Below are 68,086 nucleotides of genomic sequence, written 5' to 3'. Positions count from 1 at the left end.
GACCCCCACCGGGGGACAGTCAGTATGGACCACATTTTCACTCTTCCAAACAGCAAACACACTTTCCCTTTACACAAAGGAGAACAAGGAAGGAATGCTAATCACCTGCCCATCAAACTACCACGTTCAGTGGGCTGTCAGGACCTAAAACGGGTAGACACATTAGTCAAATTTTTGTTTGCATTGTCAGATGAACAGGGTATAGTATTTTTTTTTTTTTTTTTTGAGAATACAGTCTTTTTTACTGTTAAATGCCATCAAATGTATAGTTTTTGGAAGTGAAAATGATGAGTTACTCTATAACAGTGTCTGCATGACACATTGATTATATTTAAATAATGTTTCTTCTCATTTTTGTAACAAAAACTCACTGTCCGTAACAAAGTAACAAAGAAATGAGGGTTTTGTATTACATGTTATGTTATACAAATACGTGTTTCACATTGTGTTGTGCATGTGTTTGACCATGTACACTGACTATGTGTAAGTATTGGACATTTTTTATGGACAGGCCACTTACAGTGAACCCTGATTCATTTTGTGGCTTTCTAATGTGCCACCTGTGTTATTATTATCTATTAAAAAAAGTTAAAAAGCAGATTTTAGTATAATAACATTTTATCACTTAATTATACATACATTTATGTGTTGTAAAATATACTGTACTTACAAAAAATATGGCTTTTTTTTTAAGGGCCACTTATTCTGTTTATTCAGTTCACTGTTAGTTTAAAACAAACTTCACTTCCTCTCATCAAACATGTAGCTCCATTCCAAGCTCGGTGCAGTCTGAGAGCTCATGCGGGACTTTTAAAGATCCCCCGCAGGGGAGAAAGAGAGTGAGTGCCACACTTTCACTTGGCAAAACAGCGAACATACCTTCCCTTCATTGTCACACAAAAGATTACAAGCAGGAAATGCTAATCGTCCGCCCGTCAAACTATCACAAGTCTGAGGTGAGCTGCTCTGTTAACTGTCATCCCTGCAGAGCCGCTGGGCTTCTGACGGTTTCATCTGCCCTCAGAAAGAGACATCCACGGAGGCTCAAACAGTGGCTCAGGCTCCCAGAACAAAAACAGTCCAGGCTCCAGGGATGTGGGCTCATTATTAGTATGCATGCCGTTGTGTTCTTCCATTGACTTTTGCACTAAGGACAAGGCCACAGAAGCACTCTTTTATTAAGCAACGGGGAGCTTATCTTATACATCTGTGAACCGCTCCACTGCGTATGCAGGCAGATGAATGTTATCTCATTACTGGTGTCTGTCTGTGCATCAAACATGTAGAATGTGATATGGTCTGTGTTGAGATGGAAATTTAAATTATGGCATTGTGTATATTCAAAATATAAAATAAAGTTGAGTCTTAAAGGGACAGTTCACCCAAGAATGAAAATTCTGGCATCATTTACTCATCTTCATGTTGTATGCATGAGGTTTATTCTTGTGTGGAACGCATAAAAGAAGATATTTTGAAGGATGTTCCAACTGTTTTTGTGTGTACAATGAAAGTCAGTGGGGTTCAAAACAACACTGAGCCCCACTGACTTTCATTGATTGGACTAAAAAAAAAATATCTTCTTTTATGTTCCACAGAAGAAAGTCAGTCATGCGGTTTTGGAAAGAGATAATGTTCACTTTTATGTAAATGTGTTGCTATTTTTCTTTTTCTTTTTCTTTTAGTTCTTTTTTTATACTTTAATCTATAGTAATCTTGCTATGTGCTTTTGTCATTTTATTTATTTATTTCAATATTCCTGAATAGTTTTGTAGTCATTTTCTATTTGGCAACATTTCTGTTTTTATGTTCTGTTTTGCTTTTTCCAGCCTCATTTCATGTAACAGAAAGTCTTATGAACAGTTTTAGTTACTAATAACAACACTGATTCGAGCATCAGGAAACAAGATATGAGACTAAGGTGATCTAGTATAATGTATTTTCTGAACTCTAATTTAGATTCTCGGCTGTATCTTGTTTTCTTGCTTAACATCGAACATTAATGAATACTTCAGTTTTAGTTTGAAACTTGATATTCCCATCACAGCTGGCTGTTAATACAGTGCCTCGTGCTAATATTAGGCAGGCATGCTCACTCTGTCTCACTCATTGTGTTCTCGCCTCCATCCAAAAGCTTGAAAGTTTTTTTGCTTCTCTATTCCTTAATCAAATCCCCCATTACACCCACCACACACCCAGCCTCAGGCTGTAGAAACGCACAGAGCGGGAGGCAGCACGTCCCTATTCAGACACACACCGCCATCCACAAAAGCGCCAACAACCCACAACCCATCCGTCACACTGACACCCACCCACCTCCTCCCCAGCTCCCCAGTCCTCGGCCACCCTCGCCCCAAAACAAGAGAGGGTTTTGGGGTAGCACACACTCCAAACACCTTCACATAGAACCCGAACCACCCGGCCTGCGGCTCCCTTTTGTCCTGCTCCGGCCGGGCCCCCTGCACAATGTGACTGGGCAGGAACAGAGAAAAAAGGGAGTGTCTGGGCTGAGGCACTGGACCCGCCCTCACCAGCCCTCTTCTCTCCGGTCACCAGCAGCATCTCTTGTGTGGGGCTCTCAGAGGGGTTGGTAAGGCCTGCCCCCCATTGCGCTGATACCACAACAATAAACTGGTGTCCATTCACAGTCAGAGTGGCTGTCCTTTGCTGCATCCAAAATGTCCACAAAAGTGATGCATTGATGTTGAAGAGTCTTAGTTTGGGCTTCTTTTGACAGTGTCTAAGACTTAGATGAAAAGTACTTTTCTTACCACGGTGTGAAAGTTATTGTGCTGCTGTCCCACTTGAGTCAGTGCTTTTTTAGCACTCTATCAAATTCATGATTACTATTGAAATTTGAGACATAGATAAGGTAAGATGGCTATTCAACAAGATTCAGCTTCATTATTCTCCTGTTTTTGAGGTTTCAGCACACAATAAGTGAAACCTTGCGAGCATTAATTAAGACTACTCTTAAACATGGGCATGTTATTTCAACCCTCGAAATGATTTTTTATTGCAACATAGTGAATCCAGGCTGATTTTGTCATGTTTAAACCAAAATAAATACACTTCCATTCACAAGTTTGGGGTTGGTGAACTGTTTTTGAAAGAAATCACTTATGTTCAGCATATACTGTACAGTATTTGCAGAAAAAATACACTAAAACCACTACTGTTGTGAAGTTTTTTTTTACAATTTCAAATAACTGTTTTCTATATCAATACACTTTAAACATGTATTTTTTCATTGTTGAAAATGGTAGTGCTGCATAATATTTTTGGCAACCATGATGCATTTTTTTAAGGATTCTTTGATGAATGGAAAGTTCAAAAGAACATCATTTGATTTTAAATATATATATTTTTTTTTCTGTAACAATATCAAATTTTTAACCAATTCAAAGCAACCTTGCTGAAAAAAAAATCCTTAACAACTATTAATGGATAACAAGTTTAATAGTATATTGCAGGAAATATGCTTTTATATTTTATATAAAATAATAGCAGTATGCACTATGTTGGCTTCACTGACATACACACAATCACCCCACACTCTGGAACCTCTGCGGTACTTGTACTTTTTTTAGTCGCTCCTATTTCGTAACACAGAGCTCCCTGTTGCTAAAGTACCATTCAAAGGCAGCAGTGTGGAATGCAGGGATTCCGCCAGCCCCATGCCCTTTCCTGAGCGGGCATGTGCCACTCAGACAGCAGGGGCCACAACCTCAAATTACGTTGCATCCCAATACAAGAACCCTGCTGTGCAGGGAGGAGTGCAGATAGAATAGTAGCACACACTCGCATTAGCGGGACTGTTTGTAATTCAATGTTTGTGTGAGGGTAAAAACAGAGAAGCCGTATGATTGGCTGCTAGGGAAATCTAGCTTGGCCTCTTTCATGACCACTCTGATAAAGCTTTCTTCAGGATTTGCTATGGTTGTCTTGTCCTGCTGCAGCTGTCCTTTAGGAGACAGCCAGCACTGTGAAAAGAACTGGCCTTGAGGGACCAGAGGTAAAGCAGGGTTGATGTGCTTATATTATTCAGCATTGTAGAGCATGACGCCTCTCATTAACTAATATTATTTAGTGGAGCGAGCGCAAAAGATGAAGTGATTTCAGTTGTGATGAATGCATAAAGAAGAATAGAGGGAGTGAAAGGAGGAGAGGGAGTAATCATTTTTCCATTTCTCTCTTTCTCTCTTTTTGTTGTCAACTTTTTATGAATAAAAATGATTGAGTGAGAAAGTGTGGACCAAGTCGTTTAACTTAAGTACATTTCAGAAATGCTTTCTAACTCTGCTCAGAAAAGCAGTACATAGATACTTACTTTTATCCAAATGCTTTACTACATTAATTTTTTTTCTTCCATATTTTATATATGCATTGCCATTACATCCTCGATTAAACATATAAAGGGTATAAAAAAAATATAAAAAATCTTTATTTAGCAAATTTTGAGTCCCTGGTATGTAAACAACAATATAACATACTGTAACATAAAATCAGTTAACAAGTGCTCAAATTTACAGTTGCTAAGTGAACCAGTGCTTGGATTCATTATTATATTGCTATATTTTTGTTTTGTTTTGTATTGTATATTTTTGTTTTGAATATTGCATTGACAAATCAGTATCTAAGACAGGAACTATCCATTTTTTAATAAATGATTTGATGGGGATATCTTTTAGTTGTATTGTTCAGACTGCTTGTGTGCGTTTTGTAGCTAAAATGAATAACATTTGTAGTGCATGTTGAGAAACGACATTTGTATGCGGTGTCTCTGTGCATGTGTGTGTGTGATGGAGGTCATAGTCCAGGGCAAGCATTGAACTGGAATGGCCTGCAGGGATACATGTTGCTAGGCAAAGTGCACTGGCTCAGTTGGAGTTGAACGCACAATGCAGCAAGGCCCATTGGTCCTGATGATAATAAATGAGGTGCCAGTGCATCTGTGGTGTTCCAGAGCTCAGAGAGCTTAACGCCGTCCACGCCGTCTGCCATTATGAATTTTATTCATTAGAAGTCAGGCTTTTATTACTTCAGGGAGTTACAAACAATGGGATGACATTTGGAATGGCTAGATATTTCTTCATTTAGTGAGCTCATTGTAAATGTGTTTTATTTCAGATAGCTGTTTTTGTCAGGAGTAACAAGTGTGACAGGCTTGTGAGTATAGTAATGCATCTAAGTCTCAGAACAGCCCATAGTAAGCATGGATTGGAGTATAAAAAGTGTGTATGTTAACCCAAACTCACAATCTAGATCAATTTACATTTCTTGAACCGTTTCATTATTGGGTTGTACCAGAAAAGGCCTAGACTTTAAAAGTGTGAACTGACTCTGGAACAGCTGACATAGTTGGATTTCTGAGGGCCAATCTTGTAGCCTCTAGCATGGTTGATTTTAACGGTATCTGCGGCATGTCGCCCTCGGGGGAAAAAGTCAGCCCTCCTGAGTGCTGTAAACCATGGACTAATCTCTGCGGCCTACTGTCAAGGGTCACACTGGCCGCACGCTAGGGTCAGCCTGTGACCTCCTTCCCTCCGGCCGAGCCTAAGGTGTCTTTCACTCCAAACAGCGGTGTAATTATCTCCTTATTGCAGGGCGCCGAGATCTGATGAGAGAGAGTTTCAAGAGGGCTTGTCAAAGATGAGAGGCTTTAGACGCGTAATTCTCAATTCTCATTAGTTGTGGCCCCTCTCTCTCCAGCCCATGGGCACACAAAGAGCCTCCGCTCCCCCAGCTGAGAAGGGCTTCATCAGGGACAAAAGGGAGTCCCTTGGTCCCTGACTGGAGGACAGGCCAGGCCAGGAGGTGGAACAGCAGGGCCTATTGCAGCTTAATCCCAGGACTACGGTATAGGGACATGACTTGTGGACTGAAATCCTCCTCTCAGGGACTAAGAGCAGTGGCTACTCTCAGCAGTGTTTGGAATCCTCTTATTGGAGTCACAGTGGACTTTAGGGATAATTTACTCCCCAATAGCCACTACTGACTGAGCACTTGCTGGGCGACTACATCAAGACCACAGGATGCATTGAGTGTGGGAAGAAAAACGTGTTAGGCCTCGCTGGGACACTTCCTTTCAACCTCTGGGACACAAAATAACGGCCAGAGTTTTTGGCTGGCAGGTCAAGAGTCTAAACCTTAAAATGGCTGAGGGAAGGAGTAAAGTTTGATGTTTTATCACAAAAGGGAGAAGCCTATTGCTTGTCATTCAGCACATGGTTGTATTTATATTAACAGACTTCACTCGCTTGTGTTCTTCATCATGAGCGTGAGCTCTGTTGTAAACCAAAACAGTGACAATCAACATCCTGTTCAGGAATTTTTATTTGAAGTAGCTGAGAGATTCTAAGGAAAGTAAAACGGGTTTGTTTGCAATCTAGATAAAATCCCTGATAAATTCTCTACGGCTATGTGTATACTCAAAATAAACACTTGTTCTGTCATGTTCTGTCACTGTACAGCACATAAACAATGTTCATAATGTGATATTGTTCTCAGTGAAGGGACATAATTTTGCTAACATTTCAAAAAACATTTCTTTAACATTTAAATAAGTCAGTTTTAAAGGGTCAGTTCACCCCAAAATGAAAATGATGTCATTAATTACTCACTCTCATGTCGTCCCAAGTCCCTAAGACCTTCATTCATCTTCAGAACACAAATTAAGATATTTTTGATGAAATCGGAGAGCTATCTTTCCCTCCTTAGACAGCAACACAACTGAAATATCACAGGTCCAGAAACTTACTAAATGCATCAGTAAAACAGTTCATGTGACATCAGTGGCTCAACTTCAGTTTTGTGATGCTACTAGAATTCTTTTTTTTTTTTTTGCTCTAGAAAACAGAAATAACATAATTTACTAAAGCATTCTTCTCCTCCAAGTTACATGCCATACTTAAAGAGTACCCAAGAACATATTGGACATAATCAGCATTGTTTACGCTCAGGGGAAAGTATGCGCATGCATTGTAATACTCTCTAAAATGGCGGAAGATGTAACTCAAGGGAGAAGTATGGTTGAATAAATTGTTATTTTTGTTATATTCTCATAGCATTCAGCAAAACTGAAATTGAGCCACTAATATCATGAACACAGTGAACACAGATCTTTGTGAAATATTGTTTTCATAACTTAAATGAAGTAAAAAAAACAAACAAACAAATTTTTAAGTTCCGATGCATGATGCCATCCCGCAAGAACTGCTAAAAACCACAGTCCTTCATCATCCCTTGCCCGGCTATGGTTCCTCAACTGAACGTTTTCTCATGCTAATCAGGTTTTTTGTAGTTGAAGGGATTTGCTCTGTGGAAGCTTTGTCCCCAGTCCAACAAAGACCCCCCCAAAGTCAAGCCCACTGCCATGCTGACACAAAGATTCGTGGTTTTGGGGAGCACGTCCCCAGCTCTATTCATACTGAGTGCACCCCTCAAAACTCCCTAAAAAAAAAATCACTAATGAACTTTCACAAACTAACATATCTCCTTTCTTTCAGAGACATCAGATATGTTGCTGAATTTCAGTTGCTTACCTCAAAGCATGTGCATCCTCCCAAATGAACTATGAAAAAAACATATTTAGAGAAAGGAAAGATATATAAAATATAGATCACAAAGTTTTTCTTCCCATACAGGCAGTGTAAAGGAGCTACCAAACACAATAACAGGCGCATTAACAGGATTTTTGTGTCAGAGATTATATTACTTATCTAAACAGAAGACATTCAGAAGGCTTTTTGCCTGCTTCTGTCTTTGTGTAGTAATTGGGTTATTGGTGTATGAGCATTATAAAGATGAAGAGACAAAGTGCGAAGGAGGAGTTAGGTAGGGGGACAACTACACAAAGAGACCTTTCCCTTTACCATTTCTAATTGGACACCCATGGACTTTTGCTATTCACCTTCCACATTTTCATCCCAAAGCCAGAATCGAAAAGAAGGTATTTATATGCTGAGGTCTCGGGCTACTAACTATTTAGTATTTGCAAACATTTTTGACTTTTTTCCATTTTATTTGAATTTTTTTTTTAGTTTCTTAATATAGCTGTCTACCGTGTCTTAAATATTTTATACAATTAAGAAACTGATACAGAAGTTCCAGCCTTATTTTCATTGAAAGGGATCAAACACTTCTGACTCTATTCAAAGTTTCTGAATAATGTAGAGAAATTATTAAATTACTCTTTTCTTTTGAAAATGCCCCTGTAACCCTTATACACACCATCACCCTTCAAGCCCACCACTGCCTTCAAGCGTCCTCTGAGCAGCTTGTGAAAGATGTGAAAAAGATGATCTAATTATTTCATTTACTAATTAGCACCCATGGAATCTCACCCCAGCGTTGGCCTTCCCTGCCCGACCCCTTCAAAGTCAGTCTGTGTTAAAGGCCATTTTTATTTCTTTACCCAAAAGAAGACAAAGGTAATTTGATTGCCAGACCCTTTCCATATGCTTGCAGACCTGTGCGGTCAACCAAAGCCCCCAGAGACCCAGTCGGGTTGTTTCACTCAACCCTTGCAAAGTGTCAGCCCCCCCAGTCCCAAACAAAAAAAGTAAAAGCAAACACATCGAATCTAGTTAAAGAGAGAATGAGGCAAACAAACACAAAGAGGCGAATCAACTGACCCGCAAGAAATGCTCTCAAACACAACCGGCCTTCAAACGTCAGGGAAAGGCTGTATCTGTTCTGCACAAGAGGGCTGGTGAACGGAGATAAGAAATTGAATAAAAGAAAAAACAAAGATTTTAGACTAAAGCTTGACTTTTGTCTTAACACCTCCTTAATAGTCAGGCGTTGAATTAAGACGGGCAGATGGTGAGGAGATTACAACCATTTGAATTCATATATAAAGAACTGCTTCTTAAAGACGTTAATGAATTAGAAATGTGATTCGCATTGAAGGCTGATAGGGAAAGCCTCCCTTTACAGCCAAACGGACTGAGGCCTGTTTCTACCAGGGCAATCTGTATTTCAAACTGAAATGCTGCCCAGTGCCGCTCAGTTAGAGTGCAGTTTTAAATGAACCTCTAGAAGAAGTGCACGTGTGCTAATGTGACACCAGCACATAAATGAACCTGCATTGTCCTAGCAGATCATTGCCTCGTAGACTCATTAAACCTCCCCACCATCTCTGACTACAAGGAAGCACAGCATCCTCTTTACCAAAGAGCCACAGGGCCTGGGGTACCGGTTTAAACCGAACAAGGACGCCATTACTCTTCACAATACTCTCAATGGGCCAGCGGGGAGAAGGGCAGTCTGGCTGAAACTGGGGAATGTTTAATTAAACTTTGGAAAGGCTTGGAAGTGCATCTGCACCAAATGACCCTCCAGCTGAAAAGAGGGATTAGGCCGGTGGAGAGAGAGCAAGTTCATTAAAGGAGCGCAGGCACAGGGATAGCACTTATAAGAGAAGGCCGCCGGTGTAATTGCATTTCACAACTATTGGCATTCACTTACACACACATTAATTATGACTGGAGAGAAAAATAATTATTTTTAGTAAAAACTTTTAGGAAGGGACCAATTTAACCGACATTGAAAAAGTTTCAAAGAAGTATGTAAACTATGTCAAATGTGATAGAATTTCATCACAATATAAGTTATATCCCAAAGACAAAATTTGATTTTATTCACAACCAAATCTTAACACCTAGTTTAGGGACGTCAAGATGTTTTACAGTCATGCCCACAAATATTGGCACCCTTGGCAAATATGATCAAATAAGGCTGTGAAAATTAATCTGCATTGTTAATCCTTTTGATGTTTTATTTGAAAAATTCACAAAAATGTATCCTTTCATTGGATAATAAGAATTTAAAACCAAGGGGAAATATCATTATGAAATAAATGTTTTTCTCTAATACACATTGGCCACAATTAAGGACACCCTTTTATTGAATTATTTTTTAAACCTCCATTTGCCAGTTTAACAGCTCAAAACTGTCTCCTATAATGCCTGATGAGGTTAGAGAACACCTGACAAGAGATCAGAGACCATTCCTTCATCCAGAATCACTCCAGACCCTTCAGATTCCCAGCTTCTCCTCTTCAGTTCACTTCTCTCATTTTCTGGGTTCAGGTCAGAGGACTGGAATGGCTATAGCAGAAGCTTGGTTTTGAGCTCAGTGACCCATTTCGGTGTTGTTTTTGAGGTTTGTGATTGGATTATTGTACGGTTGAATGATCCAAACATGGCCCATTATAAGATTTCTAACAGAGTCAGTCACTTTTTGATTTTTTATCTGTTGGTATTTAATAGATTCCATGATGCCATGTGTCTAAACAAGATGTCCAGGACCTCCAGCAGAAATATAGGCCCACAACATCAAAAATACAGCTGTATATTTCATTGTACACATGGGGTACTTTTTATGCCTGTTTTCACCAGAAGCCAGTCCCATTTGAGATTCCAGTCGTGTCTGATAACTGAATATGCTTTAGTTTGTTTTTGGATGAGCTAGGAGAATTTTTCTTGAAACCCTCCCAAACAACATGTGTTGATGTAGGTTCTGTTTGACAATTTTTTTTAAAAGTTTTTCTGAACCAGAAACTCAACTATTTTCTGCAATTCTCCAGCTGTGATCCTTGGAGAGTCTTTAGCCACTCAAACTGACCTCCTCACCATGCGTTAGGACGATACAGACACACGACCTCTTTCAGGCAGTTTTCTAACATTTTCTGTTGATTGGAAATTCTTAATTATTGTCCTGCTGGTGGAAATGGGAATTGTCACTGCTCTAGCTCTTTTCTTAAAGCCACTTCACTCATTTGTGAAGCTCAATCATCTTTTGCTGCACATCAGAAATATATTCTTTGGTTTTTCTGATTGTGATGGATGATTAAGGGCATTTGAGCTTTGTTTTCCCTCCACTTTATATTTCTGTGAAACAGGAAGCAATGGCTGGATAATTTCATGTTTATAATCATGCTGGAGTGCTCAAAATTGTGAATATGAATGGGAATATACTTCAGAGATATTTTACTCATAAGAATTTCTAGGGGTGCAAATAATTGTGTCCAACGAGTATTTGAGAAAAACATTAATTTCATAATGATATTTCCCCTCGGTTTTAAATTCTTATTATCCATTGAAAGGATACATTCTTGTGAATTTTTAAAAATAAAACATCAAAAGGATTAACAATCCAGATGAATTTGCACAGCCTTATTTGATCATATTTGCCAAGGGTGCCAATATTTGTGGGCATGACTGTAAATAATAATAATAATAATAATAATTAATATGCTAAACAATACTATATTTATTTGATTTAAAAAAAGAATGGTAGAGACAGTAATATTGTGAATTTGTTAAACTATTACAGTTTAAAATAATGTTTTCTGTTTGAATACATAATTATTATTATTAATAATTAATCTAATATGATTTGGTGTTCAAAATAAACTTTTCTTATGATTATTATCAGTGTTGAAAACATTGCAGCTTATAATATTTTTGTGGAAACCTTGATACATTTTTTGAGGATTCTTAAATGGATAAAATGTTCAATTTATTGAGGTATGTATGCACATTCATACATGCATAGTATGATTTTGCTTTTTTATGTTCCATGTTAAAGCGAAAAGTCCTGCAACCATTCCAAGTAACAAATAGTATTTAGCATAATACCTGAAAATAGGTTAAAAGGCAAAAACACATGGTTACTATCATGCCCAGAAGACTGGGGGAATCCCCGCACATTTTGCTCAGCATATGTTGCAATACTCAATGCAGAAGGAGGACAAACATCTGTGCACATCTATAGGGATTCTATCATCATTGTAGAAATTAGCAGGGAGTAAAGCATTTGTTGAAGAGCTGTATTGGTGTATTAATAATTAACCATTTCCCCCTTTGCTTCCTCCCCCATAGACCCTCTCTCTGCTGACATTTCCAGGGACTGTTCTCTGTAGGAGGACGGACTTCTTCATTTAGAAGACAGGACAATGCACTACACTGCTTTTGTCCCTTTGAAATCCTGCTGGGCCTCAATATGGCCGGTCAGGGATCAATAGGGTAGCACAATAGCCATTACTCTGCAGATTCAATGGGCCTTTAAAGAAGGCGCAAAGCAGACAGCATCCAGACCGCATGGTGTCTGGCCACACTGGGCACAAATGGAGTGACGTAAAGAGTAGGAAGAGAAAAAAAATTCAATGGAAGAGGAAGAGGGGTTGTGGCACTTGAGATTGTTTTGAACTGAACTTGGACAGAATATCAAATATCATACATTTTACTAGTCAGGTTTATAAAGTCAGGTATATTTCTTTATAGAAAGCTTCATTTTACTTGAATGTAGCATAAAAATCATGACATGTGATACCAACATTAGACTCTGCTTATCTACTCTGTAATCTCTTTCGATGCAGGTTCTTTACCTCTCCGTGTGGGACAGATGGTCCTCCATTCCCCACATACTCTCACAGATTGAGCTGGTCTTTGGTTTACATTTGACAGGATGTGATTTCTTAGCTCAATCAAAGACGGCAAGAGGCCTAGCCCAAGTCCATTGTCCGAGCGATTAGAGCATGAATGGAGTCTAAAAATGGAGAACCAGTGCAGGGAGACAGCATGAAGAAGGAGGACGAGAAGGAGGAGGAGGTGAAGGAATGCATTTTACGGTGAACGAGAATAAGTGGCCCCTGGTCAGCAGTCCCCTGCAAGGATCTGGACTTTGTACGCATAGTACTCTGCCCTGTGCTGCGACGTGGCAACATGCTTTCTGCCACCCCACAACTCAACTATGAGAATGGATGCGCAGCAGGAAGCACTTTTTCTCGCAGTCCAACGCCATCTGCCACTGCTGAGTGTGGAGGGGCCCGGCAATATAAGTGCACTAGACAGATGTGATAAATGACTGCACACTCACATGCAAGACTATGAGGAAAAGCACATTTTACTTGCATTGTTAATATTAGTTTGCATTCTATACTGAATGTGATGCAGGAAAAGGGTTGTGTCTCATATAATAATGGCAAGAGGCATCTTTCTATTAAGCTGTCTAAACAGGTCTAAACAATGGAGTCCAATTGATGAACACATTCATAGTGAATCAAAAACATACAGCAGGACCAAAGCAGTCTGATTTATTAAAAAATTACCCTTATTGGTTTGACTCAAAAAACCTACAGCCGGAGCAATATAGTCCGGTTCAAGAACAAATTACCTTTATGAATAATGTTTTATAGTTGATCTAAAACTAACAGAGGACTGACCCTTATGAGTTGGTTCTTATTACTGATTTAAAAACCTACAGAGGGACCAATGTGGTCCGATTCACAAACAAATGACTCTTGTGAGTATGTTCCTAAAACTCAATTGGAAATGTATAGCGATTCCACTGTAATCTGATTCAAGAACCCTTTTTAGTGACTTAAACACAAATATTGCACCTTGTGAAGTCTGATTTACAGATGAATGGCTACTCTGTGCTCTTTCTTTTAATAAATAGTACAAAGTAAGAAGTTGCCAGTTTAAATTAATTTGATATTTCAAGTGTTGTGTAAGTATGTCATGATGGTCCATTATTACATATATAAAATAATAGGTTACTCTTTATTTTAAGGTGTTCTTGTTACAGTGTAATTATACAGTTAAGTATTGAGTAAAATAAATTGTCTACATCAGATAATTACTATACTACTATATGGTTAAGGTTAGGATTAGGGTTACTTGCATGTAATCATGCATAATTTATTTGTTATTATAATGGTAAGTATATGTAACGTGTAACAAGGACACCTTAAAATAAAGTGTTTTACCAAATATTATTCAGATATAATGAATATTCCATTATATCATTAAATGTTTTGATGGTTAAGAAAATAGCATTTCGATACAGAGAACAAGTGCAGACATCTACCTCAACTGTGCTGCTATGTTTGTTTGAGATCAATATCTATATAAACAGTGATAAATGGTGTTGCTAAATGAAGCTTTAAATTCTCGTTCTGGGGCAAAATACAGTTGTTTGTCAGTTAGTGAACTGTCGCCACCGCAGGACGGTTGCATGAAGGGTTTGTATGACTCCAAATGATACTGGCCTCGATGAAAACAACAAGTTACTGCAATGTCTACAACTACAACTCTAACCTTTGTGCAGTCTGTCATTCTACTGACAGGACATCATTCAGGACGAAAGCAAAACACAACGTGTAGTTGAAAAGTGGGAAAATGTTGTTCAGGACAAGTTGGGTCATGTTTATGTGACTTTCGTAGTCCTATAGTTTTGTAACGTAAGCAAAAATGAATATCATAGATGCTGATGATTTCACACCGTTCATTCACCAACATTTGCATGTTTATTCATCATCTTTTCATCATCATTTCATCATGCTTGTCTTTCCCTCCATGTTTCTTTCTTCGGTTCTGTGAGTGTGAGGTGAGGTTGGTACAGCTGTGCCTGGCAGGCCCAGTATTCCCCTTGAATCAAGCGGGCTTTCAAGACACACACACAGAAGACTGCCTCGGGATCTGTCACTCTGAATTTCACTCTCACAGAGGAACTCTCTGACAATTCACACTCAACCTGATTCTGAGGGAGTTTTGAAGAGAGAATCCGAAACTATTCACATTTGCATAACCATTAAACAGATTGGGGTCAGTAAGATTTCTGTTGAAAAGCACAACTGTTTTAAACATTGATAAATATAAGAAATGTTTCTTGAGCACCAAATCAGCATATTTGAATGATTTCTAAAGGATCATATTACACTGAAAATTCATGGGATAAAACATTAAAATTGAAGACGCATCATTTAAATAGGTAATAGTAATGTATTTATTTTTTTTTTATTGATATTTTTATTAATTTTTTTTAGTCAAATCATCTTGTGGTGGTGAGCATAAGAGACCCCAAATCTTTGAATGCACGATCAACAGATTTGTTTAATATGCAAAAACTTCCAGTGTGAGTGATCCACCACATTGTATATGTTTCACCCACGGCATAGTTAGTCACCTCACTTGGGTCTGCGCCATTACCAACCCTCATGTGAGTGTGACTGACAACATGTTAAGGGGCAGTTACTCGACGGTTTACTATTTGTCTCAAGTATCAACAGAGCCAGAGGCAAATGTCTCAACATGCATTCCATAGAATCACCGTTGCTTGTCATATCTGTGGTGTTTGCATGTAAAGGCTTTTGCAGTGTGCTGACATGAATTTGTATCTGACTAACACTGAACTATCCATTATTTTGTTCGCCACTGAACTTGTGATTTATCACCACTGTATTGATCTACCAACAGTAACAGTCTGACCAACTTCATCATGAAACTGAAGACTGGAGTAATGAATGCAAATTTAGTTTTGTCAGCAGCACAGGACTAAATGACAATGTAAAATATATTCAAACAGTGTTTGTTATTATATGTTTAACAATATTACTGTTTTTACTGTATTTTTGGTCAAATAAATGCAGCTTTGGTGAGCATGAGAAATTTATTTCAAAAACACTTAAAAACTGTACAAACCCATAACCTTTGAACAGCAGTGTAAATACAATGATTTGAATACACTTCTTCTATTGTGATCATGTTTTTAATATCTATAAAGTATACAAAAGAATCTGAGTGATACAGCTTTCCTGATATCAGCATCAAGATCATTCATTCTTATTAGTAAAAGCATTAGGTAGAACAGAGGCAAAGTTAGTGACAAGAAAGTGAAGCTTCAGAGAAACGCAGTGATAATTTAGCCTGTGAGAACAGTGGATGGACAATGGAATGGACAAGTGAAATCAAGCTCAGTCACCTGTTTTCTCTGTCTCAGTGCACTACCGTCCTAACCTGCAGTGAGGTTCCTCTTGGTCACTCTTCAGCTAACAGCAGGTTGCTTATTGAACTCAATGAATAATGCTTTGTGCAAATATGAATATGAATACCTAAAAATGTAAATTGTCAGAAAATATAGAGTACAGTATATAGATGTTTCTCTCTACCCTGGGCATTAAATAACGTATTCTAGAATGCAATAAGACAAACTGATCCTATAAAGGATGAGTATCATCTTTCAGAATGAAATGTCCCAAGTCATCTTGATGGCCCTAGTTAATGTATTTTTTTCTGTTTGTAGTTCAAGCACCAATACCAGGATGGTATATTATAGGTCAGCATACACCAAGGACATATAAAGGATCTCCAGAATAGGCTCACACCAAAACTTCTAAGCTTCTGTATTTAAAAACAGAACGTTATACATTTTTTTAAAAAATTATAATTAGTACGTATTATCCTGGAAACTCAGTTCACTATCAATTAGTGTACCAAGGTACTTAAAGTGATCAACATTCTCATCAGGACCATCTATCATTTCATTCTTTACAGAAAGCCTGGCATGCTTAATTACTAATTTCTTGGTGTTACGGGTCACTCGGGAAGCTGAGGAGTAACAGATAATGATGTTTATTCTAACAGACACAAGCAGAGGAGCAGGTAGTGAGGGATGAGTGAATGGATGGATCCGTGCAGGCTGGGTGAAGACGTCTTGGAGTGAAGGTGAACCACACACACGCACTCTGGGGATGTGGGTCTTCGGAGAATCACTGGAGAGAGTAGAAGGGGAGTTAGTCCTTATAGTAAGCATACAGGAATGACCTTGTCACGAACGTGACCGGACAATGACTGAGTGCATGTGTGTGGCTTTTATGGTGCTGCGGTGATTGGGTGGTGATGCAGATCAGGTTTAAGTGATTTAGAATTCCGATGAGGGTGTGCGTTGTGATTGCGTGGAGGTGGAACCTGGCGTGTTTGTAACAGTACCCTCCTCCCCACGGCCCACCCCTGAGGGCTGAGGACCCCAAAGACGTGGTGGACGTCCTCTTCCCCTGGTAGCGGGTCGTCCGGATGATTGGAGTGGAAGGTATCGAGTAAGGTAGGATCCAGGATATCGTTGCGTGGGACCCAGGAACGTTCCTCTGGACCGTATCCTTCCCAGTCCACTAGGTATTCCAGTTGTCCACCACGCCGTGGGGAGTCCAAGATGTCATGGACTGTGTAGGCTGCGCCGGCATCTAGGAGGAGTGGAGGGGGGGGGGGGGGGTCTTCAGCTTCACCAGGTTCTGTGGAGGGAGAGACAGAAGGATGGTGAGGTTTTAGAAGGGACACATGGAATGTGGGGTGAATCCGGTACTCAGGGGGAAGCTGGAGTTTGTATGTGACCGGATTGATCTGCTGGATGATGGTGAATGGGCCAATGAATCTGGGACTGAGCTTGCGGCAGGGTAGACGCAGGCGGATGTCCCGGGTGGACAGCCAGACCTTCTGACCGGGTTGGTAATTTGGGGCCTCTGATCGGCGAAGGTCGGCTGTCGTTCTCCGTCTGCGCAGTGCCCGTTGTAGTTGATGATGTGCCGCGTCCCAGACCCTCTCCCTCTCCCAGAACCAGTAATCAATGGTGGGGACATCCGAGGGTTCATCTGACCAGGGGAATAGAGGTGGTTGGTAGCCGAGTACGCACTGGAAAGGAGTGAGTACGGTGGTGGGTTGACGGATGGAGTTTTGTGCATACTCGGCCCACCCCGGGAATAGGTTCCAGGAGTTCTGGTGGCCGTGACAGAAGGTACGGAGGAAGCGTCCAATCTCCTGAACCTTCCTTTCCGTCTGCCCGTTTGACTGAGGATGGTACCCAGAACATAGGCATATGGCCACACCTAGGAGGGAGTGGAAGGCCTTCCATACCCGGGAGATGAACTGGGGGCCTCGATCTAATATGATGTCTTCTGGGATGCCGAAGTACCTGAAGACATGGTTAAACAGTAATTCAGCCATTTCCATGGCTGTGGGTAGGCCCTTTAGAGAAAGAAGATGAAGGATTTAGAAAATCTATACACTATGACAAGAATACGGGTATTGTTATCTGAAGGCGGGAGATCTGTGATGAAATCCACCCCTAGGTGTGACCACGGGCGATTGGGAACGGGCAGAGGATGGAGCTTGCCTGATGGAAGATGGTGAGGGCTTTTGGACATGGCGCAGCTGGTACATTCATTCACGTACCTCCTGACATCCAAGGCCATGTTGAGCCACCAGAAGCGTTCCTTCAGCAAAGAGAGGGTTTCATTGACCCCCGGTTGACCAGTGCCAAGTGATGTATGAGTGGAGTGAATGAGTGGAGTGCGCCCTGTCCTGGGGATGTATTGGTGTTCCGGTGGGCAACCCAGCTGGGTGTTGGTAATTGGCTTGGTAGGAGGAAGAGTTTCAGAGGAACAAGTAATAGGAGAGACAATGATACTTTCAGGAAGAATTGTTTCCGGAGTCTCAGGCTTTTCTTCGAGATCGTAGCATCTGGATAGCGCATCTGCCTCTCTGCGTTCCCCTCATGTATCCAGATGAGGTTGTAGGCGCTGCGGAGGTCCAACTTGGTGAACACAGTGGCACCACGGAGATGTTCCAAGGCAGCTAGGACGAGGGGAAGTGGATATCTGAATTTAACTGTGATATTATTGCGAGCCCGGTAATCTATACATGGCCTTAAACCTCCGTCCTTCGTCTCCACGAAGAAAATGCTCGAAGCAGCAGAGGATGTCGATGGACAAATATAACCCTGGGCAAGCGCCTCCTTGATGTAATCCTCCATGGCCTTCTCCTCAGGAATGGATAGGGGATATATCCTTCCCTTTAGCACTGGTTCACCCGGCAGCAGATCTATTGCACAGTCCCACGGCTGGTGTGGAGGCAGCTTGGAGGCCCGTTTGGGGCAGAAGACGTCACTGAAAGGGGCGTAGCAGTGAGGGATTGCGATGGACTGGTTTTCCACTGGGCTCTATGGATGTGGAATAGACTGGAAGAGGTTCAGGAGAAGGTGTGACTGGAACTGGACAACCATTTCCTCGTGGTGGAGTAGTCCGGTTTGGAGGGATATGGGGCCCAAACTATGGCACATGCACCTCCTGCTTCGAAGCTTGCTGGTGATAGTGTGGACTGGGTAGGCTGACAGTGTTGCCGTGGTAGGGAGCTTGAGCTGACAGCAAAGGGCGCCGGAGATGAAGTTGCCGGCTGACCCAGAATCGAGGAGGGCGGAAACTGGAAGGGATGTGTTTGCGGCAGTAAGTGTCACAACAGTGGTGAGTGGTTTCATTTGGTATCTTGTAGGGAGAATGGCACTCACGATGGGATGAGGAGGACAGACGGGGCATACAGCTATGGCATGCCCCAGGGCTGCACAGTAGAGGCACAGATTCTGGGCCAGCCATCTTTGTCGTTCCGCCATAGTAAGGCAGTAGGAATCGAGGATCATGGGTTCGTTGGCTGGTTCTTGGGAGCTGACGGTTTCTGGTCGGCAGAGTGGTGTGGAGGAATGCGTCTGGCCCTGGTGCTCTTCTAAGCATGACTGCATATGAGTGGCGAAGCGGATGGACAGCTGGATGAATCGTTCTAGCCCGATGGTATCCTCATATGCAGCGAGATGCAACCGCACTCGAGGTTCCAATCCCTGACGGTAGGTAGTCAGTAAAGCCTGTTCGTTCCATCCACTGGAGGCCGTTAGAGTCCTAAACTGAAGGGCATATTCATTGACAGACATTTTTCCCTGTTTTAGATTAAACAGCTTCTCACCAATGGAAGAGTCCCAAGCTGGTCTGCCGAAAACTTCACGGAAATGGTCAATGAAGCTAGAATAAGACTGGATAACTGGGTTACTCAGACTGGAAGACTGGATAACTGAGTCCATATAGAATCTGCCCACAGTAGTGCTTTACCTTGCAGCTGGGAAATAAGAAAGGCTACCTTCGATCGCTCAGTGGGGTATAAGTCCAGGACCAGCGAACATTGTAGGAGGAAAACGCTGCATACCTCCGCCGAACCAGGGCGCCGGCCTGGCCATGGGACTGGCGTGAACGGCAGGTGAGGAAGTGTTGACAGGGTCGGTGGAAGTGCTCGCTGGTGTTGGGGATGCAGGTGTAGCCATGAGTGTTCGTCGGAGTGCATCAACCAGATCTTGAAAGGGGTCCGTGAGGCTCATGCTTGTGCCTGGTGGTGCTGGTCCGGTCAGGTGGAACCTGGCGCGTTTGTAACACTTGTTTTTTCTTATGTTTAAAATATGTGCACTATTGCTGCACCAGCTCAGTAATTCATCAACCTATTTCATATATTCACTGTCTTTATTTAAAAGACCCACTAATGCCATGTCATCCGCATATTTAAAATGTTTCAAATTGGGATTCTGAATCATAAAATCATTTATGTTCAAAGAAAATAATATAGGTGATAAAACAGTTCCCTGTGTGGCCCCAGTACTAACAGCACACTTGCAGCTCACCATTGTACCATTAACTCTATGTGTGAAACAATAGAAAATAACCCAAATAACAAGGTGCCCATTTACATTCATAGATATCAATCGTTCTAACAGAATATTGACCCTCAATGTATTAAATGCTGATGTAAAGTCCAAAAATAAGATTCTGGCATATGGATTTTGCACATAATGAGGTAACATAATTCAAACTCAGTGTCATCAGTACCTCTATTTAATTTATATATGCATTATTAAAGTATTTTAACTTTAAGCACTTCTGGATTATGGACCAGCACAATTCAATAATTCATAACAATAGCTACTCTACATCCTCCAGTGAGAAAGTCCACCCCCTGTTGTCCTTTCACACTAAAATCCACCAACATATTTGTTTAGAACTGTTTTCAATTTGCCTGACCTGAGAATATTTCTCTCCTGATTTAGACAAGATGGCGTTTCTACTAGAAAGCAATATTACTTGTATTTAGGGAGAAGCAATAGTTAAGTTAAACATCTCAGTGGTGATTTTGTTAATTACAAACATAACAAATTCCCTCAACAAGGCATTAATAGATGGACTGGAGATGTGTGGATTACTTGTGAATAATTGTGATATTTTTATCAGCTGTTTGGACTCTGATTCTGGACGGCACCCATTCACTGCAAAGGATCCATTGGTGAGCAATTGATGTGTAGCAAAATTTCTCCAAATCTGTTCAGATGAAAAAGCAAACTCATCTAGATGTTAGATGGCCTGAGGGTGAGAACTATTCCTTCAAAACAGCCTCAACCAAAAACACATTCAGCGCATGTAAAATGGTATTTGATGTCGGCAACAAACACGCTAATCGTTTTAAATACAACTATTTGCATAACAGTAGACTTATTTCTCGGATTCAAGACGGGTGGGGCCTTAAGTTCCCAAAATTTCACTCCAGACCAAAGAAATCTAATTGAACAAAGAGGAATATGCATCAAAACAGAAAGAGAGAGAGAGAGATAGAGAGAGAGAAAGAGAATGGGGCAGTAAAAGAAGAACTAACCTAGAAACAGTGCTCTATGGAGGAGATGACCTTGAAAACAGGATGGAGACAAATATATGGATGTCACCACTGATGCATTTAAGCATCCCATCAAACAGCTTAGCTGATGAATAGTTGCCGAGAATAACTCCTTAATGATACAAAGTTGAGAAATAACACAGGCACAATAACCACAAAACACAGGCACATTTCTGGTGAGTTGAGAGAACATCCAAAACTACTAGTCTTATTTAATGTCTAGGGGAGAAAAGAGCTGTGAATAGAATTAGGGAAAATCTACATAGTACAAGAGCTCTCCGACAAAGACTTAATGGTACGTTTGGCTCTTTTGAAGGGGCAGCAACAACCCAAAACCTTTAGTCCTTAGACCCCTTCAACAAAGCCCAACCCCCCTCATAAACCCATTCAGACTCCTCTCCACCCCACCCGCATCCTCCGGTCCTGTCCTCCGCTCACAGAGGGCGGCTCGGGAAGGCTAGAAGATGAGTATTGATATAATGAGCGGGAGAGAAAGCGTACAAAAACACTAAGAAAAGCGTAGATGTGATTAGAGCCTGGATTCCATTATGTCTTTCGGCAATGATGGACAAATACGTCCAATGAGAAAAGCATGGGGTGAGGCACTGGCAAAACAAAAGCCCCTCGCAGAGATGAAGTTGAATGCTCACAAGAGAATAGGTCTGGACGGTTAAATATTTAAAAATACACTAAACTGTCTACACAGACATTGCAATACAAATACACATCTATGGCAAAATGTAAATATTGCTCTTGGTGTACATGTAGCTCTTTTTGTCTTCAGTGAATGAGATGAAATGCAAGACAACAGGGAAAGGTATTTGTATGTTTATTGGAAGGGCAGATTTATATGTGGTGTGCCATTCACAAGTGCACAGTACATACTCAATGCACTTGCATTAGGAGATTTGACGATGAGTTTGTGTGTGTGTTTAGGGGGCCGTCATCAAATCCATCCCATCGTATTCTCATTATGGAGATTGTGTAAATAATTTTCTTTGGAATTTACACTAGCCAGTGTGATGCAGTGCTGCTTTCTAAATAACTGGGCCGGTGTAAACAGTCTTTGTATTTGTTTGGAGCAGCTATAGTGGACTGATGAGTGAACATGAATGACTGAATGATAATTAGCAAAGCAAATGTTTGATCAAGCATGAACACTTTCTTGAGAAAGGCATCTTGGAGTTATCATGAAAGTCATCTGGGTGAATATCTGTAAGTTTTTTGGGCTTTGTTTAATTGGTCTGTAAGGGGCTGCTGCTCTGATTTGAGTTGATTTTATGCATATGTGTGAATTTGCTCAAAGAAAGAGAGAAAAACTGCAAATCTTATTCATTTTATGCATGAAGAATCGCATTTATATTGATCTTTACTTAAGTGTAGCATGATGAAGTCTCTTATACTCACCAAGGCTGCATCTTATCTGATCAAAAATACATTAAAAACAGTAACACATTTACAACTTAAAATAACAGTATCCAATTTGAATACAATATAAAATGTATTTTATTCCTGTAATAGCAAAACTTAATTTTCAGCAGTCATAACTTCATTCTTCGGAGTCGCATGATCCTTCAGAAATCATTGTAATATAATGATTTGGTGCTCAAAAAAAAAAAAAAAAAAAAAAAAAAAAAAAAAAAAACACTGAGCACAGTAAAATCATAGCAGTGTATGAATATGGCTGCTTTAATATTGCAGTCTTGTATTTTCTGCAACACAAATATGTTTATCCTATTTTTTTTTTTCAGATACTCTTTTAATGACCCAAAACAAGAAATATATTCATTGTAACTCATATTATAAATGCATTTAAAATGTTCATATTCCATGGGTGAAACCCAGATTCAGTAGCTTTTTCAAAACTGAAGCATTTTTAGTTTAATACTGGATTGATTGACTGAGAGATTTGTTGGGACAACAACAGTAGGAATGCATGTTCTGCTAGTGCCATAAACACAAATTAACAGTAGTTAGCACATTGTGTTATCCAAAGTATAAATACAATATAGTAATTCTAGTTTTATAAAAACAAAGCAAATTGAACCTTGTGGAGTACCCTGTAGCCCTGGTTGGGAGTAACTAGCCTTTCACTGGCTTTTAGCACCTGCTTAGTTATAGACATAAATACTGTTTGGAGTATGTACCTTATCATCAGGCCTTTGATAAATGAGCTTAGGTCTCACATCTTTGCCTTTTTGTACACTATAGTGTGACACTAAGCATACAGATTGTTAATCACATGGTGATAAGGAGAGGCGAGAGCACCAGGCAAATTATTAAACTTGGAAATTAAAGGCACTGAACGCTGGAGACCCAACTGAAGCCACAGGATTTTAATCTTGCAAGATGTGTATGCAGATGTGGGCTAATATTGTCAAAACTAAAGATGCTTTAACCTTTTTTGGGGGTACCATAGCCATCATTCTCTGAAGCATGTGAAGCTTATCAGGAAGAGAGTCTTATCATTATTTGTCTGGTGAAGCATGGTGGCCCAGAGGGACAGCTGAAGAATGGCATACAGCAGGCAGGCTTAAAATGGGCAGGGATGGAATCCGGAGTGACACCCTAGCTTTTGTGTGACCTCTTTCAGTGACCTCTGTCACTCTGTGTTGCTCTCAAACTAACTGTACCTGTGGTTTTGAGCATTGGGAAATACTGGAGTAGACTTAATGTGCATTTACAAAATCGCGGAATGACTCCAGCAATAATTTTGGGAAGATCACAAAATAAAAATAGTATGTACACTACCAGAATTCAGATTTTTCATTTTAGATAAATGCAACCCTGAGTAAAAAAAATAAAAAATAAAATAATAATAATATTATATTTCTTAAAGCATCTTAAAATGTCTTAAAGCCACAGTTCTTCTGGATTTATTTAATACTAAGTATAGTACAAATCTATTAACATTATTTACAGACATATCGCTAAAGGCTTAATGATATAAAAATTTGAATTATTTGTGACACATTTTTTTATATTAAGCATAAAATGTGTTTTAATGTCATTATTGATAAAGACTGTATGATCTTGTAATTTAATTAAGTACATAAATATCTAAAATGTGTTTGTAGTATTATACTTTGCATGAAATAAATGTTATAACAAATACATTTTTGTTATATTTAGGGGCTCTTTTAAGCTTTCTGTTAGAATCATTCTGAAGAATCATAAAAAGTAAGGAAAGGAGTTTCACATTTTTCATAAAAAATAATACTAGCACAGCTGTATTCAGCATCGATAATAAAGCTCCAAAATTCAGTTCAAAATCACAGGAATCAATTACATTTCTCTTTGTCATGTATTTTTGATCAAATAAATGCAGAAAAAAACTTCTTTCCAAAACATAAACACATCTTACAAACCCCAAACATTTAAATGGTAGTGTAAATAAAAACATATATAAAATAAACACATTTTATTTAATGAAAGCCTCTATTTAATTAATAGCACTTGAGAACAGAATACACATTATAATGGTTTTTACTGCCATTTTGGAAAGTTTTTCATGAAAATGGCACCCTAACTAAATAGTGGACAATCTGAAATATAGTGAGGTCATAACTGCCCATTCTGATAACGAACCTCACACAATAAGAAAACGCAGCTGATCAGCAGGAAATAAACATGGAAACACAAACATCTAATCAGCCACCAGCTTCCATTCCAATTGAGAAAGCGAGTTGATTATTTAGATTATGTTGGGGGGCCTGAATAAATTCAGAAAGCCACCCACAAAGAGGGCCTCTATCAGACCAGCTCCTCAAACAAGCAGAAGCCATGGAGATATGAGATGCCTCACAACAATGGAAGTGTGGCTGAGAGATATAGGAACTTCAGGAGTGTATTTGCTCACAAGGCCCCTGGCCAGCACCAGTGCACAGAAAATACTCTCTGACCACACACAGGTTCACCAAATCACTGTTTGTTTAATAGTCGTACGTTACAGGACTAATCTTTGCCTTATCTCCTATTTTTAAACATCACTAATGAATTTTCTCAAAAAGGGAGTCAGAGCGTGAATGTGGAATAAAGCTCTCTCTCTTAGATGGGCTGCAGGACTGAGGAGTACAGTGCTCAGAGCTGGGTTTGTTTTGGGTTTGTGTGATGAGGTTTGAGGGGGGGTTGGCCCTCGGGAAAGAGACGGATGACTATTGTGTGTGTAAGAAGTGTGTGTGGAGGGTGCTGGGCAATTTAAGACAGCGTTTAGCATGCAGAGCCAGACAGGGTAAATCAACCTGACTGCACACAATCATGAGCCGAGAGAGAGATAAACAACCAAAAAGAGAGAGAAAAAAGAAGGAGCAAAGACATTTTTGTAAAGAATGAAGGGAATCTTGTAAATAAGGCATGAAATCCAAGACTAAAAAATTAATTGCAATATTTATACTTGGAAAATAGGTTGTTGTTTTTCATGTAAAATGCTCAAATAACACTGGGATTGATAGGTTCTATCTTTGAGAACTTGTCTATACTCTTAAAAATAAATGTTATTATTGGCATCTAGGACTTTTAACATCTATAGAACATTTACTTTGCTCAGAATGTTCTTTATCGTGAAAAACGGTTGTTTAGATTATTAAAAATATTTTACGTGCTAAAAAAAATTATTTAAGGAACTGTTCACTGATAGGTAAATTTGGGAACCTAAAATGGTTCTTCTGGGGTATCGATGTGAAACCCCCCGTTGTGTTTAAAAGTGAATGATCTCCAAAATGAGAACTTAAAAAAAGAAAGATATAGTCTAGATGAAAAAAAAAAAAACAGAGTGACTGAAAGATTAAAATTAGTCTGAATGAGGCCCGCACTCGGCTCCTTTCATTTGTCATTGGACCCAAATCAGGCTTTTGTTTGAGACTCTGTAAAGTAGTGTCAATCATTCTGCCTGTGTTTTATTAGAGAGGAGAATTTTTTATGAATTTACTCTTCTCGAATTAAAAGGACCTCCTGCTCTAAGTACTGAAAAAAGGCAATACAGACTGAAGTTAGACATCACAATGCCACTCGTACACTGGAGCCACATCAAAGTGCCCAAGACATCCAATCAGATTTATGTTGAAGGCACTATGTGATGAATATGGTGTAGCCCTCACACAAAAGTGCTTTTGTGTCACTTTAATCAGAGGCCATTCAAAATCAGCACGGGTCTGTCTGATTGGATGATGGCGAAAGGCCTTACAGCGCATCCAAACTTCACACGCACAATAGAAAATGCTAATTTTCATGCACTCAGAACATTAGTGCTTGGTTGACTCACATTTGGAGCACTTTGAAGGATGTCATTTGAACCAAGAATGGGGCTGTTTTTTTTCCTGCTTTAAATGGGAAAGTTAGAATTGCACAAACCTAAACCTATCTCCTTATCTTTGCTGATAAGACCCCTGTATATGCTAAAACCAAAAGAAAAAAAGTGATCCGGAAAACTGACATTGGTAGGAAATTTTGGATGCCCTCCAGGACAGTTAGTTCATCACCATTAGTCTTCTGCTGACGTCTATTCATAGCCTCCATAGGTTGGGACCGACACATTGGTTACACCATAAAGGTATTCAGGGGTTATAAATTGCTTTACTCTTGAACTTTTTGTTGTTGCTTAAAAATTAACTGTTCACATACTGTATCCCAAGGTTGTGTCCCATCTACAGCTGCCTGTCACTTTCCTTTGTGGTTATACAGTAAATGGCTCCATTAATTAAACCATGTTGACACTTCTCAAAGCCAAATCTTTTATGAAAGATTAAGCAGTTGTAAATAAAAGAAAGACTACTGGTATATTTTAAGAAAGAAATTTCAGATTTCTGGTATGAAATTTCACTTTTTTTTTTTTTTACTGTGAAATTTACTAGCAATTTATAAGTAAAAATTGTTTGTAATTTTTTTGTTCAAGTGTATTTGTAGTGGTTATTTCAAAATAAATCAGTGCTATGCATTTTATACAGTACTTAAGTATCTACATTTGTGTAGAGTGCAATTCTGAGTCTCAGTGGTCAGTTGATTTTAAACACATAAGACAATTAAATGAATAAATAAAGTCTTTATTTTACATAAAATAGGGTTTCTCTTCATTAAAAAAATTGCATATACACAGCTTTGTATAAAAACACACAAGTGCACACTTTGATACAGAAGTTATTTATCCAGTACAAAAATGTTGCCGTGTATCTAGCACAAAATTTTATAATATACAGGTTGCCTGAGGGCTTCCTAGTGTAACGTTAGTGTATCCCCTAACCATCGCCATACATGGGACCTGATACTATATTTCCTCATTCCTTTAACTACAACCGATCACCTCATTATATGTACAATATGGAAGTGACGATCTGGCTCATTCAGTTGCATTTACACAATAATGCATCAACAGGGCAAATGTTGAATGCAGGATGACAAGACACAAGTCAGCAGAACAGACATCATCATACGCCTCAAGTCCCGTGCAGATATAACATTTGGAACCTTGTGAGTGTTGCATCTGTGTGCATTGCTGGAAAATGCCCTCTGTGTTTCCAGTGCTCAGTCAATGAACTCAAGTCCTTTATGAGCCCCAGCAGGCAGCGTATCACCGACCTGGACCGGTCCTGAGCCGTCCCTTCAGCACCAATCTTTAGTAGAGAGTGAAGCACCTGTAATAGAATCAAACAGCTATGAGTCACAGGCATATAAAACATGACTGCGATTCAGTCCATTCAGAATAAAAATAGGATTCTGACCCCTCTGAGGTTAATGTTAGGTTGTTATAATAAAGTGTTCGAGAGAAAAGAGCTTTTTAAACTGGGCGCCACTTAGTTAAGGGCCCCTGGGACTGCAAAAGTGGAAAACGCTTCAAAACTGCCCCTACCTGATTCATATCTGTCGAACCATGTGGTGAAGTCCAGCAGCTCTTGCTCCTCAGAGCTGAGATGCTCGTAGCTGCCCTCGTCAGAGGAATAAGCCGAATGAGGAGACTCCGAGCCCGCCGAGTACGCGTTGGAGACAGACGGAGACGGGACACCGCACTGTAACACGGCAGACACGGCGTCGTGCTCGTCCAGCAGCTGCTGAAGCGCTCGGATGTACTCCACCGCCGAGCGCAGAGTCTCCACTTTGCTCATCTTCTTGTTCGCCGCTCCGTTGGGCACATGCTGGCGCAGCGTCTGGAAGCCCATGTTCACCTGCTTGACGCGGTTTCTTTCGCGCTCGTTGCGTCTGGCCACCGCCATGGGCTGCTGCTGAGGGATGCTATAGCCGAGTCCGTTGAAGGTCAGTCTCCTCTTGCACCTGAGAAGCTCTGGGCTGCTCGAGCGCTGTCTCTTCAGCACTTTACATTCCCTGTCCTGCTGGGTCTCCGAGAAATGCTGGTAAAACACATTTTGAGTCATTTGCGTCGTAGCGATGACAGCTGCCTCCATGTCGCGGGAAATAAATAGATGCTGAGTTTGCGAGTAATTCGCCGCTCTCGTGCCTTTCGCGTGGCTCGCAAGTAGCGATTCACCTGTTCGGGGATTGATTTGAGGGTAAAGCAACTTGCTGTCCCTTTTCTACACGTGCGCCTCACCTCCACCCCCTTTTGGGCCGCACGCTCCCAAAGGAAGACCCGCCCCCTGCATGAATCCCCTGCTCGGGCTTCGCGCGCCGGGCGCGTGGCTTTGACAAACTCAAAGGAACTATTCTGTGCTCTCACTGCGCCACGCGTATGAGGCGCTGCTGTCTCTGTGGAATCATCCTCACCCGGCGCACGCGTATGTTCAGCGTTATGGAACGTAAAACGTAAAGTGTTGACCATTGATTTCAAAGAAACGATGGAGTGACGTCCATTTTTAGACGTTAGGGTTACTATAACTCACCTGTTGTCAGTCTGTCAGTCTGCGGGGTGCTTTGGATAACCTGCTCAATAGACGTGGCTCCAAAACAGAAAAATCACAAAACAAGACTGACATACTAAAGTGACGAAAACATTGTTCCAAAATTTTTCTTTTTCTTTCTTTCTTTCTGAATATAAAATAAGAATTTCAGCATACTACAGCCTACTGTGTATTGATATTGCCATCTATGACTGTTATGGCCACAGTTTTGTTAAGGGTATTAGGTAAAAAAGTAAATTAATATTTTGAATGCATACAGTATGTAACTTTCATCCTCTATAATGCATATATGGACTGTAAAAAAATAAGATAAAAAATAAACTTAGATTGTGTTAATCAGGATTTTCGGATATAGTCATGTTTAAATGTCATGTCTATATGTCTCCACTCCACAAGAATATCAAAACCTGTGTGGACATTCAATTTAATGTTGTCTTAATAAAAACTTAACAATGCAGAATGGTTTGTCTGAGGGTTCTGTTTAGGGATAGAAATCATTAGCATCAATGGAAGTCATTGGAAAGTCTCTACTACGGTATGTATTTGTGAGTGTGCGCCTAACCTAAGACTGCTGCAAGCAACAAGATCATCATTGAGACTTTTAAAAACTTTTTAAAAGGTTTGAAAAAAGTAAAAAATACAACACAATAAAATAGCTGGTAACCCTTTATTTTGATGGGCCCTTTTAGACTGGGTGACTCTTAAGTACATGTCAACAAGTCATTAGAGTAGTTAGTCAACTGTCTGCTTAATACCTGCTTTTTATATTTAATATCTCTGGTTTTTATACATTTTACTGACTAAACTAGGTAACCTTGCATCTCAACTTATCCATAACCTTACAGTCTACCAATACTCTGAGTTAGATGATGTGTATTTGCTAAGTTACTTATAGTCAGTATAATATCTAAAGGGAACCATACAAATAAAGTAAGTAATTAAATAATTTACACTTTAAACTTTATATTTGATATGCTTTGTTAGAATATTTATATGTTGAGGTAAACACGTAGACCTACTTTTTTACTTTTTAGCTAAATCAAAGCATAAAGGCAGACAGAAAGAGACTTTGGTTAACCCCATGATACTTTTGTATCTGTATAACTTTATTGAACAATTCATTACATGTTCAAACCTGGACTCCACAGCAGCAATACTTTACTCTTCACAAACAGTCCTCAAAAAAAAAAACATAAATGTATAACGATCACCCCCTAGCGGTGACAATATGTTTCTACAAGACAACACATCCACCACACAAAACTTGTCTATATGTTCCCTAAAATAATCTTAGATCCCTTCATTTCAGTCAAGAAATATACATTAATTATAGTAAGTATTATATAGGCTACTTTTGTAACTATTACAATTTATGTAATAATGTGTTGGAAACATTACAATGCTATTGTCTGTGCAAGTTGGTATTTTAATTAATTACAGTACGTAGATATTCAAGTTGTGTTTTACAATATTTAAGGAATGACACATTTGTAGTCTGCAACAGTCGTTCCCTTCAACTCAAGTGCAATTGTTTGTTCCATATGCCCTGTCTTTAGGTCGAAACATCAGGAGCTGAAAAAAATAAAATAAATAAATATATGTGTATATATAATTATATTATAAAGAATAATAGAGGGCAGAAGACTAAATGCATGTTTTATTTCTCTGTAAATAAATGCATTTACTTCTAGGGAACAGCAACTCCGTCCTTCGTTGGTGTCCATTAGGGCAAGAATGTATTTCCTCAAGTCCTCTATAAGACAAAACAAAGTAAATCTGATTTAATTTCAATACATTTAAAACAAGTCAAACACACATTAATAAAATGAATAGGTAATGCTCTAATGAGAACACACAAAAAGAGGGCATAACACATGGAAACTTACATATTAAATTTGTTTTTCCCAGAATCTTTAAACCATTCTTGCCAGTCATTCCATTCAAAGTATTCGTCACAGTCACTGGATTTACAGGGAGTGTGGACAGTCAGGCACAACCCTTGCCACTGTTCTGTCAGTTTGTTCAGCCGTATCATAATCTTCCTTATCACTTCCCATGCTTTCTGGATGTCTTCTGAAGTTTCCACTACAAGTAGGAAAATTATTATCACAACATTAAATTAAAATTTAAATTAAATTTAAATTAAATTAAATATATGCATTTAGCAGACACTTTTTATCCAAAGCGACTTACAAGTTATTCAGGCTATCAATTTTTTACATATCATGTGTCCCCGGGGAATCGAATCCCCAACCTTGCGCTTGCTTGCTTGCTAAAGCAGTGCTCTACCAGTTGAGCTACAGGAACACTAATAATATCATATAATCATTGCCATTAAAAGTGGTTTTTACTAGGGGTGGAACGGTTCAACTTTTTCACGGTTAGGTTTGTTTCACAGTTTTAGTTGTCACCGTTTTGGTACGGTATGGTATGTGTTATGTTTATGGAAAAACGATACTTTCAAAAAAAAAAAATAATAATAAGAATATTCTATCTAACTGCAAGCAACAGCACAAACAAATATAATAGATTAAAGATACAAATAAAATAAACAGTGATTTTCAGGTTTTCTTTTTTTTTTTTTTAGATCTAGCATTAGATTTTAGTTACAGAAACCAGATGTCAAACAGCATTGCATATTGCACTGTATAAATGAAAAATTATTCTTTATTAAAGCTACATAAGATTTTCAATCAAGAGCAAAAACTGTCACTTTAAGAGAATGCACTGATCCAGTAGGCCTACGTTTCACCGCCTATGTCTGCTGTAGGATACATACCAAGATGGACATTATGACATAATTTTTGTGTGAATTTGTCAATTTAAGCACAATACTTCAGCGAGAGCTTAATATTTGCTCACGTTCTGATGTTGTAATGTCTGGGAAGCCAGAATGCGCATCTATCAACAAAAACATATATTAGCTGAATACTGTTTGATTTACATTTTAATTATAGCAGACCATATTCAAGATGTTTTGTCAGATTTAAGTTGAACCACGGTCCCAGCGCATATCGAGCCATGTGTAAAGAACCGAATGGTAAAAAAATGTTTCTGCAAACTGTCCCGCCCCAAGTTTTTACTGTACATTACATTTCTGCCATATGGACAATGGTCATCACCTTGACATAGTTACTAGTGATGTGTGGGTCGTCTCATAACCCAAAGGTCGGGTAGGGGCGGTTTAATAAATTGGCACTTTATTGCGGGGCGGGTCACTAAAAACATAATTTTAAAAAATCAATTTATGATGCATGGAATTTAGTGGTGGAAATTTTTATTCTTTCAAGAGATTTGTTGATTTTCAGTTCGTTCACCAAAATGATTCATTCATTGATTCGTTCGGTGACCATTTCTTCATATTACACAAATACGCCAGCAGTTGGCGTAAAAGAGTGTCTTATGTGTTATGTCTTAAGTCAACAAACGTTAATACTTGTGACAAAAACTGATTTGGCTTTATTAAATTGTGTGCATGATCGCATTGAATAAATTGTCTAAATAAATTGTTCAGATTATCAAAGCACGAGGTTTTATCGGGGATTAAACGTGGAGTTATGTTCTGAATTCCAAATATGAAACAAGAGTATGTGCACCAGTAACTGCGCTTTGTATCGGCTGATTGCTGATCGAGATTTACATGCTTGGCCAACTGACCCTGTAGGTACTCTCAATCAGTTCATTCACGAACGAGATGTATCAGTTCATTCAACTCTTTCACCTACGAGAGTATTGTATTCGTTCACTACATTCAACAAGTCACATGCTCCGTCACATTTTGAGTAACTCTTTTGCCACGACAGGAACTTTACCCAGGAACTAGGGACTTTGGCCTGGTACTAGGTGTGTTTCTACCACAGGAAACAGGAACTAAATAATGTTCCGGGTAAAAAAAATGCCCCTCAGAAAGTCCCTGCTGGCGAGCTGTACTTTTTCAAAGTCCCGAAATATTCGGGGGCGGGACTTGGGCTCTAAACATCCTGATTGGTTAAGTTCATGCAGCATTGGTTGAGTTCAACCACCATTTATTCAGATCATTTTCAAAATATTACTGTTATTGTGTCATGAAATGTGATTTTAAAGTATTTCAAGCAAGAATGTAGTTGTTTAAAACTAAAATCTGTGGTTTTGTTTATAAAGACAGGTCCTGTTTAAAAATGTGTTGTTTCGCCGATTTTAGAGACGGTCAGCTCCACGTGATCAGCGGGAGCTCAGTGATCATCTATCCAACGAGAAGCAGCCTCACCTCGTCCTGACCTTCTGATGTGTGCCTCTGGCTCTGATGTCTCTTTAGTGGTTAAACAAACATATAATTCGTTTTAGGTAAATCTAACAGGTTATCTTTGGTCTGTATTCAATTTATCTATATGTTAAAATGAAAATCAAAAAGGCAAATTTATATAATATTTTGTTTCATTGTCATGGCTGTATATATACACATATCCCTGAACTAAGTAAATTTCTGCAGCTGTTATTATGTTTAAATGAAAACGAAAGGAGGCAGTGGTATTTGATATCCTATTTCATTTTATTGTAAATATACAGATAGGAAAATTGCAGTAGCCAGGACGAGCTGACTGAAGGTATCAAGTACGCTGCTGTTTGCAAATTTACCGGACTTGCGTTGTCGCGGACTTCACACTCCCAAGTCGAATGCACAAAGTCTGAACTACCGATGATGCACGTCCAAAATCAACTTTGTATTGAGAAATGCACGCAAACCTACATCACCAGTCTATTTGCCTAATCTTCCCAGTACTTTACACCACGGTGGAAATGCAGAAAGCAACAGGTCTGTGGGGGGAAAAAGTTCCTGGGAAAAGAAGTTCCTGGTACAAATGTTCCGGGTAATTTTGGTTGAAATGAGGCATTAGACAGGATGAAACAGTTCACAGAGCTGTTCACGAGCTGCGCATGTGCTGCTAATAGCACCGCGCTCGTGCGCTGCTGTTGGAAGAACTTCATTGAATGAGAAATGAGTCTTTTACTGTCTATGGTCAGTGGATTATGTTCAAGATTTGCATCATAGTGCAATTACCTATAGCCTATATTTAATATATCGAATATATATTTTCATATTTTATTAGGTTCTTTGATAAGGTTACGATACGAAGGTTTAAGTAGCAACGTAACTTCCATGTGTCCCGATTCACGGGGCAGGTTGGGACGGGGCAAGACATTTTATTTAATTTGCAGGGCGGGCTTGGGCGGGCCAAATAATTTGATAAAAGTGGGACACGCGGGTTGGAAAAAACCCTGACCCGCGCATCACTAATAGTCACCACTCACAAGCTACTCATAGATATAATGTAGAAATGTCTCAGGTTACTTATGTAACCATGGAGTAGAGAACCAGACACTACATCCTCTAGGTGTCGGTATGAGAAAACGTCTCTTGGTGACCCGTGTCTAAAGCATACATGCAAAAACACCAATGACATGTTGGCCAGCGACAGCTCATGATGCCAGGCGCCAGAAGAACACGTTATCCACTTCTTTGTCTGAAGCTTGCTTCGGAAGAGTGTCAAGAAACCTAGAGGATGCGGTGTCTTTTTCCCTACTCAGGGAACCATGGTTACATTCAAGGGAACTTCAAACTGGGTCGCTATAGGGAACTGTATACTCATGCCACCATGCAGAGGGGAGTGCATGCCAGAACCAAGTTGAGCAGTACCAAAATCTACCATCAGTCAAGTACTAGCATGCAAACTTACCACAGTGTGGATTTTAGAAAGTGCACTAAGACTTCATGTGCACACTTACCATAACATGAATAATAACAATTCTAGCGGACCCTCGTAGCACTCTGACAGAGAAGCCCATAGATGGAAATGTTACATCCCACAAGCAACGCGTTAAGAAGTCATCAACTCGATCTATGGTAAAATGATAAAGGGGAGTGCTGCTAATACTACCACGAGAATAGTCACAGAGTAAGGAATCTAACTCCTCAGAAGGAGAGAGAACTGGAGTGCTCAAAAGGAAGCACCATGCTCACAATAAGCGATGCTTTAAAAGTGTGCCAACAGAGACACAATGGTTGAGTTGAGCCCAAGCTACCGAGTCTAACCAACTCAAAGAAAGGTAACAAGGCTACTAACGCTTAACCCTTACTATACAGGATTTCAGAAAAGTATGCATAGTCTAGTGTGCACATTTACCACTATGTGAATTTCAGAAAGTGCACAAAGCTAAGTGTGCGCACTTACCAAGCATGGATTTAAGAGCTTCTCAAGCATCTGTTCACAGATGCCCGGAAGTACTGAGCCAAACAGAAGAGGCAAGGGGAGCACTGCCTGAAGCAGCATTACACAAGAAGGTTCTTGCAAATTCCACCTATAATTCCCGCTCGATGCCTCAGCAAAAGTGGATATTCTGGTGATCAGGAAGCCCCTCAGGGCAAACTAGATATGATGTACCAGACAGGGCAGCCTGAAAGCATAAGCCCAGTCTGGACATACAGGAAATTTTGCAGTGCCGTGCCAGGGGCCTGATGATCATAAAGGCTCCTGCAGAAGCCTGTGATATATATAAATTGGATCATACTCCCCCACCATGGTTCCCACGTAAGAGCCCCATTCAAGAACCGACCTAAAGAAAGCTAACTTCAGTCAAGTAGAGAGATGGTGTTTACAGGGGAATTAGGAAAGGAAAGAGAAGGCAGATGTTAAATCCCAGGGGAAATGAGCAGATATCCCAGTATCACTCTAATCTTGACGAAAAGTGCCAACACCTCATCTGGATCACATCTCTTATGCCACGTTTCCACCGAAATTACCTGGAACATTTGTACCATGAGCTTTTTTTCACAGGCACTTTTTCCCCCCAGACCTGTTGCTTCCTGCGTTTCCACCGCGGTGTAAAGTACCGGGAAGATTAGTCAAATAGACTGCTGACGTAGGTCTGCGAACGTTTCTCAATACAAAGTATGCTGATTTTGAACGTGCATCGTCGGTTGTGCGGACTTTGTGCATTCGTCTTGGGAGTGTGATGTCCACAACGACGCAAATCCGGTAAATCTGCAAACAGCAGCATACTTGATAACTTCAGTCAGCTGACCATGGCTACTGCAAAATTTTCCTCTCTGTATATTTACAATAAAACAAAATGGGATATCAAATACCACTGCCTCCTTTTGTTTTCATTTAAACATAATAACAGCTGCAGAAATGTAGTTAGTTCAGGGATATGTGTGTATATATACAGCCATTACAATGAAACAAAATATTAAATAAATTTGCCTTTTTTATTTTTATTTTAAAGGTGCTGCAGGGAACTTTTGTAAAAAAATATTTTTTACATATTTGTTAAACCTGTTATTATGTCCTGACAGTAGAATATGAGACAGATAATCTGTGAAAATAATCAAGCTCCTCTGGCTCCTCCCAGTGGTCCTATTGCCATTTGCAGAAACTCCATCGCTCCCGGTAAAAAATAACCAATCAGAGCTGCGGTCCGTAACTTTGTTTGTGTTCAGAATGTAGAAAAATTTATATAATAAGCAAGTACACCATGAATCCATTTACCGTGTTTTTGGCTTGTCCTGAATCACTAGGGTGCACCTATAATAAGTGTTTATAATCGGACTATTTTAGATTGCTTCGGGGGTACCGCGGCGGAGTAACTCAGTACCTTTGTGATTCTTCATAGACATAAACAGAGAAAAGTAGTTCCGGCTACGATGTTCTTCCGCAAGATGCAAGCAGTTCTGTTTATTAACTGCTAGAGCGTCAAAAGATAGATTGGATAGATGATCACTGAGCTCCCGCTGATCGCTTGGAGCTGACCGTCTCCAAAATCGGCGAAACAACACATTTTTAAATAGGCGCTGTCTTTATAAATACATCAGAGATTTGAGTTTTAAACAACTACATTCTCGCCTGAAATACTTTTAAAATGACATTTCATGACACAATAACAGTAATATTTTGAAAATGATCTGAATAAATGGTGGTTGAACTCAACCAATGCTGCGTGAACTCAACCAATCAGGATGTTTAGCGCCCAAGTCCCGCCCCTGAAAGCTCCGTAACTTTGAAAAAGTACAACCTCACCAGCAGGGACTTTCTGAGGGGCATTTTTTTTACCCGGAACTTTATTTAGTTCCTGGTTCCTGCAGTGGAAACACACCGAGTACCAGGCCAAAGTCCCTAGTTCCTGGGTAAAGTTCCTGCGGTGGAAATGCGCCATTATTTTGCCCACCTCCCTTTGAACCACAATTTGGCGACACTAGCCTCCTGTGCCCATTTCTGATCTTCAGATGGAGACAAGGCAGGACCCCTGGGTTTGTATGGGCTCAGACCTGGACCTTGTGAGCGCGCCTCATCTCCCTGAATTTCTCAACCACCATCTCAATGGAGGTATTGAAATGTTGGCAAAACTAGTATGCTTGAATCTGTGGATGCAGGACGATAATGTATTTTTTTTTTTTCAAGTCGGAGTGCAGTATAATCTGAGAAGGACATGATATAAACCATCTGTCTAATAACTGGAGACAGAGCCACACTATAAATTTATTTTCACTGCGATGCAAAGTGCAGAATGCATTTAGCTCCGATGGGAGTTAAACATGCCCCGCCCAACTGCTAGATTACCTCAGAAATCAAGAATGAATGAAACTGCTGTGAATGCATCGCTATTCCCACAAGAGGTGAACGCACTCATGCAAACGCTAACTACAAACTAGGGTAAATGGTGAAATACTCACATCCCCCTCAGTAGTCCCGTAAATACATTACAATGAGCACTGGCCATCTCCTCGTGAGACGAATGCATTAAATTCACACACAGAAAATAAGAAATGAATGCTAAGTGCTTCAATTCCCTCAAGAGCTGAATGCGCTTGCTCTTTATCACACACAGAGCACGTGAGCCATGTGAAACTGCAAGTATCAGAGCAAAGCCTGTGGCGAAAAATATGCACTTCTACCGTATTTTCTGGACTATAAGTCGCCCTTTTTTTCATAGTTTGGCTGGTCCTGCGACTTATAGTCAGGTGCGACTTATCAAAATGAATTTCACATGAACCGAGAGAAATGAACCAAGAGAAAGCATTATCGTCTACAGCCACGAGAGGGCGCTCTATGCTGCTCAGTGCTCCTGTAGTCTACACTGAAGACATAGAGCGCGAGATGGTAATGTTTTCTCTTGGTTCTTGGTTCTTGGTTCTAAATAAATGCGACTTATACTCAGGTGCGACTTATAGTCAGAAAAATATGGTAATTGCTTCACGCTCCAAACAAAATAGTCAATGAAGACAAAAAAGAGGATGACGTGTTCTGCCGGCGCCTATTTATACTATAGTCATACTTGTAGTGACATCATGAGCTATCGCCGGCCAACATGTTGTTGGTGTTTTTGTATGTATGTTTTTGTATCAGGACAAGGCGTTTCCCCATAGCGACCAATAGAGGACTCAGTTCGAAGTTCCCTTGAATGGGAACTATAATTTTCTGTGAAGATAATTCTGTTAATCTGCTTTGCAATTATTTGTATTGTAAAAAACTGCTATACAAAGAAATGTGAACTGAATTTACCTGAATGTAGAAAACAAAAAAATAACCCCTTACTGCCAACAATTTGGACAAGATATAAAAAAAACTAAGAAATATATTTAATGTATGTGCTTGAGAGGCTAAAAAATTTAAATCTTTGCTATACAAAATGTAATCAAACAGGAGACTTACGCTCATTCTCTTTGCAGCGGATCTCAATAAACTGGTCCTCCTCACGGCGTTCTCTGAGCATAAACCGTCTGTCCCCACAGCACAGCATACACTGGTCTTTTCCGATCCAGTATGGAGAGTACAAGGAGCATGCCCTGATGGCAAGCCTGTAAAGCAAGAATTAGTTTTACATGTAATTACTAGTTATCCCAGTGTCAATACTAGTTACAATCAAATCAGTTTAAATTAACTTTTTGATCATCTGGGTTGATGACACCCCACAAAAAACAGCAGATAACAGAGTGAATAAACCAGGAATGTTCTTTAATAACCTGTACTTCTTTATTTTCGCTTAAGAGACAAGCTCAAGCATTCACCTGTGAAAGAAACCATGTGGTATCTCAGGTAGGAAGTAAACATGGATATTTAGGTCCTCTGGATCGTCTGATTCCCACTTTTGCTCTACCTGTTTGTTGTCTGGCAGGTAACTTGGGAACAGACAAGCATCTGGCTCATACACAATCGGATTTGAAGCCACCCATTTTGTCTTCGGACAGAATTCGTTGGCTTTTGGATTTAAAGGACTGTTATGTTTGGTCGACAAGCATACACTAAAGTATTTTAGTAGTGAAAGGAGACTTCCTTCCTTATTATTGGACCCAACCACCTCCTCAATTAGATCATCATCAGTAATGCCATATTTCTTCTGGAGCTCAGTCCGCACCAGGATCCTGATAGCCACATTGTTTAAGGATGCTCTGTATTTATAGTCGTTGATCCATCTTTTTTTCTGTACTGTAAGCGCATTTTCTGATTTCAGCTGTGCAGAGGAAATCTTTTTCAGTTCCTGGACTAGGTCATGCCTCACAATAGCCTGTGACAGAATTAAAAGAAAAGAACTAATGAAGGATTTTATAAACTAATTATGTTATGGTTATTCAAATACATTAATTGGTTGTGATTTAAATGTTTGATGCACAAACCTTAAACAATGAAATGAGGAACGGTGGTTCTACAAACAAAGAACCAGCCAATTCTGGGATTTCCTCGTACCACATAATGACTCCAATTCGGTGGAGATACTGAAGAATTAACTTAAGTTTCTCATCGTCCAGTGTAATATGTCTGTCCTTCAGATCACACAAGAGGGTGCTTTGACTCACAATTCCTGATAGTAGGTGCAAATTTCAGAATCAGGAAACTTATTTAAGAACAGACACACCAAAAAAATAAAATAAAAATAAAAACCTGACCATGCTCAGCAATGTCACCGTTTTTCAGAAGTTCTTTAATATCCTTCTCCACCTCATAGTAGCTTCTAGGTAATGTCCGATCTATGTTGGGGAATGTATCTGTGTTTAAAACCACACTTTTGATATGATCACCTAGCTTGACAATGTCCTCCTCTTTCGTGCAGTCTATAGGCACAAGGTCAAGTACCTGAAAATAAAAAGAGACAAAGAAGATTGTGGCAGCACATTTTATTCAATTCTATTAGATAATAAAACAACAACTACAAAGCCAAATTACCTTTAGTTTGTACTCAATCAGTCTTTCAATCTGATTTATCTGATCATAGAACGAAGAAGGGTCCTCCTTATCCTGGAAGTTCTTCTTGCGCCGCTCTAAATTAGCTATATGCATTTTAACCATTTCATTCACCTGGTCTCTGATGTGTTCTTTCTTTTCTTTCACATCATTCTCATCTGTGCATTGGTCAACATGAGTGCCCACAAGCAGAACTACTGAGTCTGGTATCCTAAGCTGAAGATTTTTGATCCAGAACCCCACATTGTCCGTGAAACTTTGGGGATCCATGTTGTAACTTAAAAAAAAAAAAAAAAAAGTTGAATGCATTGCTCTTTGGTTGCTGGGGTGTAATTCCAACTGGCCCAATACTGGAAAAAAGTCCCCTAAATCTCTATAATATTCTGGTTTTGCCCATTTTATATTCACAACACAAAAATTACACATCTAACTGTTTAGTAATAGTGATGTTTGCTAATAAAAGAATGCATTCACAATGAGTTGTACATGTGTAGTGGTTAGAGTATATTACACTGTGTAATATATCACAAGCAAAAATAAAAACAAAGGCTTTACCTGGAAAGGTTGATGGCAAGTATGACAAAGGCTTGAGCTGTTATAAACACATGATGGGTGATGTAGTATTCCTCTTGTCCAGCAAAGTCCCAAAAGATAAAACGAATACCCTCAATATCAACTTCACTGATTTCGATCCCTACCGTACGATCATCCACGTCCACTGGTACAGAGCAACCCTGCTTCAGACTGCGGCACAGAGTGGATTTCCCTGCCATGGAGTTCCCCAGAAACATAGTCTTCACAGTTTTCTGATTTGGGGCGTTCGCCTCAAGCATCGCAAAGTAGTTCTGGATATCTCTCAATCCCCCTGCACACACCTCCTGAGGGGGCTTTCTAAGAGGGTTACCATTAGCTTTGAACAGAGTTAAGCTACTGTTTTGAAAGAGTAGTTCTGGTAGGTCAGTTAACCGGTTCCTCTCAACATAAAGTTCTTTTAGGTTTGAAAGGCCCACAACAGGATCCAAATCCCTCAGGCAGTTGTTGGACAGGTTTAGGTAGACGAGATGTTGGCACCTGTTGATGTCCTGGGGTAGCTGTTCAAGTCGATTGGTGCTCATCTTTAGAAATCGAAGTTTCTCCAAGGATGGAAAAACATTTTCTGGAATGGTTTTGATAGTGTTCTGATTGATATAAAGTTTCTCCAACTGGTGTAACCCTCTAATGTCCACAGGGAAATCGGTGAACTCATTCCTGCACAGGATGAGCTCCGTCAGGTTTTTCAGCTGAGTGATACCAGTGATTTGTTTGAGTCTGTTCCGCTGTAGATCTACCTTTACTGCATCTCCACCCCTCTGAAGTAGCTCATAGGGAAGGGCTCTGAGTTTCTTTCCAGCAAAGTTTTCTTCTTTTTTGCCATTTTGATTTCCTATAGGAATATTATTGTTAATGTAATAATAATAATGAAATCATTTTATTTTAAACTTTAAAACAAACATACTCCTAACGTCTTATTCTTACCCTTTTCATAAATGACTCGGAGTAAAGCATAAATATTTCATCATAAATGATAAATTAATGTGTTCTGTCTAGGCAGCAAAACTAATTACATATCTCTGTGTCAGTTAGTTAGGATAAGCAATTATGTCCAGCAAATCCTCGGGAGTGACTCCTACCTAATTATAATATACTGTGTTTACATGTTTTATTTTCAAACGAATTTGTAGCATTTTTTACAGATCAAGATGAAAAAAAGTGTGAACATACCATTTAAATCGGGCATGTTGATGAGATGCTAACGAAAGTCTTTCGCTCGTCTGTGTGTCAGATCTACTTCCTTATGTCTGATAGAGCAAAGTAGGGAAGGACTTTTAACAAAGCAGTTCAAAGGTTTTTTACTTTCATTTTCTGGAAAACGCGACAGTATCTAGTTCAGTTTCTGTCAGGTGGTTTACAGTCATCTTAAGACGAAGCAGCACTGCCATCATCTGGATAAAATGTGAAACAATGTGCATACGAAAGAGAGGTTGGTGTTGAAATAAAACTCTTACATAGAAATTATATTGCAAGGAAAAATAACGTTTCTATTATTTAGGTTTTGAAATATCTCAGCACCAGTTTTTTATTTTATTTTGGAAGAATGGCGTCATTACACACATGTGGAGGGCGAAGTGTAAAGTTGGTGGCAGTCGTGGCCTAATGGTTAGTGTCAGACTTGTGGTCCATCCAAAGGTCGTGGGTCTGAGTCTCGTTACAGGCATTACAGGGATTGTAGGTGGAGAGAGTGAATGTACAGCGCCAGTCCACCCTTCCACCCTCAATAGCATGTTACATGACTGAGGTAGAATCCACTGGCAAGGCACCAGACCCCCAATTGCTCCCCACGGTGCCACAGCAAAAATGGTTGCCCACTGCTCTTGGTGTGTGTGTGCACTTGGTTGGGTGAAATGCAGAGCACATCCTTTCCTTCCTTCCTTTCCACCAATTGAATCAGCAAAGGGCCAAAGAGTTTTATTTTTTATTTTTATTGTTATTATTCAGTTATGTCAGAAAAAATGGGTTTGTCAAGTATAAATCCAAAGAGCTGAGAATGGAAAACACAGTGGATGAAAGACTTTGATAAACACTTTGGTGAAAACACCATGCACCACCATAAACATTAACACAAGACATGTAACTCAGGAAACAGAGGGCTTATATACACAGGAAGTGTAAATCAATAGAATAATGAACAGGTGTGCAAACTAAATTAGAAACCACAAACTATTGGCGGAAGAAATAAGAACAAAGGAAACAGGTAGAAAAACAAGGAACACTAGAAGTAGAACATAACATATTCATATATTAGCAAAGAGGAGAATATTTTTAGAAATGTTGCTGCAAAATGCTCTCATTATGAATGCTTAGCTGCTGGAGCAGGGCTAGGAGGTTGTTACACTTATGAAAATATCCTGGTTACGCCCCTTCTTAGATTTTATTTGACACGTAACAAAATAAGGTAGTCACTGGCTATATATAGACACAACACTTTTATCATACTAAACAAGGCGTGAAGCAACAGCATTTATAACATGCTTTTGATTGGCTGTACCTATTACCATAGGAAAAATGTATTGCTCAGTGGTTGCTCTTCCTAAGCTCAGGAGATTTAGATGAGATTCTCATTTATCTCTCATTTTAGTCTCAACAGCATTACAAAATTACTTTGGAGAAATAGAAGTAGACACAAATGAGAAATATTTGAGGAGAAAAAATAGTCAAAACTGAGAATGTGGTGAAAGAAGCATAGAATCTATATTTATTGTCTTGCTGCAATCTCTATCAAGACTACATTATAGGTTATATGTTATTGCTCAGTTTCTCATTTTAGTCTCAACAGTGTCTCAGATGCTTATCCTAAAAATCCTTAGGAGAGATAAAAGTAGACACAACTGAGACAAGAAAGTTGTAGTGACATCAACAACAAATTAGAATACTTCATAAGACAAAAAAATAAAACAATTTTAGTAAGTTGTTGGCCTTCTGGAAAGTTTGTTGATTTACTGTACATGTACTCAGTATTTGGTAAGGGCTCCTTTTGCTTTAATTACTGCCTTAATTCGGCGTGGCATGAAGGTGATCAGTTTCTTTGACAGTGGCCTTCAGCTCATCTGCATTTTTTGGTCTCTTGTTTCTCATTTTCGTCTTGACAATACCCCATCGATTTTCTATGGGGTTCAGGTCTGGTGAGTTTTCTGGCCAGTAAATCACACCAACACCATGGTCATTTAACCAACTTTTGGTGCTTTTGGCAGTGTGGGAAGGTGCCAAATCCTGCTGGAAAATTAAATCATCATCTACAAAAAGCGGGTTAGCAGAATGTATGGGTAAACGGGTGCAGTGACTTTGGTTTTCAAAAAAACACTATGGACCAACACCAGCAGATGATATGGCACCCTGAATCATCACGGACTGTGGAAACTGGACTTCTGGACTTCAGGAAACTTGGGCTATGATCTTCCTGCAGACTCTAGGACCTTGGTTTCCAAATGAAATACAATACTTGCTCTCTTTTGAAAAGAGGACTTTGGACCACTGGGCATCAGTCCAGTTCTTCTTCTCGTTAGCCAAGGTATGATGCCTCAGGCTTAACAAGAGAAATACGACAACTGTATCCAAATTCCTTGACATGTCTGTGTGTGGTGGCTCTTGATGCCTTGACCCCAGCCTCAGTCCATTCCTTGTGAAGTTCACTCAAATTCCTGAATCGATTTCGCTTGACAATCCTCATAAGGCTGCAGTTCTCTTGGTTCCTTGTGTATCTTTTTTTCTCCACACTTTATCCTTCCACTCAACTTTCTGTTAACATGATTAGAGACAAAATGAAAAGAAATAAGTTTGAGATGCAAGTGACGCAATCAAATATCTCCACTCAATCTTAAATTAACGTAATTTCTGGAGGTTTCTTTACTTTAGTTAAAGTTAAAGATAACTCTCTTTTGATTTCTCTTTCCTATGGGTTACCCTTAAGACTATGGTACCAATTTTAACACTTCCTTTTAAGGGGATGTTAGACGTTCTGTGTCCTGTTGCTGGAAACCACCGCCCCCCGAAGCACAAGAAGTGGCGGGGATGGAGGGGTTTTGTGAGGGTAACGGGAAGGGGTGAACACTCCCTTGTGCCCCTAGAGCCATTAGCTCAGTGCCCTGAATCAGCGGACCGTTACTAGCTGCTCTAGAGACCTCTGTGCTACCTGACCTCTGAGGTAGCAAGACTCTTAGCACCGCCAATTTCCAGGCGGTAACTGGAAGTGCTCAATGGAGATCGCTGCTCCCTGAAAAACCGGCAGGGTTGGCAGACCGATCTCCTGAGGGCACTGAGGAGAGACGGGCGCCGTGTAATGCAGTGTACACCGCTCTTCCCCAGAGATTGCCTTCAACAGGTCAGCCTGGTATGCCTGTAACTCTGCCAAAGTGAGCAGTGCAGCACCAGCCTAACCTGCAGCTTGGTAAGCTTTACCCACGATGATGTTATTTTACAAAGTTTAGTGGGGAGCGTAGGTTTACCAAGGATGCAGATTTGGGCAAGAGATAGATCGCAAGTGTCATCTCCGAATACCCCCGCGACTTTGCATCCACGATAGTTGAAAAAGTCAAAGTCGAGGGCCCAAAGATGCGGGAAGTATCGGGTTTGCTCCATGACTTCGACAGCTCATCATGGAGGTCAGAAACCTATCCAAGCTGCAACCTGTCCACCTTGCGAGTAACCACCTCGAGCAGTTCCTCGTCCGATTTCCTCTTGCGAGAGGAACGCTCAGAGGCAGGGTGCTCATGGCCCGAAGACCCAAGAGATATGTCATCCTCCTCGTGAACCAAAGAAGCACCAAAGTGCGCTTCGAGATCATGAGAGAGGATGCGTTGATCCAGTGACACCGCAAGCGAAAGGGACTAGCCCGTTGCTCGCTCGTCATGCAGATCCGCACGAGAGCCCTTCGATGAAATGGGTGCGGTCTGAAAATAGTCTCTAAAGCCAGAATGGCGTGCTCTTCCCCCAAACAAACAAAACAGTAATCATGTGTATCCAGCTCATATATAGGACAAGCGCATTGAGGAACACAACACTTACCGTTTCGTTGGCTCATCCTACAAAGATCTGTAGCTGACGCACACATGCACAGAATGATCTGAAGACAAAAGACCTGTTGATGCACCTGTGGCTTATCTATTTATAACCCCGTGTTGTGGGCGCGCCCCGATGACATCATCAACTGAGGCTATATTACCACCGGGTCAATTCTATCAACGTGTTACACACATTTTTCACAGCTGGTCACGAATAAGACATTTCCCAATGCGCTGAGCAGCGCAGCATCGACTGAAGCTTTCGAAAGGGAACAAGGGTTCTCAACTCTGTCCCTCGAGTTCCACTTTCCTCCAGAATTAGCTCCAGAAACATAACACACCTGAACAGGCTAATCAAGGTTAGTGTGTTTGATAAAGGTTTAAGTTAAACGCTGCAGGAAAGTGGACCTTGAGCAACAAAGATGACAAACCCGGCCCTAAATCCACCATTAGGTCCCTATTGAAAAACCAGCATATGCTGGTTAGGTATGTTTTGAAGTATGACTACTGGTTTGAGCTGGTCCTTAGCTGGTCATGAGCTGGTTTAAGATGTTCATGTGCTTGCTGAATCTTGAAATTATTGTTGAGATTTCACAGGTGGTACGTGGATGTGACTGCCGCTATGAGTGATAATGGTCTCAAGTAGAATCTCAGTAGAAACCTTTAGCAGAGTCTGTATAGACTAAGTAAGACTGCCACTGTATATCAGTGGATGTATATAAGTAGCTATGGAACATTTTATTTGTGATTTGATTCATTCCACTTTTAGTATGTCACGTAATTCACCTATGCCCCTACCATCTGCCACTGTTAATGATTATTTTCAGGAAAAACCCTGGGGGATAGTTCACTGGTTTTAACCCACAGTTTTAATCGAGATTGACCTTGACACAACATCACCACTCTAATGTGATGATGATGGAAGGATTTCCAAACCAACTTTAATGTTATTATAAAATATAATTATTTAAATCATTTAAATGAAGTTTTATGTATAAAATCAAACCTGTTTAAGTATTTAAAAAAAAGGTTTTGTGGTGCTAAATCTTAAATACAGTTTGATCAGTTGTATAATATATATGGATATAAAAGTATTTCTGTTTTTTGACTCTCCAAATTGTACAGTGGGAATAATAATAAGCTTAAAATCTTGTAATAATATATTTTTATTTTGGTATGTTTTTAGTAAGTGAAATATATGCAAGTTAAATTACATTCAGATGTTACATAATTACAAAGACAGCAGTGTATTTACATAGACGTATTCTTGTGATCACAAATGCATTTCACAGAATATCATACAAAAGAAAATATAATTAACAGGCAAAATGAAGTAGACATAATATAAAGTGAACAGTGAATAATTCCTCGAGGTTGTGCTCCAGACTTTATCGCCATGATGTCTCTCTTGATGACAGGACTGCAAGACACACACAAAATGCAATGAGCTCCTGGGCTTCATGGAGGATGCTATATGTAGTTCAACACACGGGTGGAGGTAATGTTTCACATAACAGATATAGTGAAGACTGACGAATGGAAGAAATAAAAAAGATAAAGAAAACTGCTCTAGCTTAAAAAGCAGCAGCATAAAAGCTCAAAACCAAACAAGACAATGCTCCATTTACAGTCAGACAGCCTGACCTTGAGTCTGTTGAGACATTTCTGTACACCCACATGATTACTCTGAACAGCATCCACTGGAGGCAGTTCCATAGAAGGAAGTGAAAAGAAATAACTACTTCATTTCTTTCTACTTAAAACACTTGTTCCTGGCAGGAACCATAGAGCAAAGCACACCAGTAGCTCAAGAGTCACATGAGCCTGCATGAAAGAACCCCAAAGCAGTGCAGGTTTCAGCAGAACGGGAAGCCGATCATTTTTTTGACAGTCACTATTAACACACAGGAAGATGCAGCTATCTTATTGTAGAAAATCACAGAAAACAATGTGAGTAACAGTGTTTTTGTTTTCTGGCTCAAAAAATTACAAACTAATAAATATAAATGTCTTGTTGGCAGTAGAGTTGAACTGTCTGATCGGAAAATGCCCAATACAGCGTATTTGACAAGACAAAGAGCCACCAGTGAGGACAAGAGGTGTGCAAGTGAAATTGTGTGCATTCTGGGAAGCAGGAAGAGGTAGAAGTGGACAAGCAGAAGATTTAGGCCAGCAGAGGGCAGCGGTGTGCAAGCTGTGTGTCACACATACACACCCTCGGGATGAAGGCTGGAGACGAGTGGGTTCTGGAGGCTGCGTGGGTTCCCCAAGATTTGCTTGGCAGTGGTACGAGGGTTAAACTCCAAGATGGAGGAACTCGAATCTGTCATAAACACACACACACACACAGTTTTGCCAGCTTCAGTTGTTTGGTTAGGTATAGACAATGTCCCTCTGAAACCACCAGATAGTATCTTTTTTCATTTGTAAAGCACGTTACCCCATGTATAGGACAAAAGACCTTGTTAACTAGTGATTTGTGAAAACTGCATGCAATTTTACACACCTTCATCACTCTGTCCATCAGGCTTGAGGAGAGCAAAATCCATCTCTTCGGTTTGCTGATTAGATTGTGCTGGAGTGACTCCTGTTTGCAGGATGAATTGTTGCAGGTTACACTGGCGTAGCTCTTTATTCAGATCGTCCAGTTCCATGCTTTTAGCCTGCAGGGGAACATTAGAGAGATTTAATGTTGGGTTAAAGGAAAAAGCTGAAGCAGTGACTTTCAAACGGCAATGTTCCTTTATCACACAGTTCTCTTTTCTTGTAATGAGACACCCACACAGACTTAACCTCTACAATGAGATCAAGTGTCCAAGCGGCGTGTCTTAAATGTCATTTTCCATACAATACGTTCCTAGCATGAACAGTAAGAATTGTTTTCTAATGGTTCCTGCTTAATCATCACAGACATAGTGTTTCTTAAAGATGCTGCCTTTGCACTACTAGATGAGTCCCATTGTTTTGTTTTCCATAAACGTACTCATTTTATTTCACCCTTTAAAGGTGTGACTAGTATTGTTGGTAATGACAACAAACTGTAGGATGAATAAATATAGTTCTGTCCTTGCTGATGGGAGTGTGACTGAAGCAACAGTGAGGTAGTGTGTATGGTGCCCTGAGGTTCAGTTAGTCATGCTTTTGTGTGACTGCAGTGAATGTATAGGTGTGATTCAACAAACTAGTACAAAACTGTTTCATTTAAGGTATACCGTAGCAATCAAGCAAGTCATTACCGCGAATACGTTGACATTACATGTTGAGTTGAAATCATGTTATAATCATTCCTGTATATAATCAAAGCTTCTGCAAAAAAAAAAAAAAAAGGTCCATTGCAACATAGCAACAAGACTGTGACAGTATTACAGTAATAGTAACACCAAAGTTCCTCTGAGGTCAGTTTTCACCACAGACTCAAGATGGCACGAATTGTGACTGTATAAGGCTGTAGTCTGAGTGTAAGTCATGAAACTAGCGCTGGTGTGAGTAAATGGGTGAGCAGGCTGATATACAAAGTTCCCATGACGGTAGCAAACTTCACAAAATATCAGACCACTGAATACCAAAATTGATCAGTCAAGCTATTTTATAATAAAGCAGAATAGAATTTGTTTGCATTGCTTCTAAAATTCTATACTCGGTAGGTACTAGATTTGATTGAGAACTTACTCTGGGACCATTAAAAAGACATGTTTACTACACTTTGTACTATAGTTCTTCTATATAGTGGCTAATGAATCTGAAGTCTCACACATTCTCAGAAAATGGTTTTACTTCCATGTTGCAAAATAAGGTGGATTTATAGTATTAATGTGATTAGAATGAATGTAATCTAGGCCTACTAAATCTGCCATGTTGGCCCGGTCATGTTATCTACGGTGTCAGTTGCACAATTTTACGTCATTCCTCTGTGTGGCCTCGTGGGATAAAGCATCATTGGGTAATTTTTACTTACCGTTTTTCAGATGCTATTAATATGGACATACTACTCTTTTGGCATACTGTTTTTTTATTTAATAGGTACGTAGGCATATTACCCTGCAGTTTGTAATTTATTTGCCTTTTTTTGGAGACTCTAGTACCCATATTGTCTTGTAAATGTTTTATACGTCAAAATAAATAAATGGTTATAGTGAAACAATAACAATATGACAAACAGAAATGCAGACCTGCAGTTGTTCTTCTGCCAGCCTTAACTCCTTTTCTATTTCTTCAATTGATGCCTGCAGTTCATCCCTGTGATGCTGATGGTTGTCCAGTTGTTCTTTTGCTATAACTACAGATTCTTCAACACTGGGTCTTGCTTGAAGCACACCGTTTCTCTTGGTTTCAACAAGCATCCTGATATCTCGCTCTAGCTGCTCGGATTGGTTGTCTGTGTCATGCAACCTTCGACTGTGTTTGTCTAGAGCTAAATGGAGTTCGTTTTTCTGCCATAGAATGTCCTTTTCTCTTTGAACCTCAGACTGAAATTCATTCTCCCAGTGCAACGCCTCGGCCAACTCCGCCTCGTTCCGCCTTATGAGCTGCTGTAGGTGGTCCATTTCCTCAAGGAGGTCAGGGGAAAGAGTTGGAGGAGGACCCCGCTCCCAAACACTCAGCTCCCTCTCTAGAGACTCCACCTGTCCCTGCAGAGACTGTAGCTGTCCTTGTTGTCGTAGTATCTGCTGATAAAGTGTGTCTTTGGATGGACCAGCTTGGGCAAGAGACGAGGCTGGAGATGGCGCCCCTCGTGCTTGGGAGTCTCTGGGTGGTTTATCAACCTGTTTTACACGAGTTCGGGGTGATGTGGAGGGCCCCAGATTGAAAGTAAGAGCTTTTTTTGGCTCTTTGGGTTTGATTGGCTCTGGATTTGGATGTCTGGGTAATTGCGGGACTCGACCTTGGTCTGAGGCTTCGCTGCTTGTGGGACCGGTGCGCCGTAGGATGAATTGTACTTCACTTCCTAATTGGCCCAGTTTAGCCAAAGACTCCAATGGACATTCAGTGGCCACAAGCTGCCGTTCTTTATCCCGCAGTTTCTGGATAAGAACATAACGACCAGTTTGCCCTGGAGAGCACATTAAGAGTGAACGTTAAAATACAAATGCACTAACTGTTCAAAGAGTAAAACAGAACGAGAGAGGCTCAATAACTTACCTATAGCCTGGGCAAGGGCAATGACTACATCCTGACAAGATGTCTGTTCAGACAGGCCACAGACGACTCGTGGAATACCATCCACCCACACCTTCAGCTCCATGACTGTGAGAAAGTCAGTTAGGGGCGTCTCTACATGACAGTGCTCTGCTGAAAAGATACAACAATTAAAATACAGAACAATTACTTACAATATAGAGAATAACTGCACTTAGAAAACCACCAATATACATGGAATCACATGGAAATATTGATCAATGCATAAACATACAGCACATGAAATATGGAAAACAGATGTACAATTTTGCTTGCTTACAAACGTCACTGGTTCATGATTACATTTACAATGTCTGTATGAACATTTTAAAACAACAAGATTTTGGATGCCTGAACTTTCCATGGAGGGAGAGAAATCCATCAAGTTTCACTACCAAATATCTTCATTTGAACTTGATGATGAACTACACTCTTAAAGGTTTGCAAAGACGTAAGGATAAGTAAACAGTAAAATAAATGGTGGGTCCTTTTTTTTAAATGGAGTGGCCAAGTACCAGGCACATTTCTTTTTTCAGAAAACTTCAAATCCAATAAACTCCTTAAACAAAAACATTAATGAGAAGTTATCGATCAGAATTGTAATCAATGTGCTTTTATTATATCTGCCCTTGAGCCTGTTCTGACAACAGCAGTTCTCCCTATTTTGCAAGTTATCACTAATTTTGATGTACATTTTAGGGAAGCACTGATATTCAAGCTGCTTCTGGCAACATGAACAGGTTAAGACACTCTTTAACTGGCTGTTTGTTTTTAAATGTGCTCAGTGAGGTGAGTTAGAGAGTGTCTCATGTCCTCAACCTGCACATTGACTCCTGAGGCAATCATTAACCAACCTTCACATTCCTGCAAACCTTGAAACTGTGCTCACATGCTCAAAGAATGTGTGCACTGTACCCACAGTCACAACACTTCTGCCTGTCAAAAGTTAAAACAAATATGCTTCACAGAACGTGGCTCAGGTTTCATGGCTTGTTTTTCATAATGCTTTACTATAAGAAAGATATCATGTCTATGGCATGATTAAGCCACGCCTATGTTAAATGTAATCATTGACAGCACAATGACTTTGACAGATTTAAGCTCAATGATTATTTTAAAGATAGCTTTCACACATCAGCTGTAAAATATTAGTAAACTGTAAAGTATATCCCCTCGAATATAAAGTACATTTCAGTCTTATGTGTTTTTGCTTTTAAAATGTGTCACAATGCAAAGCATTAGCCATGCAACCAACACACTCTCTTGTTGGCAATTTATAACAATTGAACATTTTGGCAAATTGGTGACTACTTTGCGTACATTTTTTCGATCTCTTTCATATTTCATATTTGTATAATTTGCTTACACTCCACTAACATTAGATGTAGGGTGGAGTTTTGTGTGAGCCTTCAGACTTAACTTTCTTCAAAAATGTTATGTTTCCGAACAAATTCTTACGAAATTGCCACCTCATAAAATAGCTACATTTTCTGATTAGATCAGGTTGTGTGCAACTGCAGAGCTGCAGTACTAATGAATGGAAAAGATGTCAAGGCCTCGAAATTCATTCTTAAAATGCGCTCATGCACAAAAGCAAGACACATCACAACAGTCCATCTAGCACATCTTTACATAGAAAATCAATTAAAAAGCAGCACAAGGGAGTGGAACACAAAATACGTTTTGTGTGAACCTGCTCTAACTGTAAACAGTGCAAATTATCGGTGTTATCTTTGTCATAATTACATGACTGCTCCTACTGTATCTGTCATTAACAGTACTGAGAAACATTACATTTTCAGGTAAGCAGGTGTTATGATTACCGGGTTATTATCATTGTGTTATTGGTATATTATCATCTACTTCCTTATAATTAGCGTACAATACTTGCAACAGCAAACACAATGCATTGATGCAATGGTAACTTTTAGTTCCATTTTTATTACTGCTATTCACAACAGTCTTTTGATTCATCAAGCATGTAAACCTGATTCCTCATGGTAACAGTAGTCCTTATTATATTAGTCCTTATTATAGTCCTTATTGTAGCTTCAGAATTCACATTTGAGATATGATCGTGTATCATTTATACTGTAAAGTAAAACGTGGAAGTCTCTCTAAGCAATGCTATCCACAGATCTTATTTTGCTCAGTTATTCTAAAAACGACACAAGTAAAGTGAAATGTTCCGTTAACATGTCAATAGTGAGTTCCTCACACAGTGCCATAGCTAAAGATTTCCTCTTCACTATATAAAAGAAAAAATACAAAAAGAAAATAAAAATTATTTAAAAGGTGTTTCCTCAGCGAGCACTGTGAACTTCCTAGCTGTCTGTAGCAGATCTGATGACGCGGCTGTAATCATACACCATCCACCTCCATTAGCAGGCCTGCAGTAGATATCAGGCTCTGTTCTCCCATTGTCTTTTAAACACAAATCTGCCGTGAAGTGTGGAGACCCATGAAATCAGCCTAGTTTGAAACATTCCATTCCTGAATTTTAAAACCATTAACCCTAAACCAGTTCCATGAGCATGAACATCAAAGATTCAGTGGTTTTAACTCACTCGAATAACTAGAGTAACACATTATGTGTTGAAATAGAAAACTAGTAATGAACCGGAATCAGGAATTAGACTTTAAATTTCATATTCAACATGTTTCAAGTTTGAATTGTCAGTTGTTTGAATATGATGTTTTTGAAGGTGTGAAACACAAATATTCTTGGGAAAAACTCTTTTCTCATGTTTCCCTGTCAACATGAGTTTACAGGAGTACCCAGGTGGGCACATGCTACTAGAACCATACAGCAAACTAGAAATACAGGTTTTATGCTATTTCTTCCATCTGATGATGACAGATGTTTCATTGTGGTCATAAGATCTCTATACATGTGACTGCTGAAGGTACAATAGGAGACTTTCTTCCTGAAATGTGACCCTGGAGCACAAAACAAGTCTTAAGTAGCTGGGGTATATTTGTAGCAATAGCCAAAAAAACACTTTATGCGTCAAAATTATAGATTTTTCTTTTATGCCAAAAATCATTAGGATATTAAGCAAGGATATGTTCCATGAAGATATTTAGTAAATTTCCTTCCATAAATATATCAAAACTTAATTTTATTTAGTAATATGCATTGCTAAGAATTCATTTCGACAACTACATGTATTTTTATTTTTTTGCACCTTCAGATTCCAGATTTTCTAATAGTTGTATCTCTGCCAAATATTGTCCGATCCTAATAAATCCTGAAAGCTTATTTATTCAGCTTTCATATGATGTATAAACCTCAATTTTTGGAAAATTGACACTTAAGACGGGTTTTGTGGTCAGGGTCACAAATGTCATCTGAGAGTTCACCTACACTAAATAAGAGACTGTATGTTGATGGCATTCTCACTCAGTGTACCATGAGAACCAAGAGAAATGTTTAAAATGTCTAAATTCCATTTGTTATGTGAACCAGCCAGAACCAGACTCAGGGATGTGTCTCACAGGCATTAGGTTTCTTGTGTTAAAGGGGTGAAACTGGCCTGCTTACGTAGAATAGCATAGCTAAACCTTCCCCATTGTGTGCAAAAGGAGGAGTGTACTCTCTGTCCCTCTCGAGTGAGTTCATTGACGACTACAAGTAAATAGTATCGCCAAACAAAGTCAGACGCCTTTGGTATGCAGCATTACAGGTGCATCAACCTTGCTTTTCCTGCTAAAGAATTCCAGTCCTAATTTATGAAAAAGGAACCGGAAGGTGTTATCACAGTTTACATAGTCTAAATGTAATAATAATAAAAAATAAAAAAAAGACAAAAACACGAAACAAAATCATTAAAACGAACTAAATTTAACATGAAAGTTTCAAATATATTTTCAAAATATTTACAAAAACTATGCTGGTATCTCATTGATACTAAAGGTTGCTACAGTACTAGCACTGATAAATGTATTGTGTATGATCACTTCTTAAATTAGATATTCGGAATGTGTTTAACCTAGTAAAATTCTTATCCTAATTAAGCTAAATCGTGCAAAAAAGTTTGGGCTGATGCACGTTAGTGTTTTTTTAACATGTAGCCCTGTCTTACAATATAAGCTTTGTATATTTTGGCCGCTATGTGAGTGCCTGGACGTGGATTATTTTTGTTTCTTGCAATGGGATCCAGTTTTTTTGTTGTTGTTATTGTTCTTTCTAAATCCCCATTGCATTATGTGTATACCTGGTTTGGAATCTCTGATTTACAGCAATTTGCACAAAGAATAAAAACACAATGTGTTGGGAGTGGTCCTCTCTTTCAACCCATCTACAGAGTGAGACAACTTCTCCCCTATATTTACGACATGATTCGTGCTACCTGGTTTCATGGCAAAAACGTACTTTTAGGCACTTTTTCATGAAACGCGAAATACGTACCAATAAGTAGTCTAGCCTACATATCACTGCAGTTGCCAAAATAATTAACACTGGAGGTAGTAAAACTCTGAAACCTTTTATTCCTTTACACACAAATTTACAGAGTTTTGATTAATAATTAGGCTTAGTTTTTGCACAATTACCTGAAGAATATTATGTTATGACTTCATAACAATTTTAATATGCTGGGAGATTTGTAAACTGATACGTTTTAATATTAGCATCACACATATCCAGTTTCATATAAATGGGTTTTCATGAACTGTAACGTTAGTTTCGTTCGGTAGCTCAAGGAGTACGGAGACATAGTACGTGAGAGGTGAGGAGCTCTGGTTGGAATCTCGTGTAACTACGCTTACACAGAACAGTAAAAATCTGCATATAAGGAAGTGCAAATGGCATGCTCCATCAGCAGATGCATTTTTATATCAGTTTTTGGATTTGTTAAAACTATCGGTAGATTTAGGGTTGGGTTTGGTGCAGAGCATATTTCCAACGCGATAGAACATAAACTTTTAGCTACTGTCCCTGGATATTTGAATTCTGAACCGCAGCAATAGTCTAGGTGCCTGAAACATAGTAAAAAAAAACACAGCAATATGTACCTATATCAACACAATAAAAATGTACCAAAGTTCATGTATTGAACCTGTGTTTTAGCCCCCACTCAGCTGATATTTCTCTTTGAAATTGTGACGAAACGTGCAGTAAGGTAAGTAAAAACGGTGTTGCAGAAAGGTATGTATTTTATGAGACCAGATTGCATTCGTAGCCTTAAGCTGCAGGAACATAAATCAGATTTGACTGTTCTTTCTTTTTTTACGCACATTGATTCCATCACTAGTGCTTTTCATGTTTCAAGATCCATAATTTAAACTCCATTGATTAAAATCCACTATTCTCACCTGCAGGTGGTCAGTTATATGACATGAAGCATTTGCCCTCACTGACATAGTTTGTGAACAGCAGCAGTCGGAGTGTAGATTGTTTTGCATATCCAAATATGGTGACATCATTTCGTCAGGTGAAAGAAATGCAGAAATTTCCCTAATCAGATATTTCCTTAAATGATTTATGTGAAAGATTATGGAGAATAATATACTCATGTAGATTAGCAATTATCTACACAATCACGGTGTTAATAAGAATAATAATCTTCAAAACATGAAGGTAAACTATGTGTGGCCCTGTTTATGAGTAGGCAGAAAGATGCATGACAGTAGAACCTGTCATTAAAATTATATGAAACATTTTCAAGGAACAGTTGATAAGAATGGTCAAAAAAAAAAAAAAAAAAAAAAAAAAAAAAACCTTGTTATTAAAAATATCAAGAAATACAGCCAAGTTGCCAAATGGATTCTCTTTACCACTAAGCATTCCTCACAAACACAAAAGCTCACCAGAGTTGAAATAAAGTAATCATTTACTCAGGCATTATGCAGGTCTACATTTACACAAGTGACAGAATGAGTCAAAAGGACCTGACCGCTGAAGAGAAGTATTGCTTATATCGCACAATCCACCGTTCAACCATCAAACAAAATACATGATCTACATGATCCATGGATAACACTGTAGAATTGTGACTAAACCATTATGGCTAATTCCCTTCGGGCATTTTTCTTTTCATGAATAAAAGCAGGTTTTGCAAAACCTGGTAACCTCAAGTAGTTTTTTTTTTTTTTTTTTTTTTTACAGACTTCTTACATATAGAGACAAAGTTGACCTATGTACCAGGTTTCTATAAACAATTTTCAACTAATTCTTGTTATTTTATAAACTTTTTCCTTGCTACTGATTAAAATCAAAGGCATAATCCAAACACAATTTCATCTACTTTTCCCTAGTTAAAGCTGCTTTCCTTTCCAGACAGGCTGGAAACACCTTGGCACATTTTATAGTCAAGTCTGTAGCTTAACTAGACAAACCTGCTGGTGAGACGGAAAGCTATATTTACCTTAGAGTTGAAAGCTCGCGTCTATGTGTCCTCTTTCCTGGTTATCATGTTTAATATATTTCAAAAAGTACCGTCCCCAAACGTGTCTAGTGTAAAATCTAAAGCGTTAACCTTTAACACAGACGTCGGTGTCCAACAGGTGTTGTTTTTCCTGTATGTACAGGAGCAGGACTAATGGCGCACTGCTTGTTTCGTCTCTTGAAAGTGACTCTCTCTTTCCGCTCTCCACAATGCTGACACATACCACAGCCTTCCCAAGCTCCTCCCCCTGAACAGGTAACACCAGCAACAGTGTCCTCATTATCTCTCTCTCTCTCTCTCCGTCCTGCGCTTGTTCTCGTCATTATTTTGTTAAAGATCTTAGAGCAGTTTTTAAAATTGGCTTAGTTAGTAGGACATAGTTAGTGCTTCATTCTTATTTCTTTTTAAGTTCAATTACCTGTCATTGTATTCACATTTATGTGTAATAGTGTCCTCATTGTGTTCCTGTATGTAGATCAAATGCTTGGACTTCCTCAATAAACTCAATAACTTCCTCCTAATAACTTCCAGATATAATACATGCCTGTAAAAAATGTGAATGGTGTGACAATAAGATGTTGTGGGCAGTTATATCTAGGTGTTGCAATGTCATATCACTGGTTGCTAACTTGATGGGGTGTTCTGGATTGTATCTTAAGCTCAATATTCTCCCACGTTTTTACTGTAAAACAGGGGATCATTAATTAATCTGCTGCAACCATTCAGATGTCAAAAAAAAAAAAAAAATAGATGTTTACATTTTCTGGAAAACAAAACATTGGTGGTGCTTTCCCATTCAAAGATCGCTGCTATGATTGTAGGGTGTTGTGTGTGATTTCCAGAGTCTTGCTATGTGGTTGCTAAGGTCTTCTGAGTGTTTTGTAACACGTTGCTATGAGGTTGATAAGGTGTTTTGGCTGGTTGCTAGGCAATTGCTTACTGGCCCAAGTAACAAGAGCCCATCCCTAAAAATGCATAATAATCTGAAATATCTCGGGACAGTTTGTGGGATTGTTTGCTTTTATTCTTACCTTAGCAAAAAACTTACACTTCTATTTAAATTTTTGGGGATTTTATCTTTTTTTTTTATCTTCATCTTTATTTGCTCAGAAATAAAGCAAAACTGTCAAGTGAAATATTTTTAAAATTCATTATTATGTATAATTACATTTATTATTACCATCAGTGTTGAAAATAATTGTGCTGCTTAATATATTTATAATATCTTTATATAAATACATCATTCATTCATTCATTCATTAATATAGTAAATATTAATTTTTTTTTACTTTTTTTTTCTGATTACGTTAACGCATCCTTGTTGAATAAAAGTATATATTACAAAAAGTCTGATCATTTAGAAAAGTAATAGCTTTCCTCAACAAGTCAAACAATTCCATTCATGTCTGTAACACAACTGAGGCTAATACAAAAGTTAAAACCCCAAATCTCTAATTCATGTATGGATAATAGTAGTATTACATGTATGCTAGAAATGTTTCAAACACTTGTTGTGCTACATGACCCATTGAAACTGCAATTCACATGGAAGGCCAGCTACCCTCAATGTAAACTGAAACTTTCTAAACAAAGCAGGCAAAAGCACTGAATAACTGAATATAGCATTTACGTAGTTACTCACTTAAAGAGTTAGTTGACCCAAAAACGAAAATAAGCCCATAAAACAACTCACTCACAAATCATCCTAGGTGTTTATGACTTTCTTCTTTTCGAATCCGTTATATTAAAAAAATTGTCTTAGATCTTTCAAGCTGTTTAATGCCACTCAGCAGGTGTTGCAGCGCATCAGTCCAAAAGAAGTTAAATAAAAAGTGCCCATCGATTAAAAAATAGTGACAAGTGTGGCTCCGGGTGGGGGAGGGGGTGGAAGGCCTCCTGTAGCGAATCGATGCATTTTTGTAAGAACAATGTCTATATTCAAAACATAATAATCACTGTAGCTTGCACCAACAGTTGTACACAGAAGCAGTTCCAGGCGGATGATGTATGAGGTTAGCGTTGCGCATGCGCTGGTGAAACGTCACCCACCCGGAACTGCTTCCATGTACAACATCGAGTGAAAGCTAGATTAAATTGATTACGTTTTAAATATGGTTATTTATTTTTTTCTTACAAAAAATAGATTTGCTACAAGAGGAATTTGTTCAACACCCAAGGAGCCATGTGACACACTTTTTATTAATGGATGGGTGCTTTTATTTATCTGCTTTTGGACTGATGCATGCAACACCCGCTGAGTGCCATTAAATAGCTTGAAAGCTCAAGAAAACATTTTTAATATAACTCCGACTGGATTCGTCTGAAAGAAGAAAGGCATATACACCTAGAATGACTTTAAGGTGAGTCATTTATGGGCTAATATAAATTTTTGGGTGAACTAACCCTTTAAGCTTCGACCAATTATATTCCAGACCTGCATGGGCTTGTGGGACATATTTGTACATGTAACACAACATATCTTACAGAAATCATTTACATACAAAGTCTTTTTCTTCATATGCTACACAAGCAAACTTTCTACTTTTCATAATTGAAGGATATTATACAAACTTATTGCACAGGTGATAGGGAAGGCCCGCAGAGATACATTTGCCTTTCACTATCAGCATGGCCACCTTGATGACTCCATGTTTGCTCTTAATTTACATTACAGAGAGGGCACAGGCTCGCATCCCTCCTGAGGCTTCAGCCACCGTTATCTACAATGGAACATCTTGCACTTGTTAGACATGGCACGAATAAAGTCTGAAAGTGATGAACGCTGGGACGAAACAAATGAGGAGACGAATAGCTCAAAGCACAATGCTTTTAACCAAACAAAACCTCTCAAGAGATAAAGAACTGGCGACTCAGCCACCATTATTCAGGTAAACTCTTCCATTTGATGGCATACTTTCTTTAGCTTATCAACCACAAGCAAAGTGGGAAAAAGGTAACTTACCTGATGTAACATGTAAAATAAATAAGTATAAAATGTCATGCATTTTCTTTCAGGACCCCCTCGTCATGTGTGATCCTGTATGCAGCTTTTACTACAAGAAGCTTTCATTTCAAGCAATATAAACATACATCTATGTTTAAACAGCACACTATCTCCTCTGTTGACTTACCTCTTACAGACTCTTGAGATGCACAGGAGAGGGAAGAGTGAAACAATAAGCAGAAGGTAAAAAAAAGGATCTGTGTGACTTTGCCAAGGCCTCACCAGACAAGTGAAGTGGGACTGCGGCTCTTGGTTGTCTTGACGACGGATGCTTTTTCAAGCAAATCAGCCAATGAAACGCGCACTGGTCGCCGTACAAAAGGCCATGTGACTCTCTGGCTGCCTTTCAGCAGGAGACAAGAAGCGCTGCGAATATTGACCTGGAAATTTAATGACGGCGGTATGATTTTTCTTTACAGTCTTTTGACTCTGTTTTTAGGATGACTGCAGTCCCAAAGACAAGCTAAAGTAGATGTCTGAAATATCCTTGAGGTTAAATAGGGACTGGAAGACTGCGCCTTAAGGAAGAGGAGATGAAAGATTGCCACCGTGTGGACAACTCGGAGAATGACCCCAATGGACCAATATATATATATATATATATATATATATATATATATATATATATATATATATATATATATATATATATATATATATATATATATATATATATATATATATATATATATATACATTTATACACACACACACACATATATATATATATATATATATATATATATATATATATATATATATATATATATATATATATATGCACACCTGAGAAACACAGTAATGACACATTTATATCACATGCTTATCAAATATTCTCACTTAGCTGTGGATTTTTTTTCTACTAGGACTCTGTATTTTCTTGGTGTGTGTGTGTGTGTGTGTGTGTGTGTGTGTGTGTGTGTGAGAGAGAGAGAGAGATAGTACATCTCTTTTTTAGTACATCTTTTTTCAAGAAAGAAAAAAAGGAAACCAAACATGGTAATATGGACATTTTTTGTTGTAGTAGTAGTAGTAAAAATTTTTTTTTAAATCATCTAAAATTTCATTGTAATTGTCAGTATTTGTGTTTTTATTTATTTATATATATATTTTTAAGAAAGAAAGGACTGAATTGGAAAAAAAATACAATTAATGTTTGTTAATATTCAGTCATTGTGTGTTTTCATGTTTCATTTTATTTTTTATGAGCATTGTTGTGTAAAATGGGGGGGATAAAAATCAAAGGAGGAATTACAGAATTTATTCATTTATTATTATTATGATTTTTTTTAAGTTGACTCATTGGATGTATAATCTGAAATTTCCTTCTAATTGCCATTTTTTATAATCTACTTCTGAAGAAAAAAAAGAGAGAAAGAAAGAAATATGTTGTTTTTGTGTTTTGCGACATAAGACAGCCCACCTGTGTTGTAAGTGAGGCTGAGAGTGTTTGTTTGTGTGTGTGTGTGTGTGTATTCGTTTGGTGGTGGTGGTGTGTATTGAGACACACAGGGTTTGGGCGTGTGCTGTGGCTCTATGGCGTGCATTTTGTGACACATCTAAGGCCTTAGCAGGAGAAGGAGAAGGAGCAGTCGACCCTTCCGTCGCCGTCAGTCCGTGTTCATTTTTGAATGGGATTGAATGGGAGGGCAGACGACAGACCCGCGGCGACGTCGCGGCGACGTCACTGTTGGAACCAATCATAGGCGGCGACGTGACGACGGCGTACGTAAGAAATTTAACAAAAATAGTACGTGTTCTCAGTACGTCTGAACCTAGCTACGTTTCCTTAGAGGACGCCTGATATATACGCCGTCTCAATATACGCCGCCTCACAAGACGCCTGATATATACGCCGTCTCAATATACGCCGCCTCACAAGACGCCTGATATATACGCCGTCTCAATATACGCCGCCTCACAAGACGCCTGATATATACATCGTCTCAGTATACTTCGCTTTACACGAAATGTAAGGTTTGCATTACAGTAGATGCATTTGTAACAGGTTGTTTTTAAGATATTTCCCAAAACGTGGTAACAGTGCATAATAATAACTGCATAAAGTCTATTTTATGTTTGATAAATTATGTTTATCTGTTAAGTTGGTGTTGAAGTGAAGTACAAGCACATTAATGTTCAGTTTGCTTGGATGCTACAAACAGTAGGGAAAAAACTGAGAGGAAATGCATGATTTCTGCTTGAATTACATTTCTTTCTTGTTTCCTTGTGATCTTGACATAGAAGAGTGTAATTTTAACAGAAATAAAGTTGTATTTATAATAGATATTCATTAGACATTCGATCTTTAACATTAAATGGCATCGAGAACAAAGTCGTTCTAAGCAAACATGCTTAATTTTATTAATTTATCATATTTGGGACGCTAAGGCAGTGATATTAATGTTGTCCACTAGATGACGCCATGGGATTGATTTTAACCCAAATATAAGAAGTTTTTATTCTTATGAATTGAAAAAAAACGCGAATGATTTACTTAATTTGGATAACTATGGTAAACTGACAGTATAGTTTATAATTACAGTACATAGAATGCTTTGAAATTTATATTTATCATTATTATTTTTAACTTTTATAGACCTCAAGACATAAAACATCTCGATAGGATTAAATAGAAACCCATATTTAATATTTATTTGATTGACAAAACTGCAAACAAAATTTTCAATGTTTTCACTGACTAAATAAACAGTAATCTGTAAATATAAGATAAATGGGACAGAAACACGTTTCACACTGTGTCACGTCAACTTTCCTTTTAATTTCAGTGTTCAATTGTTTGTAAATCGAGGATAATAATTGTTTCTTTTTCAGCTGCCCATCAGTCTGTGGTCATCATTGCCTGAATGTCCTTTTCATGATCGGTCACACATGTTCAATATTCAGACAGATCTGGACTGAACATTCACTCTGTCTACCGTGCTTCTGTAGCACATGCAGAATGAGAGCTGGAATTGTCTTGGTCTAATAACCATGGACTTCTCATGAAAGATGTAATCTTGATGGCAGTATGCATCTCTGTACAATGCCAATAAAAAGCCTCCATGTCTGTGTACCCTCACACATTCCAGTTACCCATACCTGATAAACCCCCATCCAATGAGAAATGTTAGCTTTTTGCATCTATCACTGGTAAAAGTCTGGAAGACCCCATTTGTCTTTAATTTTTATATCTCCCTTATCTTACACACTCAGTTCAGTTCACGGAGCTCTCTTTTACCAAGCTAATGAACTGAATCGGGAGTGTTAAATAAGAGAGACATGCAAAATGTGCATAGCAGAGGGTCCACATGACCAGGACTAAGAACCAGGCCTAGGGATAACCAATGAATGGAGTGCACCTGGCATGCAGAATTAGCTCCAACCCTAGTCAAACACACCTGCATTTGCCAAACAATTAATACAATTTTTTAAGCACATCAATATACATAGTAACACAATTTATCTCTGAAGCACAGAACTTAAAAAAAAAAAGAATAGACAAATAGTAGCCTATTATGATATAAAGTAAACTACAATATATAATTAGCAAACACATTCTTGTTATTTTGTAAATGTATGCAGACAGCACAATGGTTCTTAAGAACATTCCTGGAGGACCCCCATCACTGCACAATATGCATGTCTCCTTAATTAAACACACCTGATTCAGGTCACCTGTTCATTAATACAGACTGACTGACTTGAAATGGATGTGTCAGACAAAGGATATTGTAGCCTACTCTGTGTGACAAAATGATGACTCTTACATCCAGGTACGTTTACAATAGGTGTTTTCATAAAGTGGTATTACATTTAAAAATATTTTGATACATTCATTTTTATCAGATAAGCGGATGTGTTCTGACAGAAATATTTTCAAAGTGTAGTTCGCTGGTAAAGTGTTTAACCCTCAATCTTTCCTGGGTGTCAATATGACCCCAATCGACTTTTCATTAGTTAAAAAAAGGGTTCCCTTCATCTCAGAGGAATACAATTTTGTGACTTTTCTTACATTATTTATCTATCTATCTATCTATGTATCTATACATACACAAAAAACTGGCCTTGATTCGGTTGTTCTGAAGGTGTGTAAAAAAAAATAATAAAAAAATTAATCAATCTTGTCTTTGGAAAATGAATGGGAAATTCAACAATTTATTTATTTATTTTTTTTCATCAAAAAACACTTACACACACACACTCGGACAGAGACACATGTGCACACATGCTCTCTCCCTCTCTCACACTCACTCACTCACACACACACACACACACACACACACAAAGACACTTACACTCACACAGAGACCCAGGCACACTTGCCCTCTCTTCCTCTTTCTCTCACTCACACTTTCTCTACAACCTTCTCTCTCTCTCTCTTACACGCACAGACACTTACACTCACACAGAGACCCACGCACTCTCTCTTGCCCTCTCTCACTCCCTCTCTCTCACTCTCTATCTCTCACACAAACACACACCCACAGAGAGAGAGAGAGAGACCGAGAGACACAGGCACAAATGCTTTCTCTCCCTTTCTAACTCTCACTCACTCAAAAAATGTGTATGGAATAATTATTTTATGTGTTTTACACCATGTATTTCACATATTTTTTGGTAGTTTGTTATTGCTTTTATGTTCAGTGTTCAGAATGTGATTGTAGAAAAAAATATTTGTTGTAGGCCTGTACATTTACACCTGTTTATTTCTGGATATTGCTGTTGCTTATTTACACTTTTTTTTACTTTTTTTACATTTTTGTATTTTGTATACATTTGAATCATTCAAAGGTTCAATAATATGCAAGTACAGTCTGACTCAAAATTTTGTCCTTTAGGTGTGACCTAGGTGGAATTTATGAGCAGTTGGCCTCATCCAGTAAAATGAATGGCTTTCAATTGCCCTTTGCTTGTCAAAACAAGTGTCAAAACACTGGCATTCCTTCATGACCCAGTAAACGGTGTGAAGAGAGTTTTTCCAGAGGCAAATACGTGTGGACTAATTCTGAGGCTCCCAGTACACGCCACGTATGATAGCTTCAGCAGCCACATGATCAGGTAGAGGTGGTGGTATTATAGTTCTTTAAAAAACTGCAATACAAGATTCACCCTGTGTCCGTTCCTCCTTTTAAAACTTTTGAATGTCTTGTTTTAAATGTGTCGGATACTCACTCTGCTCTCCATTCTGCCATGGTCACTATCTACCGACCTCCTAAACTGAATAAGGACTTTCTGTCTGAGTTTGCTGATCTTCTTTCTATATTGTCTGTCAGATTTAAGAGAATTTTGATTCTGGGTGACTTTAACTTGCATGTAGATCAGAAAGCCTGTCTCTTGGCCAAGGATTTTCTATCACTCTTGGACTGTTTTAATTTTTCTCAGTTTGTAAATGTCCCCACTCACTGTAAAGGACACACGTTAGATTTAATTATTGCAAATGACTCATCTCTTTCTAATCTCTCTGTTGTGGATGCTGGACTTTCTGATCATCTAGCTATCTTTTTTAATATTGAAACATTTCAGTCTAGTAGAGAGACTTCACGAACTATTTCTTTCCGTAAATGGCAATCAATTGATCATGCTATTTTTGCAAACTCGATTGTCTCTTCTTTAGTTGACATGTCTTCTGCTCCTCTCGAGGATAAAATTTTAGCATTCAATAATGTCCTTACAGCCAACTTGGACATCTTTGCACCCATAAAAACACGTAATGTTTCATTTGCACAGTCAGCCCCCTGGTATAATGGTGAATTGCGTATACAGAAGGCTGTGTGTCGGAAATTAGAGCGAAAATGGCGTCACTCTGGTTTAAATGTGTTCCACCAGGCATGGAAAGATTGCTTGTCAAACTACAGAGTAGCCATTGAAACTGCAAGATCTGCCTATTTCTCAAACATTATTGATAATAATCAAAGCAATCCCAGGAAGCTCTTTCATACAATTAACAGTCTGCTTAAAGCAGATGGTGTCAGTTCTATGACTTTATCTGATGGGCTGTGTAATGAGTTTCTCAAATCTTTCAGTGAAAAAATTTACAATATTCGAACAAATATCCATTCCTTGCAGTCTGCAGATCTACCAGTTAATACTCCTAGGTTCTCTGGCATTCCTTTATCCAAATTTACTTTATTACAACCTGAGATGCTCTGCAACCAGGTTTCTGGTATGAAAGCTACCACTTGCATACTTGATCCCATGCCTGGTAGCCTGTTTAAATCCTGTTTTGGTCCTTTATGTCCCTCAGTTCTTGCTATAATAAATGACTCTTTGTCAACAGGGGAGGTGCCAGCAGCACTTAAAACTGCTGCGGTTACTCCTATTTCAAAAAAGCAAAACTCTGATGTGAATAATCTGTCAAATTATCGCCCAATCTCAAATCTATCATTTCTGTCTAAAATCTTGGAGGGTGTGGTTGCAGCTCAATTAAACAAACACTTAATTGAAAATAAACTATTTGAGCAACATCAATCAGGTTTTCGAAAATTACACAGCACTGAGACTGCGTTGGTGAAAGTCGCTAATGACTTACTAATTGCCTCCGACTCCGGCTCCACGTCCATTCTCATTCTCTTGGATCTCAGTTCAGCCTTCGACACTATTGACCATGCCCTACTACTTAATCGCCTCGAACATGTATTTGGCTTGTCAGAGACTGTTCTTGACTGGTTCAAGTCCTATTTCACTGACCGTAGCCAATTTGTTTTTATGGGTGGTTATAGGTCCAAGGTTGGTTCTGTTCATACGGGTGTTCCACAAGGTTCAGTCTTGGGTCCTCTACTCTTTAGTATGTACATCTTTCCACTTGGTCAATTACTACAATCTCTAAACCTTAACTATCACTTTTATGCTGATGATACACAGATTTATATCCATACTAGACCGGGTCAGCAAGTGAACGTTGGGCATCTTTCTAACTGTATTGCTGAGATAAAGATTTGGATGTCCAATAATTTTCTGTCTCTAAACGGCTCAAAAACAGAAGTCATGCTCCTTGGATCTCCACATCAACTGCGAAAGGTTGGGTCTCCTACTCTGTCTGTTGATGGCGTTGCACTGGAGTTTAAGTCCAAATTAAAGAATTTGGGTGTCATATTTGACGCCACACTGTCATTTGAGCCTTTTGTCCAGAATACAGTTAAGACATCGTTTTATCACCTCAGAAATATAGCCCGGCTACGTCCTATGTTATCCTTTTCGGTAGCTGAGAAGTTGATTAACTCTTTTGTCTTTTCGCGCATTGACTACTGCAATGGTCTTCTAGCTGGGGTATCTAAATCATCACTGGATAAATTGCAATATCTTCAAAATTCAGCTGCTAGAGTACTATCTGGGGTCAAGACCAGGGACCATATAACTCCAGTCTTGGAGTCCCTGCACTGGCTACCTGTTAGGTACCGTATTGATTTTAAAATCCTTATGCTGGCCTATAAATCTCTGCACAATCTGGCACCTGAGTATTTGACTGATTTATTAATCCCCTACACACCACGTCGCAATCTGCGCTCCTCTCAGAGTGGTCTATTGGTTGTTCCGAAGACACGGCTTCATACGTG

The 68,086-nt window shown here is 39.1% G+C and overlaps 4 protein-coding genes across 5 annotated transcripts in view; 1 reads left to right on the top strand and 3 right to left on the bottom strand.

Moving 5' to 3' along the window:
• Positions 1–27,333: 27,333 nt before the first annotated feature.
• Positions 27,334–28,896, bottom strand: ascl1b (achaete-scute family bHLH transcription factor 1b). Its single transcript, XM_052562002.1, has 2 exons — positions 28,153–28,896; positions 27,334–27,937 (listed from the first exon to the last, which is right to left on the bottom strand). Exons 1-2 carry the CDS (start codon positions 28,700–28,702, stop codon positions 27,906–27,908), a joined length of 582 nt encoding a protein of 193 aa, XP_052417962.1. The 5' UTR covers positions 28,703–28,896; the 3' UTR covers positions 27,334–27,905.
• Positions 28,897–30,240: 1,344 nt separating this feature from the next.
• LOC127962469 (malignant fibrous histiocytoma-amplified sequence 1) lies at positions 30,241–42,270 on the bottom strand. Its single transcript, XM_052562043.1, has 10 exons — positions 42,130–42,270; positions 40,924–41,791; positions 40,351–40,645; positions 40,074–40,260; positions 39,804–39,988; positions 39,198–39,694; positions 38,842–38,987; positions 31,042–31,240; positions 30,841–30,908; positions 30,241–30,727 (listed from the first exon to the last, which is right to left on the bottom strand). Exons 1-10 carry the CDS (start codon positions 42,143–42,145, stop codon positions 30,708–30,710), a joined length of 2,481 nt encoding a protein of 826 aa, XP_052418003.1. The 5' UTR covers positions 42,146–42,270; the 3' UTR covers positions 30,241–30,707.
• Positions 42,271–47,110: 4,840 nt separating this feature from the next.
• Positions 47,111–57,724, bottom strand: LOC127961024 (ras association domain-containing protein 7). Of its 2 annotated transcripts, none has more exons than XM_052559946.1 (6): positions 57,506–57,724; positions 51,102–51,251; positions 50,132–51,012; positions 48,469–48,625; positions 48,178–48,285; positions 47,111–47,382 (listed from the first exon to the last, which is right to left on the bottom strand). In XM_052559946.1, exons 2-6 carry the CDS (start codon positions 51,202–51,204, stop codon positions 47,351–47,353), a joined length of 1,281 nt encoding a protein of 426 aa, XP_052415906.1. In that variant the 5' UTR covers positions 51,205–51,251; positions 57,506–57,724; the 3' UTR covers positions 47,111–47,350. The 2 variants fall into 2 exon arrangements, with proteins under 2 accessions (XP_052415906.1, XP_052415907.1); XM_052559947.1 differs by having other exon boundaries at positions 51,102–51,248.
• Positions 57,725–63,621: 5,897 nt separating this feature from the next.
• LOC127961820 (GTPase HRas) overlaps positions 63,622–68,086 on the top strand; it is a 10,903-nt gene continuing 6,438 nt past the window's right edge. The window contains exon 1 of the mRNA XM_052561094.1: positions 63,622–64,306. The gene's annotated coding sequence lies outside the window, so the exon portion shown is untranslated. The remainder of the gene's footprint in view (positions 64,307–68,086) is intronic.

This window comes from Carassius gibelio, chromosome B7, assembly GCF_023724105.1.
Source record: "Carassius gibelio isolate Cgi1373 ecotype wild population from Czech Republic chromosome B7, carGib1.2-hapl.c, whole genome shotgun sequence".
Classification (NCBI taxonomy): domain Eukaryota; kingdom Metazoa; phylum Chordata; class Actinopteri; order Cypriniformes; family Cyprinidae; genus Carassius; species Carassius gibelio.
The sequence above is the reverse complement of the archived record's forward strand: the minus strand, read 5'-3'. Positions and strand labels throughout refer to the sequence as shown.

What these genes read in the sequence shown, in the direction of transcription:
- ascl1b (XM_052562002.1), bottom strand. Translation starts at nt 28,702, where the DNA reads ATGGAGGCAGCTGTCATCGCTACGACGCAAATGACTCAAAATGTGTTT. An exon ending in GTTCGACAGATATGAATCAG is followed by an intron (nt 27,938 to 28,152) that starts GTAGGGGCAGTT and finishes ATTCTATTACAG; the next exon opens with GTGCTTCACTCTCTACTAAA.
- LOC127962469 (XM_052562043.1), bottom strand. An exon ending in CCGCTGCAAAGAGAATGAGC is followed by an intron (nt 31,241 to 38,841) that starts GTAAGTCTCCTG and finishes TCCTACTTGTAG; the next exon opens with TGGAAACTTCAGAAGACATC. An exon ending in GGGAAAAACAAATTTAATAT is followed by an intron (nt 30,909 to 31,041) that starts GTAAGTTTCCAT and finishes TTTGTCTTATAG; the next exon opens with AGGACTTGAGGAAATACATT.
- LOC127961024 (XM_052559946.1), bottom strand. Translation starts at nt 51,204, where the DNA reads ATGGAGCTGAAGGTGTGGGTGGATGGTATTCCACGAGTCGTCTGTGGC. An exon ending in TGGCAGAAGAACAACTGCAG is followed by an intron (nt 48,626 to 50,131) that starts GTCTGCATTTCT and finishes GTTCCCCTGCAG; the next exon opens with GCTAAAAGCATGGAACTGGA. An exon ending in CTCCAGCCTTCATCCCGAGG is followed by an intron (nt 47,383 to 48,177) that starts GTGTGTATGTGT and finishes TGTGTCTTGCAG; the next exon opens with TCCTGTCATCAAGAGAGACA.